General features: G+C 33.4%; 3 protein-coding genes and 1 long non-coding RNA gene across 4 annotated transcripts; 1 reads left to right on the top strand and 3 right to left on the bottom strand.

The window, feature by feature from the left end:
• Positions 1-2357: 2357 nt before the first annotated feature.
• On the bottom strand, positions 2358-3217 carry LOC131654165 (uncharacterized). Its single transcript, XM_058924589.1, has one exon. The coding sequence runs from the start codon at positions 3089-3091 to the stop codon at positions 2561-2563; it is 531 nt and encodes a 176-aa protein (XP_058780572.1). The 5' UTR covers positions 3092-3217; the 3' UTR covers positions 2358-2560.
• A 16324-nt stretch (positions 3218-19541) lies between these two features.
• Positions 19542-20401, bottom strand: LOC131654166 (uncharacterized). The gene has a single exon (XM_058924590.1). The coding sequence runs from the start codon at positions 20273-20275 to the stop codon at positions 19745-19747; it is 531 nt and encodes a 176-aa protein (XP_058780573.1). The 5' UTR covers positions 20276-20401; the 3' UTR covers positions 19542-19744.
• A 4566-nt stretch (positions 20402-24967) lies between these two features.
• Positions 24968-27349, top strand: LOC131654168 (uncharacterized). Its single transcript, XR_009299239.1, has 3 exons — positions 24968-25394; positions 25492-25581; positions 25727-27349. It is a non-coding gene; the product is annotated as an uncharacterized LOC131654168 (long non-coding RNA).
• Positions 27350-40152: 12803 nt separating this feature from the next.
• LOC131648433 (uncharacterized) lies at positions 40153-40899 on the bottom strand. The gene has a single exon (XM_058918192.1). It carries the CDS (start codon positions 40777-40779, stop codon positions 40267-40269), a length of 513 nt encoding a protein of 170 aa, XP_058774175.1. The 5' UTR covers positions 40780-40899; the 3' UTR covers positions 40153-40266.
• Between the last annotated feature and the right edge of the window lie 31190 nt (positions 40900-72089).

The following is a 72089-nucleotide window of genomic DNA, read 5'->3' on the forward strand; positions in this document are numbered from 1 at the left end:
CTGACAGTGAGAGAAAAAATCCACAAACTCACTCAAAGACAAAACCAGATTTATGCCTATCCAAGCAAAGACATTTCTCCAAATTCTCGTTGTGAACTCACAATACTGAAAAAAATGCGACTGAGATTCATCTTCCAAATAAAAAACGTAACAGGTATCTTTAATATCCGTCAAAATCCCCCGTCTAACCAATTGATCTTTGGTGAGAATCTTATTGAGAGTATACCTCCACCTAAAGAGCGAAGTATTCGACGGAACCTTAATGCTTATGTGGAATTACATTTATCTTTTAATTACGTTTCTCTGATTTTTTTAATGATTACATGTGTCAAAATATAAATGTATATATTTTTATTTAATTTAAATTTTAATTTAAATTATTTATGTAAGAAATATTGTGATATACACTCTCATATCTATCTGTCTATTTTTTAATAGGCAACCAAAAATAAAATATGATTTTTTTTATTTTAATTTAAAGTTAAATTAGTATGTAGTATGACATATTTATTCTACATATATGTCTCTCTATCTTCAAATTAAAAAAAAAAAAAGTAATTGTTCATGAGAAATTGACGTCGCAACAATTTTGATTAATGCAAATAAGATCCATAATTATGCATAAACAAATGAACAAATATGTACTTAGGACTAATATAGTATTCCCCAATGTCTAATATATAGGATATTATAGATTTAAAGTTAGAAAAAAAAATAGTTAGGAAAACGGATGAATGCAAAAGTCCGGAAGGATGGAAAATGTCAAATAAGTTTAAAAAAAAAGTTAAAAAAACAAATTAAGATGATTGAGAAAGAAATGCAATGAAACAAATTTAAGATGAATGAAAAATATTAAGATATTGAGAAAATGTATTATATAATTTTTTGTTCTATTTCTCTTTTACTTGATCATATATTTTAAAAACTGAATTTTCATTTTCTTTGATAACCGACGGAAGTTACTAATTACATACTATTTTAATTTATAATTTATTATTTTTTTTTTGACAGAATAATTTATTATATCTTAAAACAATAAAATAAAGGAAATTTTTAAATATAGATTATAGATAATGCTTCAATTATGTGTTCTGAGCTCTATGATGACTTGTTGTATATGCTTACTAAAACTAATTTAAGAAAATTATAAGGTTATCTAAACTCAATCATGAAACTACTTCAGAATTATTATTATTATTTTTAACTATAAGACATGTCTTATAGTTAAAAATAATAATAATAATTCTGAAGTAGTTTCATGATTGAGTTTAGATAACCTTATAATTTTATTTATAATAGTTTTTTTTTTTTGACAAAATTTATAATAGTTAATGATTTAACCCATTATAAATAAATTCCAAAGATTATAATTGATAGTAAAAGTAACTGTCCAAAATCATATATCCTCTTCTTTATACATTGTTATAGATAAATTGATAGTTATAGAAGATATACTTTTTTTATTGCTCTTGATTATTCTCCTAAAAATATTTAAACAAAATGAAAAACAAACACAAAAAAATATATTAGCAAAGAAAAACTAAAATGAAAAAAAAAAACCTAAACTATAATAGAAGTATAATAAATTTAAAAAAAAAAAAAACATGAAGAGTACAACCTCTACTCTAAAGTGGTTAGTATTGAGAGATGAAATCAATGCAGATGATGCATCTAAATCTAAATTTGAAGAGTACAATCTCTACACTAAAATAGTTTTCTTTTAAGTTGTTAATTCTAATTTTTCCTACTTTATGAAGTAAAATGATACATTTAAATTTAGTGATTTGTTAACATAAATTAATAAATAAAAAAAAGAATACAAACAATTAATTGATTGTAATAAAAAGTAAAGAGTAAATCAATAAAAACACTAACATAAAAATTTTGTTATTTTTATATAAATGAATATTTTTTGTGTAAAATTTGTTATATGAGGCACTAAAAGTCTTACATTGAAGTAAACTTTCATTTCATCTCTCTTCAAATCAATTACTTTTACCTATTTTAAGCATTTGCATTGAAAATATTTAGTGAACATCTTAAATTATTTGCTTCGTTTTCTTTAATTAATAATTTTTATGTTAGTGTTTTTATTGATTTACTCTATTGTTATCAAGCACACCTTTCTATTTTTATCAAAAGGTAAATTCTTATTTATCCAATTCAAAAAGTTGGATAACTTGTTACCTTGTATAAAGTATATTTAGTTAATTGCTAAAAAATAACAGAAAATGTTGAATATTTTTACAACACAAAATTCTGCAAGGTGCTTACGGCCGAGAGTATATCCTAAAATCAAAAGATTCATTGAAAATATTTGTTTAGAAAGATTCTATATAATACAATCCATTAATTTATTCTCCTTTTTTTAGATATTTTGTAATATATTATCTTAATATTGTTAAGCAACTGTTAAATTAAACATGTGCAAATACATAATTAACATGATTACATGAATCAAAAACCCTCGCCAATAGGTATATATCATGAAAATAACCAAAAAAAAATATGGCTACTTGATTATCTATTAAACAAGGTAAGTTGAATTAATATTAATCAATCACTCTTGATTCCTCAATTGACTGTAAAACCTTTTTATGAAATCTTCAGCTGCCTTATCAACTTGATTGTCCTTCTCATCATCATCATCTCTTAAAGGGAAGCCTGGAGACACTTCTACAATTGTTTGATCATTGTTAAGCATCTCCACCACCGCCTTTATTGCATTCATATCCGTCACCTCATCGTCATGTGTAAGTCTTGCTTGAGCACTGTGCTTGTGATTGTGGTGACGCTTTCCTATTGAGAAGAAGTGGTTGGGAGTGTTGCTACAGCTATATTCATACTCCCTGGAGGAAGTGAATTGCTGGTGTGAATTGTGGGAGTGCTGGTTTGAGGTGGAGCCACCATGGTTGGGATGGTGGGATATTAAATTGGCAATGGCTTTTCCGGCGAGCTTGCTTCTGCGTCTTAATATCATGTTTAAATTCATCATTATCTTACCCTTTGATATTTCTTTTCTCAGCATGAAGAAGGCAACACGTACGAGACTCCACACTCTCTTTGATATTACTGGTAGATTGTTTTCCATTTTTATACAAACTGATTTTCTTTATGGAATAATTTCAAAAAGAGTGATTTTGAGAAAGAGAGATTGAAAGTGAGAGAAAGAGAGATATGAAGAGATGGTTTTGATTTGAGGACAAGAGGGAGGAGGGTGATGAGGTTATTTATAGTACGTAGAGGGAAAGGAAAGAAAGTAAGAAATGAATATTGAATCCAGCATATGGAAATTGAATAACCCGTGGATGGATACATGTTTGGTATTACTTTATATTTTTATAATATTTTGTTATATTTCAATCAAACATTATTGGAGGAGGCCTATATATGCTTTTTGAAGAACGACAAAACGAGTGCTTTACTTTACTTGGTTGAAAATAAACATCAACCGAACCCACAATTGCGACATGTTAATGCAATCTAACATGTCAGTTTGAAGCTTTAGGGGAACTCTAATAATTGAACTTTGTTTAAGGTAAAATTAAAATAGAAACTAATATATTATTTCATATTTTTAAAAATTGTCCTCGTGGGTATTTGAAGAAGTCCACCATATATATTAGTTATGTGTGTTGTAGTGATGCAATATATGTGTAAAAGCATTAGACAGCTATTGATGAGTGTCTGTGTGTATGTAGTAGAGTAGCATTAGTGCAAGTGCAACTGGTGTACATTGGTATAAATACATATACCATTGTTGTTGTGAAGCTTAACTCATTAAGCAAAATAAAATAAAGTTGATATCTCCTTACAGTTTCATTCACCTAAATCGATCCCTTCCTCTATTTAACTAATTCTTGATTCAATTGTAATTAATTTTTAGATACACTCTTCTCAAGTTCCAAGAATTGCAATTTCATTTTTTTCATTGATTCAGTTTCTTGATCACAACTATGGAAGATCCTTCTCAAGATGTAACAATCGTAAGCTCAATCCATAACTCGCAACTGATTGTAGCCGATGCTTTTGATTTGAATTTATTACATAACTTTGGTCCAAAACTTTTAATCAAATTACAAGACAACATTTATCTCCTTTAGAATCAGCAGGTTGAAGGAGTCATCCCACTCAAAGAGTTCATAATTAGTGCAGAATCCTCATAAATAAAATAAAAACATATTCTGAACATGTCTCAGATGTTTTCCTATGTTACCCCTAACCGTTAACAGGTGTTTATGCCACTAGATAAGTTAAAATTAAATCAATCCAAACAAATCCTAAATTGTTTCTACTATAGGTTTTATCAAACATTTCCCCCCTTTCACTTATAATGATAGAAAGTAAGTTCAAATAATTCAATACAAACAACTCCTAATCTAACAAAATTCAACTCCTAATCTAACAAAATTCAGCTCCTGATCACATATCATTCTTCGCTATATAGAAATTAATTTGATAAATCCCCAATTAGTTAGTTTCCTGTTTTGCAACCGTTAACAATTCACCCGACCCCTAACCCTAACCCTAAAAGAATAGGATATTGGATTTAACTGCACAACCTAGAGGACCATAATCATATAGACCAGCAATACCGCGATAAATTTTAAACAATAAAATATAAAACAACCTTCATTCAAGCATATTAACAACAAATTGATGGATGGCTTCATGAGAATCAGAGCTAGAGAGTAATGACTGAAGCAATTTCTCGATCAATGATTTCTAAAGTTTGAGGCGTTTAGGGCTTGAATGACAACTTTGATGTCAGGTTTAGGTGTCGATGAAGTCTTTGAGTGAACGGCCGATGTTGCCTTGGATTTTGACGGCAGAAAATTTGTCGGCTAGGGTTTTGCGTAGGATTTCTTTGGTGGAAGCCATTGAGGAAAATGAAAGAGACGAAGATTTTGAGTTTCATTATGCGTTTTCAGCGCGATTCAATGAGCTAGTTTGTTTTGTGAACCCTGGAGAGAGAGAGAGAGAGAGAGAGAGAGAGAGAGAGAGAGAGAGAGAGAGAGAGAGAGAGAGAGAGAGAGAGAGAGAGAGAGAACATGTGTTTCTTAAAACTTAAAGAGAGGAAATTAATTAGTGTATCTTATGGTGCATTTGATTTGTAAAATATAAAGTATTGGACAGAACAGTACAAGACAATTAGTGTATTGTACTGTGTTTGATGGTTAAAACTCTGGACAATTTTTTTCTCGATTTTTCTTTATATGTCTATGCACCAAAAAAAAGAATATAATTTTTACTATAATGAGAAAAGAAGAAAAATAATAAATAAAGATTTTTTTTCTCAACTTTATTTGTCGATGAATCGAATAAAAATAATATAATTTTTACTATAATATCTTTATTGATATATAATATATTAATATTATATTTATGAATTAAAATATTAAAGGGTTAATACCACTTTTCACCTCTCCTGTTGATGCTCTATATTATTGTTTGATTGGCATTTATGTTTGGCTAAAACATATAATAGCAGCAAAAGGTATTTGTATGTATAAGTCTTGCAATCACAAAAAGAAGTCAGGTACAAAAGCAAGATGTTATATGGAATGTCATGACTTCAACCATGACATCGCGACTGCAAAACTGGAATGAAGATTCAGTCTGATACTCAACAGATACAGGATATTCGTGGAATATTTTGTAATCCAATATGGCGCAGATTTAAAGGTCAAAAGAATCAAATTAGAAGATTGAATATTCAGCAGTTTCTAATTTAGGAGATAAATTAGGAAACTTATGATTAAAAGACCTTGATTGTAGCATAAGATATCTGCTGATTTGTAACAACAAGGAGTGCTGCGATTTGTAAGCCCAAGTCCAATTGGGAATAGGTTATAAATAGAAGCCTTTGTAACCTAGTTTAAATCAAGCTAGCCGAGTATTGACAAGATGTAGTTTTTAGGGTTAGCCGTGTAAGTGAACCACTCGGTTTGTGGGATGATTAGTAATTTGTGCCTCGAAGCCTGTAGGTAAGAGGTTTGTTTTACTCACTCAGAAGATGTGAAGCAATGAGTGAAGTTTTGTTCTTGGAGAAAGCTTGTAAAAAACTTCAAGTTAACGTTGTATTTTTTTGTGCTTAGATTGTTGGAAATTAGGCCGTCGATACAATGGCTGAGTTATTGACTGCTAGACATCATTGCTATGATTGGGAGTGGAATGGAGATATTCCATATCTAGGGAGAACCTAGGTAGAAGGGTCATTGGGTAGTGATTAAGTGAGAAGTTGTAAACGAAGGAGTTTAGCTTTGAATTGATACTGCTAATAGAGGACTTCATCCCTGGCTTGGTAGCCCCCAGAGTAGGTTGTTAAAATGAACAAGGTGAATAATTCTGTGTTTATTTATTTTATGCACTGTTATTCGTATTCCTATCTTGTCTGTGTTTATGAATGTCAGATCAGATGTCATGACATCCATATATGACATCTGAGTTTTGTCTTACCAGAATTTCATTTGTAATATAGGCGAAATTCGCTTTACTCCCTGATAATTTTTTTTGAGTTTTTCCCCTGTAATTTTTTGTTTGTTTGGATTACCCCCTAAGCGTGCAATTTAAACACCAAATCTAGGGGAGGGGGAAATCAAACAAAAAAATATTACAGGGGTAAACTTTACACTTAGGGGGAAAAATACATGGTATTTTTATATTTCAAAGGCTGTTTGAAAAAAATAATCTGCAGGGAAAAAAACGAATTTCGCCTATATTACATGGGGTTTTGTATATTTAATCCAATATTAAATAATGAGAAAGAGAGTAAAAATTAGTATTTTGATTTTCTTTTATAATTTGTGTTTGGAATAAAAAGTTGTCTCATGATTTAATGGGGGACAACAATTCATGGTTTTGTCCAGTCCAGCTTTGTCATGTTTTTTGTTCAGTATCATCAATAGTTTCTACATTAAACAGAATACAAAAAAAAATTGTCATGTCCAATACCTTCTAAATCTTTAAATCAATAACATCATATTCAGCTAAGATAAAACAATAAGCAACCACATCATAAACATCATAGTTATATCATAAAACCGTCCTCCGAGTGCTACGTATCAGAGCGACAACCGACTCGATTAACGGCAACTAAATCTTCATACTCGAACACCTGCACATTACCAATATAAAGGTAACGGCGAACAAGAGAAAAGGGTGAGATATCAAATCATATAAGTGAGCGCATGATAAATTGTATATTAGGATCCAAGCATATATAGTCATCACATCGCAAGTATTAATATTGATATACACTTCATGCTTTCACTAATTCACAAGTCTCACATACTTTACATCTCACAACAAGTCACCACAAGTCATATTCACATCAATTATATATAAATCTCATTCATTTAATTTGTAAGCTAATTCACGATACATCACAACTATAAGTCACGCATACATATTCAGTTAATTGTATTCACAAGTATTGATATCATCATACTATTCACAAAGTCACCAATTGACATATTCACTGACATCCATCCTTTAACAAGTCACGAAATACAACCACGATATAGTCACCAAACGTCACAAATATGAATCACATAAGACACATGGGACATGACTCATGTATATGCATGTGGTACCAATTGGAGCTTCAGCCCCCGTCACCAATTGCCCAATTCAGAGGCACAAGGCATAAGCCTTCGTCACTAATTTTGCCAACCCAGGCCGTCACAGAGTATGCATATGAATGTGACTCGACAAATAAGACATACACAACATACTCATCACAATCACACGTCATCACTATGCATACGCCCACGTCACTGATAATTACCAATTATTAGAGGTAATTCAACGTCACAATAATCATTCATTCTTCACATAGAAACAAACTCATCACGACATCATCATGTTTCGGCATATCACAGAAAACATATAACTTCACATACTAACCAAATCATCACAACAATCATCATATTTCGGCATATCACGAAAAACATATAAATTCACATGTTAACCAAATCATCACAACAATCATCATATTTTGGCATATCACAGCAAACATATAAATTCACATGTTAACCAAATCATCACAACAATAATCACATTTCGGCTTATCACGGCAAACATATAACTTCGCATATATTCCAACGACTTCATATAAACAACGGAGCAATACCAATAACTCACATAAGATATAATCACAATTCGATACCAGTTAATCGGACACAATTCAAATACTTCACCGATTAACCAATTCATTCGGTTAAATTCACTTCTTACTATCATACCAAAATTTCTATGTTATTTACTAAATCCCAAAGCATGATTACGGTCAAATTCTTAAGATACCGTTATTTTCCGACAAACCGAATGATTTATCTAAATGCAAGCTTATTCCAATTAAATAGGCTTATAGAAAAATAATTCAACCATTAAATTAATCGACCGATTAATATCACAATTTCGACAAAATAACACCACCACGTTAATGTACTAATTAAACTTAGCTACCACATAAATTTTCATCAAATTCCGGACAACTAATTATACCGTTTAATTCAGCTATTTCGGTCAAACGGGACTGTTTTATTTTTATTATTGCTGCTACTGTATTACTTCATATGTACTAATATGCCATTGGTCATGTTATTTCATTCTTGAATACACAAGGTTTCTGCTTTCTGTTTCTATTTTTTTATTAAAGTTACTACTTAGTATTATAAGGTTGTATCACAAATACATATATACTATTTTACATATCCAAGATATTATGAATAATAGGAAAACACTACAAGAAAAGAACAAGGCAAAGAACACACAGCATGAAACAAGTTATCGGAGAGTATGACATGGGACGGTCATCTTCACCACATTGGGACCCGCGTCCTAAACATTTGAAGAGGAAAAGACTCAATTCTTAGGGCTACACAGAGGTGTGCCTATACCAGTTCCAATTTTTAGGTGTCTCCTACAATGAAGTTTTATAACAAAAGTAGTTTCTTTGAACAGAAAATAATTAGGGACACGGTAGCCTAATTCAAACAGATACTTCTACTTCACAAAATCAATTAATACAAACAGTAACAAGCAGCAATAATATAGATACAAAATTTCCAGTTCCGGAACAATTTTAACACAGCAAAACTATAACTTAAATTCCTAATCCCCAACGTACAAAGTTTCATAAACCCTATTATAGGAAGAGAATCTCACCCTTACCTTGGATTGAGTGCACCTCTAAGAATATTCAATGGAAAATTGAAGAAAAATGACACCTTAGAGCAACACTTTGGGTCTCCTTCCTCTCCTCTTCACAACCCAGCTTTTCCCCTCTTTTTCTTTTTCGTATAGCACTTGTGTTTCTACTACTTCTATTTCAAAAATAAGACTACCTTAGTCACTTAACACACAAATGGGCCTAATAAAATATATCCCTTATTACTTAAAATACCATAAAATAAGCCCAATATCTTTTCTACACTTAATGTAAAAATAACACTTTCACTTAAATGTCATTAAAATAAAATCTAATTATTTTAATATATGGACTTATTACTCAATGCCTCATATTTCTGGTCTAATCTTAATAGACAAATATTATAATAAACAGGAGTATAAGGGTGTGTTTGGTTCAAACGAGGGGGAGGGGAGGGATTTTAATGGAGGGGAGAGAAGGGGAGGGGATCTGAGGGAATTTTTTTAATCAGATGGGTGTTTGGTTCAAACGAGGGGAGGGGAGGGGAAGGGAGGGATTTTAATTAAAAATATGTTTGGTTCAGGAGGGGAGGGGAGGTGTTTTACTAATAATTTACATTTTTATCCTTATTATCTTATATAAGTGATACAATACGATATTCAAATGTGAAAAATTTATACATAAAATACCTAAAATAATTTATTATTAAATATAAATGGTTTAAATCTTTTAATAAAATTAATTAATTAATTAAAATGAAAATTTTAAAATTTGATATAAAAGAAAATACGATAGGATACATAACAAAATTAGAAAAAAAATATAAATTAACATAAAAGAGTTATAAAAAAATCAAAAAAGTGAAATGATTATGATTTATATTAAGAACAAAAAATTCAAAATAATTTGAAGATGGAGAATAATTATAATAAGTTGATAGAAACAATAGAGAAAAATCACACATAAGAGAGCAATAATACAAAAGAAAATGAATAATTTTGAAATATTAAAATAAAACTGAGGATATTATAGTAATTATAATAATTTTTAAAATATTAAAATTGAGATTCCCTCCCCTCCCCTCCGAATTCCTCCGATTTGGAGGGATGCAAAAAGTGTGTTTTGGAGGGGTTTTGCTCCCCTCCCCTTCCCTCCCCTCCCCTCATAAAATTTGAACCAAACACATTTAATTAAAAATATTCCCTCCCCTCCCCTCCTCTCCCCTCCATCTACCCCGAACCAAACACACCCTAAGGGATACTCTGCCCATTACAACCAAATTAAACCCTACTTCCAAAATAGAAATAGGTAATATGTTCCACTCATGAAATTTACAAGGCAAAATCGATTTACTAAACAAACCCTAACATAACCAAGACCTATAAATAATACTTGTCATACACTCATCAAAATTAAAGATCCCTCCTTTGAACAGAAGTTCATTACGTATCAACTAAATAGACCAGATTGGGGCTAGCCAGATAACAACTACCGTTAATCTTATGGTCTTGTTCTTCAATTTCTGACAGTGTAAAAAGAACTTCACAAAATCACCTAATTCCAAAACCGGGCTCAGACCACTCCATTCAAAAACCTTGTCCATATTCTGATAGAAAACCTACAATCCTCACACAAGTGCAGTCTTGTTTCGGATTCCCTAAAACAGAAAACAGAACAAAAGTCTCTACTATCCCGTAAAATATGTCGCCTAATCAATAGATCTTTGGTTGGTAACCTATTGATGATGAATCTCCACTCGAAATGCAGAATATTGGACGACGCCTTAACTTCCCACAAGCAATTTAACTCTCTCTGTGTTTCAATACTAATCGAACTATCGACTCTAATCTCAGTGAAAAAATTAAAGCACGACCTTACCGTAAAAACACAAGTGTCTCCCATCAACCAAACATACACATCCCTACGTTTCTGCTCTAAAGAAACATTATGTAGAGGCGCAATAAATTCCAGCTGAATAACATCATCCAGCAGATCACTACTAACAACCATCTGCTATAAATTCCAGGACCAACTTTGATTTTACCAAATGATTACCTCTGCCACACTAGCTTCCTTGTTAACAGCAGACTAAAAATTTCCGGAAACGCACTCTTCAAGCTTTGGTTACCCAGCCAAACATATGCCAAAACGCTGTTCCCCTTCCATTACCAACCATGCACTTGATTAAGTCGAAGAAACCATAATCCTCATTGGCTAGACCTGAATTAGACAGAACCAGGTTCTGCCACCAAAAAGAATCACCATTACAAATCACACTCTTATCACTGACGAAGACCTTGATCTCTGGGCACTTATATCTAGCTCTAAGCAAGCTTCCCCAAATAGCGTCATGGTCGTTCAAAATCCTCAATTTCCACTTATAAAGTAATGCTTTATTCACAACTACTACGTCTTTAATTCTTAGACCCCCTTGATTCCGCAGCTTGCAAACTGTTTTCCAACTCATCCAATGAACGGTTCTTTTATTCTCACTACCACGCCAAAGAAACTCGCTTTGGATACGCCGAATCTGCTTCAAGACTTTAGATGGCGCCTTGTAAAAAGATAGAGTGTAAATCGGAATAGCGTTCAGCACCGCATTTATCAAAATCACACGACCTGCCATCGAAAGATGTCTCCCTTTCCAAACCGCGAGCCTTCCCATTACATTCTTGATCAAGTCCTTCCACGTTGATAATTTTCTAGGACTATCCCCTACCATGACTCCAAGGAACTTGAATGACAAATTGTCCACATTACACGAAAGAAAAAGCGAGGCTGCGTTAAGGAACCAATCTGCCACGTTAATCCCGTACAGCTTACTTTTGCAAAAGTTTATCTTCAGTCCCGACATCAGTTCGAACCCCCTTAGGATAGCTTTCATGCTCCACAAGTTGTCACTACTAATTTCTGCCAAATCCCTTCATCCCCCTAATCCACCTTGCGCCAAATCCCATTTTTCTTAACAAAAATCTCATAAAGTTCCAATTAACAGTGTCATAACCTAGTAGGAAACATCCTTTTCCTATAAACCAATATACAACTTCTCTGTTTCAATTATATTCTGTATATAGGAGCTGAAAGAATTTTAAATGCTTATTCAAGAACTGATGGATGCTTGGAGTTGCTTTTCATGTCAGGTACATGAAAATGTAATGGTGTAAATTCTGTAGTGTTTTAGATGCTTCTGTTTGATTCACAATAGACACGACAATTCTTGCAAGAGGTCAGTTACAAATGAGAAATTAGGAATTGTATGAAGTTGTATTTATATTTGTGTAGTGTTCTGGATTGTTCCATTAGATTCACACTAGACATGGAAAATGTAAGGGACACTTTGATGATGCTATACTAAACAAGTTTAGATAATATTGTTTAGATAAGATATGGAGACTTCTTTGCTATATGTAGTCTCTTCAAAAGTTGACAAGCTAGTTAGATGTTGAATTCGAAGTTGGACAATTTTTATCTTTGTTGTTTTAGTGTAGTTGGTTAGATTTGTCAAAGAAATAGAGTATTTGTGTAAGAAAAATTTGTATTTTATCTTTGTTATGTATTTTATTTTTAACATATATTTTTTTCATTTTAAAAATTAATAAAACAAAAGTTTGACTATTTAAATTTCTTTTTGTATATTTTTAATACTTTTACATGGGTTTAAGGCCTCCAAAATAAACTCCTCAAATTTTTCACCAAGATACCAGTGGTTGTCCAGAACACCCGCAGATAAATTGTGGGAATCGTATAAGAGGGAGTTACAAAATAGTTTGTAGAGGTCAAAAACCCCCACAAATCGGTAAAATAACCCCCCACAAATTGCATATAATTGCTATTGATCAAGAGGTAATTTCCTTAAATTAAGCATTAATTGAATTGACATGGTGGGTAAATATGAGTTCTACTCTTTTTAATAATGACCGGCCATAAATATTTTTTTGAATGACTGAATATTTTTAAATATTATTAGATCAATTTAAAGAGAGATTATAACTAATCGTTAGTTAGTTTAATGATGATTAATGCTAGATTTGATAGAGAGAATCACGATTCATACTTCTGCAACTACAATTGAAAGGGGACTGAAACCATTTGATATCATAATTAATCTCTGAATTGAACTTTACCGGTGGTGAAAAAAAAGAGGAGAGTATACATTTTTCTTTCATTAATTTAACTTTTAGTTGTATGAATTTATTTATCTTTTAGGCTATGTTTGGGAGTTTGGAGGGAAGGGGAGGGGAAGGCTTTAAAAAATAAGAAGAATTGGGTGAAAAGAATAAAAGGATTTTGAGTAGGAGGGTTTTGGAGGGTTTGGTTTTATTCATAACACCAAAAACCCCATAAAATGGGGGAACTCAAAAATTGTATTGAAGGAGGGTTTTGGAGGGTTTTGAAGGGCTTATATAAATTTTCCAAATATCTTTTAGGTTGTTATACTATTTTGAAAATTAAAAATTTTGTAATGATTATGACTCTTTTATCATTCTAAACCAAATCATTTTTTCAAAAAATGTCAAATATTTCTCTATATTTTTTTAAAAATTCGTTTTCGGAAGCCTTCCCCTCCCCTCCCCTCCAAACTCCCAAACATAGCCTTAGAGTACTCCAAAACTAAAAAGCAAACAAGAGTACGAAGTTCTAAAACGTACACATCAATAAAAAAATTATAACGACCAACTAGGTATCTACTTCAACTTAATTATTTTTCCACTGAAAATGACATTTTCATTTTTTTACCACCATAATTCCACAATATTAATAATGATTAAGAGTGTCACTTCTTATTTCAACATGTCAATATTACAAAACGCACGTACAAACATTAGGGCCGGTTAAGGGGCAGTGCAAAGAGACCCTTTGCACAGGGCCTCACATTTAATAGGGCTTCATTTTTTAATTTTATTTTAGTCTATTAATAAATTATTAATATGCATGAAAATAAGTACACGATGATACCATGATGTTCAACATCTTGGTTTCAATTGTTTAATGTTGATATATATATATATATATATATATATATATATATATATATATATATATATATATATATATATATATATATATATATATATATATATATATATATATATATATATATATATATATATATATATATATATATATATATATATATATATATAAGAGTTTGTTCATTTATTTTATTTTTTTGAGTAAAATAATTTTCATCTTAACTAACTGAAAAACTTTTTCTTATTTAGTTTAGATAAAGTAAAAGAGATCAAAGGACTGTGCGTTTGTGGGAGAAAAAAAAAGTAAAAGTTGAGAACGCTACAAAATTTTGGAGGGTCCAGCTAGCTATAGACATATTGGTGGAATCATACTCAAAATTTTGGACAACCAAGTGTGTGCCATATATAACTAAATCTTTCAAAATCTCCTCACAAACACATAATTATACAATAATTTTTGAAAATTTCTTTACCCACCTCCCTATGGGGTCACCCCCAGTGAAATCCCCCAATTGCCCCTGCTTCGGAGATGCATCTCCAAAGTTTTTTTTTTTGAATTTTTTTTTACTACGGAAATGCATCTCCGAAAATACCAAAAAAGTGGTGTTTTCGGAGATGCATTTTCGAAGTAAAAAAAAATTCAAAACCGTGAATATTTCGGAAGTTCATTTCCGAAAACATTTCTGCATATACAATTTTCCCTCCTTCACTATTTCATCATTTTTTCTCCAAAACTTCTCCAAATCCTCTCCAAAACTCAATCAATATCCAACCATTTTTCGTCTCAAAATCAAGTTTCAAACCGTTGATCACGTTAAAGGGAGCATAGAAAGCTACAATTTGAGGTAAACATCTCTCATTTCATCCCCTATTTCACTACATTGATTCAACAAATTTATGCTGAAACCTGCGATGGTTCGGAAGTTCATTTCCGAAATATATTACCTAACAAATTTCGGAAATGAACTTCCGAAATATGCCCTGGCAGTTAAAAAAACAGTTTTGGCCAATTTTGCTAATTTTTGCATATGTTAGGTATGGTGCATCCGGACAACATTGTGCAAGACGATGACGTAGTAGTTCCGGAAGTTGTCAACGTTAATAACGATCCGGTTATCGACGTTAAATCTATGATCAATGCGGTTGATGTACGGCAAGAATTTACAAATGATCGGAGCTTCGGTAGTCGTGAACAATTGCTTGATTGGGTTCGAAACGAAGCTAGTAAACTTGGATTTGGAATTGTTATTTTAAGGTCCGACAATGGAAATAGTAGGCGGAAAGCTTTCGTTGTTTTGAATTGCGAACGGGGTGGGAGTTATGCACAATCAAACCGGGTGCTAAAACACGAAGACACGGAATCGAGAAAGTGCGGGTGTCCGTTTAAGTTGCGTGCTACTCGGAGGGTTGATGATTTGTGGCGTTTAAGCATCATTTGTGGAGTTCATAATCATGCCTTGGATGCCAAGTTACACGGGCATCCAATAGCGTGTCGTTTGTCCCGTGAAGAGAAGATTGTGATTTCAGATTTATCGATAGTTAAAGTGGCGCCTCGCAACATACTTGCCGATTTGAAACGGAAAAAAATGGATAACGTTTCAAATATCAAGCAAGTTTACAATGAACAACACAATCTCAAAGTTTTGAAAATGGGGCCTCGGTCGGAAATGCAACAACTTTTGAAACTATTAGGCGATAACAAATATGTGTCAAGCTTCCGAACGTCCGAGGACAAAGTTACGATGCGTGATATTTTTTGGACTCATCCCGAAAGTATCAAATTATTCAACACATTTCCAACTGTTCTAGTCATGGATTCGACGTACAAGACAAACAAATATAGGCTTCCTCTTCTAGAGATAGTCGGTGTGACCTCAACAGACAAGACTTATTCGGTCGGGTTTGCTTTTTTGGAGTGTGAAAAAGAAGAAAACTTTACATGGGCTTTGGGAATATGCAAGTCTTTGTTAGTTGATCAAAAGGTTATGCCAAACGTCATTGTCACCGACCGGGACAATGCTTTGATGAATGCGGTTGATACCGTCTTCCCGACATCTACCGTGTTACTTTGTCTGTATCACATAACTTGCAACGTGAGAAGTAAGTTGAAACCCGCAGTTGGGACAAAAGATAGGCCGGATGAAAACGGTAAAGTTATCAAAGCCGGTGTTGTGGTTGATAGGATAATGGCGGCATGGAGGGAAATTTTAGATGCATACTCCGAAGAGGTGTATACCGAGAAATTGGTACACTTTAGGTCTTTGTGTGGTTCCATTAAGACTTTTTGTCATTACGTCGAATCCACCATTCTTGACAAAGTCAAGGAAAAAGTCGTGTGCGCTTGGACAAATCGAGTTAGACATCTTGGTTGCACCACGACTAACCGAGTTGAATCCGCACATGCGGTCTTGAAGAGGTGGTTGGGTGATAGCAAGGGAGATTTGTGTCGGGGATGGGACACCGTGAACCAAATGCTTGAAAATCAACACAATGAAATTCAAACATCGTTCGGTCGGAGCAAGACAGTTATGGAACACCGGTATAAGGGCCAAATTCTATTCTCCCCATTGATTTACAACATATCCCGATCGGGTTTGAATTTTTTGTTTCATGAAGCGAAGCGGTCGGAGACCACGGGGCCGGATAGTTCTTTATGTGGGTGCACCATTAGAAAGACATACGGCCTTCCATGTGCTTGTATACTTTCAAAAAAGAAGAAGTTGAATTCACCAATACGCATGGATGAGGTAGCCGACCATTGGAAGAAGCTTCGTTTTGATGATTTTGACCCGCCGAAAGAAAATGACTCCAAAATCACCATCTCCGACGAGTTGGGAGTGATAATAGAGAAGTTTGCTAAAGCGGATGACACAATGAAAATGCACATAAAAGAACAATTGCGAAAAATTGCATTTCCGGAGACCACCGATTTGAAACCGCCATCTCAACCGGTTAAAACGAAAGGTGCACCGAAAAAGTCCAAAAATACACCAGAAGACACATCAACAAAACGATCTCCTTCCTACTTTGAACATGTTGATGCATCATTCCCGAATTCACCGACACCGAAGTCCAAGTGTAGTGGTAACAAAGGAGATCGTATTTTGAAGCCACCTCGCACATCGCCGATCAAAAAATCACCCATTGTCTACATTGATGAGATGCCACTTTTTATGCACAAATATATCGATAACATCGTTGATGTTGGAGGCGACGGCAATTGTGGATATTGGGCCGTTGCGGGTTTGCCCGGTAAAGGGGAAAATAATCACACTTTAGTTCGACGGGAACGTATTGCGGAGTTGACTTCGTATCGGGACATCTACGGCCGACTATATGAAAATCAAGAAAAGTTTGCGAAAATTCATGATTCACTTGTTCCATCACTTACCGGTATCGCTCCGGTTTCGAAGTGGATGTCATTCCCCGATATGGGTCATCTAATAGCAAGTTCATATGATCGGGTGTGTGTCGATTTGACGAGGTTTGGACTATGTGAGACTTTCTTTCCACTTCATAGTCGACCGCCATTGGACACGTCGAGCCGCATCATATGCATCGGGTATCTACGATCGCGGCACTTCGTCCAAGTGTTTTTGAAATCGAGGTGTCCTATACCGGCTGCTTCTTGTCAATGGACGGCACATCATTCAAATGAGGCGGAGACTTGGCCGGATCCTTTCGTTTCAAGAATGGCGGAGTTTGAAGAAATGATGAGCCAAGAGCGCGAGCAAAATAGAGAGCGGTCGAAGAACATACCTATTTTGGACTTAGGATCTACCGATTGGTTCGGTGAATTTTAGTTTGTCCCGGATCGTTTTTTGTTTGTAATGACCATTTTTGTATGTATTGTTGTTTATCATGTAAAATCGGACTGAATCAATACATATATAATATAAGTATGTTTTATGTCATCATTGTCTAATTTATGTCTATTTTGAATTCCTTTTGTATTTTTTACACAAAACACTAAGCAATCAACAAAATGCAAAATTTACATCTGTTTCTGCATTATTCGGAAATGAACTTCCGAAATATACTTGTCTGCCTCCAATTTTCGGAAGTTCATTTCCGAAATCACCACTGAGCAGGATAAGGTTTGTTGGGCCATCATTGCTCCAATAAGTCTATGAATACAAGACACTCTTATTCATCCTCTTCACACCAGAAAACACAAATGACACAAACCTACCCCCACCTAGCATTCGTCTACTTCACCACCGGCTACCCGGTGCCGTTCCAATTTCGCTTCTCGCGCGACACGTCGTTTGCGGAGTTGATAACGTCGCTCAACAAGCTATTGCAATATCCCGAAAATTGAAAGGTTGTCAAGCTCGAGTACCGCTCGCCATCGCTTAACGACGAGGGAGACATTGAGTTCACACCTTTTGAGATCAAGAACGACGAAGATTTAGCGGTTTTGTGGACAACGTTCGACCGATTTTCTTCGAAGGGTCCGATCGAGTTGGACGCGAAACTTCAACGATCAGGGGACGACGTTATCAAAATGTTGACTCATCCTCACCTACCCGTGTTTAACAATATGTAACTTTAATCTTATGTAATGTGATCGATGTAATCTTCATCCGATTAAATAAAGCGAATCGTTCTTGTTTGTTATTTTTCTTCTGTCCAGACCTTATTTCGGAAGTACATTTCCGAATTCCTCCAAGGGGGGTGAATTCGGAGATGAACTTCCGAATACACCAATTTTCTGAAAAACAACTTTATTTCGGAGATGCATCTCTGAAATCAATGTTTTTCATTAAAAAAAAACACCTTTTCGGAGATACATTTCCGAAAACACCTTTTTTTCAATAAAAGTACGTTTTCGAAAATGAACTTCCGAAACAAGGGGTATTTTGGTAAATTCACCAGAGGTGACCAAGAAGGTTAGGAGGTGTGTAAAGAAATTTCCTAATTTTTTACCTAATATTTTCTTGGAGAAAACTTAGATACAATTTATTTCGTGTGGCTCTTACTCTTTTCTAATAAAAATATGACAAGTCTGTTTAAATATTATTTATAGAGTAAAAATATAAAAAAAAATTGCATACATGTAAAATGAAATTATACACTTCTATTTTTATAGCGTTCCCAACTTGGATAACTTGAAAAAATTGCATACGTGTAAAAGGAAATAATACGTATAAAAATTGACAAATAGTATAAAGCACACCTTTCTATTTTTATCAAAAGGTAAATTCTTATTTATCCAATTCAAAAAGTTGGATAACTTGTTACCTTGTATAAAGTATATTTAGTTAATTACTAAAAAATAACAGAAAATGTTGAATATTTTTACAACACAAAATTCTGCAAGGTGCTTACGGCCGAGAGTATATCCTAAAATCAAAAGATTCATTGAAAATATTTGTTTAGAAAGATTCTATATAATACAATCCATTAATTTATTCTCCTTTTTTTAGATATTTTGTAATATATTATCTTAATATTGTTAAGCAACTGTTAAATTAAACATGTGCAAATACATAATTAACATGATTACATGAATCAAAAACCCTCGCCAATAGGTATATATCATGAAAATAACCAAAAAAAAATATGGCTACTTGATTATCTATTAAACAAGGTAAGTTGAATTAATATTAATCAATCACTCTTGATTCCTCAATTGACTGTAAAACCTTTTTATGAAATCTTCAGCTGCCTTATCAACTTGATTGTCCTTCTCATCATCATCATCTCTTAAAGGGAAGCCTGGAGACACTTCTACAATTGTTTGATCATTGTTAAGCATCTCCACCACCGCCTTTATTGCATTCATATCCGTCACCTCATCGTCATGTGTAAGTCTTGCTTGAGCACTGTGCTTGTGATTGTGGTGACGCTTTCCTATTGAGAAGAAGTGGTTGGGAGTGTTGCTACAGCTATATTCATACTCCCTGGAGGAAGTGAATTGCTGGTGTGAATTGTGGGAGTGCTGGTTTGAGGTGGAGCCACCATGGTTGGGATGGTGGGATATTAAATTGGCAATGGCTTTTCCGGCGAGCTTGCTTCTGCGTCTTAATATCATGTTTAAATTCATCATTATCTTACCCTTTGATATTTCTTTTCTCAGCATGAAGAAGGCAACACGTACGAGACTCCACACTCTCTTTGATATTACTGGTAGATTGTTTTCCATTTTTATACAAACTGATTTTCTTTATGGAATAATTTCAAAAAGAGTGATTTTGAGAAAGAGAGATTGAAAGTGAGAGAAAGAGAGATATGAAGAGATGGTTTTGATTTGAGGACAAGAGGGAGGAGGGTGATGAGGTTATTTATAGTACGTAGAGGGAAAGGAAAGAAAGTAAGAAATGAATATTGAATCCAGCATATGGAAATTGAATAACCCGTGGATGGATACATGTTTGGTATTACTTTATATTTTTATAATATTTTGTTATATTTCAATCAAACATTATTGGAGGAGGCCTATATATGCTTTTTGAAGAACGACAAAACGAGTGCTTTACTTTACTTGGTTGAAAATAAACATCAACCGAACCCACAATTGCGACATGTTAATGCAATCTAACATGTCAGTTTGAAGCTTTAGGGGAACTCTAATAATTGAACTTTGTTTAAGGTAAAATTAAAATAGAAACTAATATATTATTTCATATTTTTAAAAATTGTCCTCGTGGGTATTTGAAGAAGTCCACCATATATATTAGTTATGTGTGTTGTAGTGATGCAATATATGTGTAAAAGCATTAGACAGCTATTGATGAGTGTCTGTGTGTATGTAGTAGAGTAGCATTAGTGCAAGTGCAACTGGTGTACATTGGTATAAATACATATACCATTGTTGTTGTGAAGCTTAACTCATTAAGCAAAATAAAATAAAGTTGATATTTTATTATAAAGTTGATATTTTATTATGGTGTCATTACGATCCTTTCCGCTCTCTCACTAACTTTTGATTTAATTAATTAATTTTTAGTTACACTCTTCATAAGTTTCGATAACCGCAACTTCATCTTCTTCATTGATTCAGTTTTTTGATCGCAACCATGGCAGAGCCTTCTCAAGGCGTAACATTCATCACATAACTTTGGTCCAAAACTTTCAATCAAACTACAATACAACATTTATCTCCTTTAGAATCAGCAAGTTGAAGGAGTTATTCTCACTCAAAGAGTTCATAAATTAGTGAGGATTCCTCATAAATAAAATAAAAATAGATTATGAACATGTCTAAGTTGTTTTCCGAAGTTGCCCCAAACCGTTTACAAGTGTTTATGCCACTAGATAAGTTAAAAATGAATCAATCCAAACAGATCCTAAATTGTTTCTACTATAGGTTTGATCAAACATTTTCCCTCTTTCACTGATCAAACATTTTGCCTTGGATTTCGACGGCGGAAAATTTCTCGGCTAGGGTTTTGCGAAGGGTTTCTTCGGTGGAAGCCATTGAGGAAAATGAAAGAGACAAAGATTTTGAGTTTCGTTCACATTCTTCTACATTGCAGTTGCCTTTAAGCTCAACATATATGTTCACTACGAATTTCATTTCTAAAGCATATTGATATACATTGTGAGCATCCACATCAATGACCATCTACTATACCTATCAGCATCATTGTTATACCACCATAACCAGTATTCTGACTGCTCAAGATCAGTTATCTCTTTCATAATCCCCATTGCTTCAAATAAGCTCCATCTATCCGAATCGATTTCTATTGCATGCTCATTCCCCCCACTATAATATACAATACAGTCCTTAAAAATCTACCCCCGTAATGGACAATCAAACTGAACTCCGTGACTTACAAGTTTCAACAACAGACAATGAACAGAATTAACTCACCTATAAAACATGTGTTTCTCAAAACTTAGAGAGAGAAAACAAGTGTAATCTTAAGGGTGCGTTTGATTTGTAAAATATAAAGTACTGGACAAAACAATACAAGACAGTACAAAACACTACAAGACAACTTTTTGTATTGTACTGTGTTTGATGGTTAATACACTGGACAATTTTTTTCTCGATTTTTCTTGATATGTCTATGCACTAAACAAAATAATATAATTTTTACTATAATGAGAAAAGAAGAAAAATAATAAATAAAGATTTTTTTCTCTATTTTATTTGATATTTCGATGAATCGAATAAAAATAATATAATTTTTATTATAATATTTTCATTGATTTATAAAATATTAATATTATATTTATGAAGTAAAATATTAAATAATGAGAAAGAGAGTAAAAATTATTATTTTGATATTTTTTTATAATTTGTGTTTGGGATAAAAAGTTGTCTCATGGTTTAGTGGAGGACAATAATTAATGGTTTTGTCCAGTCCTTTGTCATATTTTTTGTCCAATACCATGATTAGTTTCTACATCAAACAGAGTATAAAAAAATTTGTCATGTCCAATACCTTATTTTTTAACAAATCAAACACATCCCTATAACATTAACTATAAAGAAATAAATATATAACTTAATATAATAATGATCAATCTGCTAAAAACTTGAAAATTATTATTTGCAGTTGAAATTCATCATGACAATTTTCTTGTAGTGAGATGAGCATAATTCTCCAAGCTAGAGGCGCGTTAGATTTCACTATGTGGTTGTCCACCCCTTCCAACTCTAAGTGAAATACAATGCTATCAAATATCTTCTTGTTAGGAATCAAAGTTGCATGTCAAGAAATTGGAACTCCAATTTAGATTATTGAAAATGAAACTTTAAAAGCCCATAAAGATGGAACTTCAATTTAGAATATCGAAAATAAACTTTAAATGTTCATAAACGGTTTAAGGAGTGAATTAGTTGTCATGGCAATTTCATAGTCTAGACAAGGTAAATTGTGACCTTTCTGCACTCAATTTTTTTAAAAAAAAATACACGAGTTTGTCCAGATAATATTATTCAGATAAAATAAGTTGGAGCAGTTTTAACTACCACGCCTTTAAGAAATTAAAATCAATAATATTTAAATAAATATATAAGATACGATCAAGTTTGCGCTAAAAAAATAATTTTAAAAATTTATTGAGTATGAGAAAATTTTAAAATATTATTAAAAAGAGAAAAATTTTACCTCATACTTGACAATTATTCTCCTACTTAATTACATAATTTGACTAAAATATCCTTAAATAAATAATTTATGTATAAAAAAATAAAAAATTACATTTCAAACAACTTTTGGTAAGTTATCAGAAAATTTTAAAATAAAATGAGTTTATGCAACACATTAAAAGTGGTCTAAAGTGATCAATCGTTGCCTAAGGATAAAACATCACTTTTAAATCGTTGTCTAAAGTGAAAAAATGAATTACTACACCACTTATAGCCATGCGTTTAAACGTTGTCTAAGTCTAAAATTTTGAAAAAAATTAAACCTCTAGAATACTTTAAAGTTGTCCACAAAGCAATTTGAAAACTACCTAAACAATTTAATTAAACTATCTTGTGAGCAATTTGAAAAGTTACTGAAACACTTTAATTAAGTAGTGAATAATTTTAAAACTACTAGAACACTTTAACTATGTTATCTGGTGAACAATTTGTAACTTATTACCAATTTATCCGATGAGCATATATTTCTACCGAATATTTTATTTTAAGTTATCTAGTAAACTAATATAGGAGTACAAAAAAAAATTTAAAATATTTAATAATATATAAAATGGTATAATTAAAATATTTTGATAGATATTGGGATTTTTTTGGCAATAACTAGTATTGAAAAAAACACACAAATAACTACGTTTTGAAATAAATTACGCAAATAACAATGTTTCAGAAAACGTTAACATACAGTCGCTAAGTGAGACGACGCCTCCATATAGTTTTTTAAAGGATGTGCCAAATGAGATGACGCCTAGGTGCAAGTGAAAATTGCAAATCACATGCACCTAGGCACCATCTCATTTGGCGCCTTTAAAAAATTACATGGAGGCGCCATCTCATTTGGCGCCTCACTTGACTACTGTATGTTAACGTTTTCTGAAACATGGTTATTTATGTAATTTTCTCCGAAACGTAGTTATTTGTGTATTTTTTTTCAATACTTTGGTATTGCAAAAAAATAAAAATCAAATATTGGAGTATAGGAATAATGGTAGAGGTATAGTGTATAGTTTGAAAATTTTATCCCATGCCCCAACAATTATTCTCCAACCCCTACAATTCATTCACTTTTACTAAAATACACTTAAGTAATTTTTGTTGGAAGAAAATTATGTTTAGAAAAAAATATAATTTAATAAATTTCGGAACACTTCAATTAAAGCATCCTAGTAACTCAAAAAAGAATTGGCAACATAATAAAAAACGTGGCCTAAAATGTTTGCTTACACTCCAACCCACTTTTCACGAAATACACCACTTTTAGCCATAGTTTAAAACCATTTCTAAAGTTTAAAGTTTCGGAACACTTTAATGAAATTGTTCGGTAAATAGTTTGAAAACAATCGGAACACATTAATTAAGTGTTCCTATAAACAATTTGAAAATTACATAAACACATTAATTAAGTTATTCGATAGAAAAAATTAAAATTTAATTACAAGAAAGTATTCTGATACATTAAAAAATTAAAATTTAATTATTGAAACTATTTTGTTAAGTGTTCCGAAAAACTAATGTATGAATACAAAAAATTTCAGTTTTGGAAAATTTAATAATAATAAATGAGAAAGATAGAATTGAAATATTTTAATAAATGTTAGTGTGTAGGAATAATGGTAGGGGTATAAGGTAAAGTTTTCTTTTTAAAAAAAACAAAGCCCAAATATTAAAAGATTTAGACAAATAGAAGGCCCATTTGGGAAAGCTTCTACCTCCTTCTTACTTCGATTACTGTCAACCAATTCCCAAATTCTCTAAATAAACCCCCTAAACCCTACTACTTCCGACCACCGCGATGGCATCGTCGCTAATCATCTACCACCGCACCTTCAGAGCACTCTCCACCCTCCACCATTCCTTTTCATCAACTCTGACTCTCCCAATCAGCTCCCACATTTCATCGTCATCACTACCTTCACGTCGGGGAATTGTCGCCGAACATCGTCGGCGTTCAATCCCGTTCATTCAGGTCTACGTCAATTTCTCTTCTATCTTCTCGTTATAACGAAACCCCCGACGAGATTGGTCCTGATATGATCCTCTTCGAGGGTTGCGACTACAACCACTGACTTTTCGTTATGGATTTTCCCAAAGATAACAAGCCTTCACCCGAAGAAATGGTTCGCACCTACGAAGAGACGTGTGCCAAGGGTCTCAATATCAGGTTTTTGATTATTCATGAATAGTTACAAAATTTAGTTAAGATTCTCGAAAATTGGTTTGATTTTGAATGTGAATGTGTATGTGATTATGTGTGGAAGAGGTAAAGAAGAAAATATATGCTTGCAGCACAACCACTTACACTGGCTTTCAGGCTGTGGTCACTGAAGAAGAGTCCAAGAAATTTTAAAGTATTTCATCTTCTCGTTCCTAATATATTCAGCTTTCACTCAATAACCTTGTTTAGTTTAATTGATACATTTTATGCTATCAGAAAATGTAATTTCCTTGTTTCAATTGATGCAAAATGTAATTTGTTCTTGTTATTTTATGCAGGGAAGATATTGATCTAGTCTGACTCATGTTGGGCGTCCTGTATCGAAGTTAACAAACTTTATGACAAGCTGATTGCATGTCCTTGCTGATGGGGTCAAAAATTGAATCTATTGAGTTGTCATTGTATATATCTGTCCATGTTCTGTTTTCATTAAAAAAAATATGGATGTTGCATGTCCTGATTAGGTTAAACATGTTTGCACTGGTTTATGCTGGATGGTTCTTTCTTCCCTTGATGATGACCAGATTGAACGTGGTTTTGTTCCCACTTGTGTTGCCCTTAAGTCTGATGTTATTGATACTCACAAGGTCGTTCTCTGGCTGAGACACCTGCCTACGCTTTGAAGAGGTAAACAAGCACACATTCAACATTCACTCTGCTGACTTGAATTGTAAAATGCAGGGTGACAAAACTGATATCGAATGATGTTTCCTTGCAACGATGCACATTATCATTCTGCAATACTTATTGATGAATACAAGGTTTTTATGAATGTCTTGAGTAGCTGCATCGGCTTTTATTTGTTCTCAATCACTCATGCTCTGTGTAGTTGTTCTTGGAACCACTCGTTGCATTAAATATGAAATAATACCAATCTCAAACTATGTCAAGATAATGAAATATATTCTTTTTACTTCTAAAATTTGCTCAGCATTCCAACTATATACATTGCAGCTATGTTTTCTGTGTCAGTTTTGGAGTTCTATACAAAAATCAGATTACCTTGCACTCCATCAATTTATAATTTTCATGAATCTATGTTGATGGATTCATGAATCTTAATCAATAAGATAATGTGTTGTAGTGTTCGTGTTAAAAGTGTGTGCTGCTACTTCCCAGCTCAAGTCATTCCTTGATAAAAAAAATTCTGTATGTCAATGTCTAGTACTATCATGCCTCATGAGTCATGATGCACCATTTCATGATTATCTTTTGGTTGACATCTGGGTTGGTTTCATCTCATGAATTATTTGTTGTATACTTCATTGAAGTATTGGACAAAGAGGACACACGACAAAAATTTTAAAATTATATTACAACTTTTTATTTTCTATATTGTTTGATAAGTCGTGAACAACGCAAGTATAACGATATAAAATTTACTACAATTACAATGCTCTATAAATTTATGTAATGTAAATTTTATACTAATAATATTATATACATTATTGGAGAGATAGTAAGAGGGGCTCTGATACTAAAGGGGTAGTAACTAGTAAGTAGATAAAAATTAATTCATAAAATAAAATAAGAAATAGAGAAGCAAACATACTGCGTAGGTTGAATAAGTAATATTTAATTCATTTTTAGGTTATGTTTGCGAGTTTGGAGGGGAGGGAAGGGGAAGGCTTTCAAAAATGAAATTTTAAAAAAATATAGGAAAATATTTGACATTTTTTAGAAAAATGATTTTGTTTAGAATGATAAAAGAGTCATTATCATTCCTAAATTTTTAATTTTCAGAATACTATAACAACCTAAAAGATATTTGGAAAATTTATGTAAGCCCTTCAAAACCCTCCTTCGATACAATTTTTGAGTTCCCCTATTTTATGGGGTTTTTGGTGTTATGAATAAACTCAAATCCTCCAAAACCCTCCTACCCAAAATCTTTTTATCCTTTTCACCCAATTCTTCCTATTTTCCAAAACTCTCCCCTCTCTTTCCTTCCAAACTCTCAAACATAGCCTTAAGGTCTTTATAGTGCTTACTAGTTATTTCATTGTGGATCCGAAGATTGATGATGGGTGGATATGAAGTTTTTCGATACCGCAAAGCAGATTTTAGAGACAATAAATTGAGATGCTCCGGTAAGACTCCAACGCCAAACTCGATGAAATTTGAGAGGTGTAACTTGCAAGTCTAAGACTCTGCTTGGTATAATTAACTGGATTTATAGCTGATAGCTGATGATAATTGATAGGTAATAAATTAACTTGAATGTTTAATAAATTAGCTATTACACATCTCATAGATACAAAATAACATAATAGAACATTTTTAATAAAAAATTGATGGTTCATTATCTTATTATATTATATTATTAAATTAATTTTTATTCGATAAAAATAAACATTAATAAAAATATGCAAAATAATTTATATATATATATATATATATATATATATATATATATATATATATATATATATATATATATATATATATATATATATATATATGAAAAATTAAAGATAACATAAAAATATATTAAATTTATAATGAGATTTAACGAGATACATGAAATAATAACATTTTAATTTTGAATTTAGTTACATTAATTCAAAATAATAATAAAAATAAGTTTATTGTCTAATATTTTACAATAAAACTACAATGATATTTTGAATTTTTTTGTCTTAGTTGATCTCATTGATTTTCCTCAGACGTTTCACTAATTTGAGAATTATTAACGCTATTTTGAAATTCATTATAATTTAAATGTTATTTAAAAATATTAAACATTGTATCAGCTTTCATCTTGCAAGTTGACGCGATATATATATATATATATATATATATATATATATATATATATAAGGTAGTACATTGAAGGGAAAAAATATGTTTTGGTTAAAATAATAAGGGTATGAATGGTAAAAGCTACAAGCTCAAAAGCTACATCAAATAACTTTTGAAAAAAAAACTAAAAGCTAGTAAAAAAACTACAAACTAAAAGCTAAAAGACAATTAGCAAACAGACATTTTTCATTAATGTGAGCTAAAAAGCTAAAACCTCTTTTTTAGGTCTTCCCAAACAGACTCTAAATAAAACTGTACCTATTATGGCATGCAGACAAATTTACTTATGACGAGCAGATAAAATTGCTCCCAATTAGCATGACATAAAATGCAGAAGATTAGATCCAAAGGATGATGATGAGCAAGTAGTATGGATCTGGTGTGTTGTCCTTTGGAGAATGTTTACCTGTTCATCATTCTCTTACAAGGGTATTTTGAATTTAGGCCTTTGGTGTTCGGCCAATCTTGTTGGAACAGTTGCTACCATGCATGAAGCTAAGATTGTGATGGAAGCTTTGAGACCGGCCTCTAGCCAGATCTTCTTCACTTTCTCGGTGCATCCAAGCATGAAGCTAAGATTGTGACGTAACCTTAGGAACACACTCATTAAATTCGGAGACATGTTGAATGGGAGTAAGAGACCTTTCACAATTTAACTTCTCCACGTGGCCTTAAACTTTAGGGGGTAGAGGTGGCGTGTTTAGAGCATTGGAGTGTTGTACCAAAATCGAAGCCAGGTCTGGATCGTTAGTTGTGTTTGTATGTTTTTCTCAATATCAGACTATAAATTGTCAGGTCACATGAAGCCTATGTATGAACGTCTAAGAACGAAACTAATTTTCCTTTCACATTTCTCGTTTCTAAGAACTTATTCTTTCCTTTTCTAACTGTCGTGGTTAACCCATCATGCCTTTGTCATCTTTCTTCTCAATTTTTCAATGACATTCTTAGAGTTTAGGAGATTTGATCTTTTATTGTAGCAGACATCATGTTCCCGAGAGGGTAATAAAGTTATTTTCTTCTTTACTACTTCATTTGTCCTCCGCTAGCATTCTTGGTGTGGATGTCATGAAAATCCAAGAGTTGGTGGTGTTGTTCCAGGGGAAGATACTTCTGGCAGTATTAATCTTTAAAAAAAACGCTGGGGGTTTTACTTTCCCAGATTTTTCTTTAACCAACCCAAAGCACATGTGTGACTAAAAGTGAGAGCGAAAGGATCAAACTTATATTAAGGCACACCGACGTAATTTTCTTTGTGTGCCTATACTTACAACTGTACTTTTTATCTATTAGAAATAAAATTGGAATCGATTGAGGTGAATATCGCTCGTTATGGGTGGATCAAGAGTCGTTAGACACAGTTTCTGTCTTCTCTGACAAGGAATGTTTGGACAACACTTTCACTGATGGTAGGTGGCTCGTCTGTCTAGGGGGTACTACCTCTGGAGAGCGATAAGGGGTTGTGTAGTAAATATGAGGGGTGTTTTTTTCCCATCTATGAATGTCTATTCTCTCGAACAGGGTTTCTACTTCCCATTAACAAATTTAAGGTGGAGGTCCTCAACCATATGAGGATTTCTCCTTCGCAACTACATTTGGTGAGTTGCGATTACATCAAAGTCTTTTAATTTTGGTGCAAGTATAAGAAAGAGGTTCTGAATCTGAAACTTTTTTCATCTCTTTAATATCTAGTGTACCTCGACTAATTCAGAATGGGGACAAAGCTTTCTCTCATTATTTGATCACACCTCTCACTAATACTACTCATGAGTGTATTTGTATCTTAAAGGCATTATTTGGTCACGCCTCTCACTAATACTACTCATTAGTGTATTGGGTCAAAGGCTTGTCCTTTAGTGTAAAATATATTGTTTGCATGTATAGTGTTGGTGTAATGAGAAACTTGTGGCATACTAAACTGTCTCTCTGCTTCATATTACCTTTTTTCCATATGTACATGTCCAAATTAAAGTTAACTTTTATTAAATATAGCATTTTTCATTGAATTCTCCCCACAATTAGCCATTGAAATATTAATACGCTACAAAATTAAAGGAATTATAGTTACCTATTATATTGGATACAAATGAACCTATGAAGGTCATGTTGTTATAACAATCATTTGGCTTTGGATTGAAATTCCCACGTGACAGGATTCCCTTGAATTCCTTAAATTGTAGAGGTGGCAAAATTATCACCATAATGGGCTTGTCAAACCTCCAACTTTTTGACTAGTTTAACCTTATTATGAACCATGGATTTAAAAATATCAACAATTTTTTTAGAGACTCGATACATGATGTCATGTATCCCATGTCGATCGAGTGTCTAATAAAATATATAGTCATAAGCAATGGTTTTTTAGTTGGATCGAACGATGAATTTCTATAAGCATTGGGATGAGCCATATATGTTGGAATTCCTAACATTCTCATAGGATTACTTGATCTTTGTTGGCATGATATCTTGGATGATAATGGTAATAATTGATTCATGTTGTTGAGATCTTTATCATAACACATGTGTATACACTAATTATAGTCGTGCCAAATTTGATGTCGACCTAGGGATACCTTTTCCCCCACCCTCAATTTTTCATGGGGTTTCAACCTTGAGCATGGGAGGTGGAATGTTTTTTTAATGGTAACATTTCTTTTCTCTTGTGGCAAATCAGAGAGTGAGGTCCATCTTCCATCAATTGTGGATTTGTTTACGATGTTTCCGTCTTCCTAGGGTGACAGTGTTTCAAAGTGTAGGTAAAGAAACATAATATTCACTAAATTAAGATCAACTAAATTCAAAACTTAGGGTTCCCCCATGTCACTCTTGCCACTTAGTTTTAATTTGCAAAAACATGAAAATAGACCAAAATGTTTTCACAGGATGAGAGTAAAACAAGGTTGCTAACATGATTACTTCATCCCAGTGACGAGTCATGGATCTCGTGGGATTTTTAATATTCACTTCCCCATCCTCCCATTCCTGTATTGACCTTCTTTCACACCTCATACAACTTGAGAATGTCTAACAAAGGTTATTTCCCTTTGTCATTCCTTTTATGGTGTAATGGTGATTCCTTGGCTCCGTTCTTCCTTTCATTCACTATCGATCCTTTATTGAGAGGGTGAGATGTTCCCTGGTGGAATTTCATGGATGCTTAAAAGCATGACCATAGTCAAAATGCCTTCATAAGTATGATATTTCAATTTCAGTTGAATTATCGTTTACACGACTCCTAGAGCGGCTAGTGTTGGTCTTCCGATGATGCAATTGTATACCAACTTACAATCGATTACTAGGAATTGGGTTCTCACTTTTTTTTTGGGTTTCTTTCTTTCCCACTAATACCATAAGCTCTATGTATCCCAAGGTCAAGTTGTTGACCCATTAAACCCTTGGAGATTGCTTCATTTATATGGAATGAGCCTCTCTCTCCCTCCACATATATATATATATATATATATATATATTTGTAGTTTTCCTAGCAAATCAGCATACATTATTTCGCAGGAACTCCTTTGGTCTACTAAAACTCTCTGCATGTCGTAATTATCCTTGACGACTCTAATCAACGAAAAGAGGAGAGAATTTGGGATTCCACTAACGAGCTCTTGGTCGGAGAAGGAGATGGGGAGCCTTCCCTTTTTCGTTGTCTCTTTGGGCTGTTTATGGTCTCACAATATCATATCTCTCAATTTTGTTCTTATGGAGTTACAAGAAGCTCCATATAAGTGAGGGAATCCTCTAGAGACTACCCCTTTGTGTTTAGTGATTCCATCCCGATAATGTTTTGGTCTAGTTGTTTAATCGAGTCATTCTCCTCAGGTTTCCATTTTTACCATGTGACGCCTTCCCACGATTCCACGGGTCTTCTTCAGCATACATTTGAATGGATAAGTTCTCTCATTCCCTATATCACCCTCTAGAAACTATGTATGCAACAAGTAAAGTGTTGCATCCCTCTTCGTCTTAGTGCTTTTCTTATTTTTCCACCCGTGCTATCATTTCTCCTCTGAGGGGTGTCGTCTTCTTCCCATTTTTCTTTAGATTTATTATTGTTTGATAAGCGAATGTTTACAATTTACTTTTCCTAATTAAGTCTTCTATGACACCCTTCACCTGTACTCACTGGTGGGTTTATGGCCACACATCGATGAAAGCAAAAATGTCGTGTTTTGTCCACTCATAGACATTCACAAATATGTTTGGTGGCTCCACATATTCTTATTTAAATTTGGCATTGATGTACTCCTGCAAAATACATACTCCTGAGGTGTTCAGAAGGGTATAATCATGATACCTTGTTGGTGGTGCTCTTTTCCCTTCCAGATTGGAACATGTTTCTTTAAAGTACTCTAAATTTTTGTCGGCTCCTTGCTAAAAAATTTCGCTGCCGTTTTGCCCGACTCTCATTTCTCAAGTATCCCTCTACAAATAGCTTTGCTAGATGCCAATTTTTCCTAGTATTGTATGAACTTTTTGTCTCAGATTAGTATGTTATTGAATGTTGTTAGTTCTTTAATGTCCATACTCTCAGCAAACTTTGATCCTAGTTGCAACTCAAGGTTGAGAAAATACTTCTTCATCTTACCGTCAACATTTAAACATTATGACTTCTTTATTGAGAGAATTATGACTTCTTTATTGAATCTCTGTATGTAGGATCTCAATGTTTCTTCCTTCTCTTATTTGATGGATCTCAAGCTTTTCACATATTTAGGCCTCCTCCTTGAAGATGTGAAATAAGTCAAGAAACATCTATGGAGATTGCCCAAGGAGTGGATGAGTTCATTCATAATCCTTTTGAACAAAGCCATGTCACCACCCTTTAAAGTGAGGAAGATTAACTTATACTTCTCTGGGCCTATCGTACCTCGTAAGATGAGGAGTACGTCCACCAAATCTAAGTGTTCTTCGGGATCAATCGTTCTTTCATAGTTTCCCATTCCTAATGGTTTTGGAGCTCTCACATGATAGGATATTCGTTGATTCTTCCGGTAAAGGCGTTTCTAAACATTTATTCTTTTCTTCCTCCTCAGACTTCCTAAGGAGGAGGAATACATGGCTAACTCCTTATGTTGACCACAATCTTCCCCTGTATGACATTCATATGAGCCTCTCTCAGGACCTGGAGACCGGGACCTACATCTCGGAATGCCTCTTTGTCTTCCTCTGTGACGAGGGGGATTCGTCATTGTGATTAGTGACCATGTCTCTTGGACTATATGTGAAATAATAATTCAGAATTTCTCCCCCTTAAATTTGATCGTTATGGTGTTCTAAGACCGCTGATTTCCTATTGATGGCCATTAATTAATTATTTAAAAATATGTTTGTTTCGATGTTAACTAGCCAGTTCCGCTAGGGTTGGTTATGGTTGCGTGGAAGAAGACCTGCCAGCCTTTTAAGAATGGTGGTCTCGGCTTAAGGTCGCTGGTGCGTCTGAATGAAGCGGCTAACCTTAAGCTGGGTTGGGATTTGCTCAATAGCTTAGAGAGCTGGGCGATTCTGCTTCGGAACAAAATTTTCAAAGGCTCTGGCCCTATTCGTTATCATATTTTCTCCTCTCTTTGGACTGGTATAAAATCTGAGCTTGATACTCTGTTCGCGAATACCGTGTGGTCGATTGGCTCTGGTCGTAGGATAAATTTTTGGACTCACGCGTGGTGTGGTTGCCCTTTGATTCAGCATACCTCGCAGGCCTTCCTTTGTTCCAAAAATATCAGTCTGCTCTCGGTTTTGGCAGATTTTGTTCATAATGGTAGTTGGGTTTTTCCGCCGGAGTGGTACGTTTGGTTCCCGTCTTTATTGATTTGGATCCCTAACAGTCCCTGCACTTTGGATGATTGTTCGGATTTTCTTGTTTGGAATCATAACGTCTCGGGTTCCCTAACTCTTAAAGATGCGTATAAGTTCAAAGATAAGCTTTTATCGATCCGTCCTTGGTCTAGTATTTGGTGCAATGACATTCCTCCGAATAAATCTATGCTTGTGTGGAGAGTTTTGCATGACAAGATCCCCACGGATGTTTCGCTCAAAAGCCGCGGCTTCTCCTTGGCCTCGGTTTGCCGTCTCTGTCATGCTCAGGAAGAAAGCACTCATCACCTATTTTTCCACTGTAGCTTTGCTACTGCCCTTTGGGATTGGCTTTTATGGAAAGCCAGCATTCGTTCTTCCCCGTCTTCGTTAGATCATTGGCTGAGCTACTGTTACGGTGACAAAAAAATCAAGCCTCTCTTGTATTAAAAGCGGCGGTTATTCTCATTATCAATCAGATTTGGTCCGCTAGGAATTGCTGGCGTCATGATTCTATTCGTCCTAGTAAGTCTAAATCCATCAACTGGATTATGTCCAACGTGAAGCTGTTTGGGAATTCTTCCACCAGTTCCTCTGCCATATCCATTGCGGATTTCACCATCATCAAGGCTTTTAACGTTTATATCCGTCCTCCTCGCGCCCCGAACATTAGAGAGGTTTTATGGAGTCCTCCTATTTTGGGATGGATCAAATGCAATTGTGACGGTTCATTCAACCCGATTTCTAAGGCTGCTGGTTGTGGTGGGATTTTCCGGAATCATTCGGGTAATTTCATCCTTGCTTTTGCTGAAAATCTTACTGCTATGTCGTCGGTGTTCGCTGAATTTTTAGCGGTTATTAAAGCTATCGATATGGCGATTTCTCATGGTTGGAGAAAGTTATGGATTGAGACCAATTGCATTATGGTCGTGAACGCCTTCTCCAATCCGATTTTGGTTCCTCTTCAGCTTATACATAGGTGGAATAGAAGTTTCAACCAGACTATTACAACTAACATTATTATATCTCACATTCATAGGGAGAGTAACACTTGTGCTGATTTTTTGGCTAATTTAGCGCTCAACACAGGTTCTTCTGTTATTTTTAACTCCATCCCTATAGGGATTCGGAGTGATTTTGTAAAGAATAGGTTAGGTATACCTTTCTTTAGGGTTGATGGTTTTTGATGGGATTAACTTAGCTCTTCTCTTTTTTGTGTCTGGTTGTAATCTGTTCTTCTTTTTATTATATGAGCAGTATTCCAAAAAATAAAAAAAAATACTAGTACGTTGCTTTTAAAGGAATGACAAAGCATTAACAGATAATGTGTCAATTATAGAGATAAAGCATTTGGATAAAACATAGTCTTATCTGAATATATTTTCTCATAATTGTTTTTCTTACTAAAATAATGATTACATTTTCCTTTAGAATCTAGGTTAATTCTTCGTTAATAATCTTTCTGAATAGTTAGTGGAAAACACATGATTATTGTTCATATAAGTTAGCTACTACACACAACTCTTATTCTTTTTCTTTTTTTTTGGCTTCATTTGTATCACTCTTTTCGATAATCCCAAGGTTCTATCCAAACTAGGATAACTATGAATATTCTTTTTGATAATTACCTTTGAAATTTCCACTTGTTGATCTCACTTTTGCGAAATGGAAACTAATTAAACAATTACCATAAGACTTCAAAATTTTAAAAACCTTATTTAAAAATAAATCATAAGACGCATATTTATAAAAATATGTTTAAATACATACAGAATTACTACAAAAAATGCGCGCCTTTAGGGGCAGTTATTTTGGGGAGGTTGTGAATAACCCATATTAAAAGTGATATTCCGTGTTTTTTGGATCAACGAATAATGTATTTTAGTCGGTTTTATAACCCCCGAAATTTTAGAGACTTCACTTATATCAATTACTTTTCTTCTTGAATATGGTTATTTTAGACGCCTAGTTAGTTTTTTTTTTTAATTTTAAATTGAATCAAATAAGAAAATAAATATTTTTTTTTTCATGTTCACTATCAATAAAAAGTTTTACACTCTAAATCAATCATGACTTTGTTAAGTGTCAAGTGATACTGTAAATTTTAAATTACTGATATGATATGGCAGAATAATATATTTCTATTAGATGAGAGTGTAAAAAAAATTTATACCGTAAGTGTACTACCTTTTAACTCCTTTTATAATAAAATTAATTTAAAAATTACATGAAAGTTATATATTAATTATACAAGTAAGAATCATAATAACTAGAATATATTTTTATTTGGTCAAAAAAACTTTTTAAAACCATGAAAATTATAAATATTATAAAATACTTATACTGAACTAATAACTTAAAAAAAATATCTATTTTTCATATAATTATTTCTTAAATGAATTGTATAAATTAAATATAATAAATACTTTTTCTATTCATATTTAAATTATAATTTTATTTCGATTCTGCAATATATATTTTTGACATTAATAAAATTATATATTTATATATTATATTTAAATATCTAATTAGAAATAAAAAAAAAAGAGAAAAGCCTCCATTTCTGATTGAAAGTACTTTGTTCGGCAATCTCAAAGCTACTTAGGGTCCGCGTTATTCGATCTCTCTTTGTCAGCCGCCTCTCTCCTGTCAGCCGCCTCTCTCCTATCAACCGCTTCTCACTGTCGTCCACATTGAGAGCGCTTCTGGAAAGCGCAACCTATGAAAGCGCTTCAGGAAAAGCGCTGCTATATGGGGGGCTACGAGAGCGCTTTCTGGATAAAAGCGCTCTTATAGGGGGGCTACCAGAGCGCTTTTCTGGAAAAAGCGCTGCTATAGGGGGGATACGAGAGCGCTTTTCTGGAGAAAGCGCTGCTATAGAGGGGCTACGAGAGCGCTTTTGGAGTTTCAAAAGCGCTGTCGTTACCTACGGCAGCGCTGGCTTTGGCAGCGTTCTTAAAGTCCAAAATAAGCGCTTTTAAGGCCCTTTTCCGTAGTAGTGAAGCAAGAGAAGTATTGTCCACTTTGAAGCCTGTAGCTAAGAGGTGTATTGTTCTTTGAGGAATCTTTAAAGTAACTCTAAGTTATTAGTCATAGTCAAGAGTTTTTGCTAGGTTTTTTCACGAAAGTGTGTCTTCTGAAATTGTTTGATATTGTCGTTTATCACTAGTTGTGATTGAAGGGACTTGAGGAGGGCCACATACCAAGGTGAGTACTAGGTAGAAGTATTGCATTGGTAGGGATTAAGTGTGTAGGTTGTAATCGGGTGTGGTTGCTGTGTAATCTACAATTTGATACTACAGATAGTGAAATCTTCTCCCTGACTTGGTAGTCTCCTGAGTAGGTGTTGTTGTTGTACACCGAACTGGATTAAAACCTCTTGTGTGATGTTTACTTTTCAGTATTGTGTATATCTTACAGATGTGTTATGTTCAGATCAGATGTCTCAACACTTCGTACGACATCTAGAATCTGACATCTAGTCCTACCCTATCCTTGAGCTTCCAATAAAAACGCTTACTGACGTCTAGTGCTAACCTCGTCCATTCTCCGCTCCCCTTCTAATTCTTTATTTTAAAAACAAAACACCTTTAGTGGCTACAAAAGCCACTTCAATAGAGCTTTGGCTTGTTGTTTTTGGCCACTTCTAATTGTTTACTCAAAGAAATAATGGGTGTCCTAAAGAATGTAGTTGCAAAAACAAACTAGTGCTTATTTCGAAGGGGTCTTGTCTTTTTAATTATAAATAAACACTTGGTATTATTTATTTGCCTGATACGAACACTTTTTCTTTTTACGTATCTTAATAACTTATTTTGGCTTAATTTACAATCCTCAAAAAAGAATAGTGGGTTAATATTTTTATCGAGCCTAAATATCAGTTTAACAACAAGTGGTTTCTAAAATAATTAGAATATCTATAATAATTATAATTTTTATGAATATTTTTAAATTTCTCAAAACTCATCAACTAAATTGAATACTACAGTACATACATAAATCTGTACATATAGGTACATGCTCCTACATGCAGATAGATATTTTACAAAAGTTTGACTATTTAAATTTTTTTTTGTATATTTTTAATACTTTTACATGGGTTTAAGGCCTCCAAAACAACCTCCTCAAATTCTTCACTAAGATACCAGTGGTTGCCCAGAACCCCCACAGATAAACTGTGGGAATCGTATAAGCGGGAGTTGTAAAATAGTTTGTAGAGGTCAAAAACCCCCGCAAATCGGTAAAATAACCCCCGCTAATCGGTAAAATAACCCCCTGCAAATTGCATATAATTGCTATTGATCAAGAGGTAGTTTCCTTAGATTAAGCATTGAATTGACATGGTGGATAAATATGAGTTCTACTTATATTTTTTTAATAATGTCCGGCCATAAATATTTTTTTGAATGACTGAATATTTTTAAATATTATTAGATCAATTTAAAGAGAGATTATAACCAATCGTTAGTTGGTTTAATGATGATTAACGTTGAATTTGACAGGAAGAACCACGATTCATACTTCCGCAACTACGATAAAAAAAAAAACTGAAATCACTTGATGTCAGAACTAATCTCTGAATTGAACTATACCGGTGGTGGAAAAAAAAAGAAGATTATACTATGCTGAAATCACTTGATGTCAGAACTAATCTCTGAATTGAACTATACCGGTGGTGGAAAAAAAAAAAAAAGGAGATTATACGTTTTTCTTTCATTAATTTAACTTTTAATTGTATGAATTTATTTATCTTTTAGAGTATTCCAAAACTAAAAAGCAAACAAGAGTGAGAAGTTCTAAAACGTACACATCAATCCTTCAATTGATACTTTTAAGTTCCAACCAAACACTTCACCTAAGTTTTTGGCTTTATGGGCTGCCACTTTTTCATTATTGTCAATAAAAAAAATTATAACGACCAACTAGTTATCTACCTCAACTTAATTATTTTTCCACTGAAAATGACATTTTCATTTTTTTTTACCACCATAATTCCACAATATTAGTAATGATTAAGAGTGTCACTTCTGATTTCAACTTGTCAATATTACAAAACGCACACACAAACATTAGGGCCGATTAAGTGGCAGTGCAAAGACCCTTTACACAGGGCTTCACATTTAATAGAGCCTCATTTTTTAATTTTATTTTAGTCTATTTAATAAGTCATTAATATGCATGAAAATAAGTACACGGTGATACCATCATGTTCAACATCTTGGTTTCAATTGTTTAATGTTTATATATATATATATATATATATATATATATATATATATATATATATATATATATATATATATATATATATATATATATATATATATATATTTTGTAGTAAGAGTTTGTTGCTAATATTTTTATTTTTATTTTTTTTGAGTAAAATAATTTTCATCTTAACTAACTGAAACTTTTTCTTATTTAGTTTAGATAAAGTAAAAGAGAAAAGGACTGTGTGTGCGTTTGTGAGAGAAAAAAAAAAAGTAAAAGTTGAGAACGCTACAAAATTTTGGAGGGTCCAGCTAGCCATAGACATATTGGTGGAATCATACTAGGACAACCAAGTCTCCTCACAAACACATAATAATATAATAATTTTTTACCTAATATTTTCTTGGAGAAAACTTATATACAATTTTTTTTTTTTGGTTCATATTATTTTCTAATGAAAATATTAGAAAATATGACAAGTCTGTTTAAATATTATTTATAGAGTAAAAATATGAAAAATTGTATACGTGTAAGAGGAAATTATACACTTGTCTTATTTTTATTGAAAAATAGTATAAAGCACAACTTTCTATCCTTATCAAAAGATGAATTCTTATTTATCCACCTCAAAAATTGGAAAACTTATTTCTTGTGCAAAGTATATTTAGTTAATCACTAAGAAATAACATAAAATGTTAAATATTTTTACAACACAAAATTCTGCAAGGTGCTTACGGTCGAGAGTATATCCTAAAATCAAAAGATTCATTGAAAATATTTTTTAGAAAGATTCTATATAATACAATCCATTAATTTTTTTTTTTTAAGAGATTCTGTAATATATTATCTTAATATTGTTAAGCAGCTGTTAAATTAAGCATGTGCAAATACATAATTAACATGAATCAAAAACCCTCGCCAATAGGTATATATCATGAAAATAACCAAAAAAAAAATATGGCTACTTGATTATCTATTAAACAAGGTAAGTTGAATTAATATTAATGAATCAATCTTGCTTCCTCAATTGACTGTAAAACCTTTTTATGAAATCTTCAGCTGCCTTATCAACTTGATTGTCCTTCTCATCATCATCATCTCCTAAAGGGAAACCTGGAGACACTTCTACAATCGCTTGATCATTGTTAAGCATCTCTAACATTGCATTCATAGTCGTCACCTCATGGTCATGTGTAAGTTTTGCTTGAGCATTGTGCTTGTGGTTGTGGTGACGCTTTCCTATTGAGAAGAAGTGGTTTGGAGTGTTGCTACAGTTGAATTCGTACTCCCTTGAGGAAGTGAATTGGGGGTGTGAGTGGCGGTTTGAGGTGGAGCCACCATGGTTGGGATGGTGGGATATTATATTGGCAATGGCTTTTCCGGCGAGCTTGCTATGACGTTTGAATATCATGTTTAGGTTCATCATTAGTTTACCTTTTGATATTCCTTTTCTCAACATGAAGAAGGCAACACGTACCAAACTCAACACTCTCTTTGATATCACTGGTAGATTGTTTTCCATTTTTATAGAAACTGATTTTCTTTATGGAATAATTTCAGAGAGTGATTTTGAAAAAGAGAGATTGAAAAGTGAGAGTGAGAGAAAGATATGAAGAGATGAATTTGATTTGAGGACCAAAGGAAGGAGGGTGATGAGGTTATTTATAGTTGGAGCAAAAGAAATGAATATTGAATCCAGCATATGGAAATTGAATAACCCGTGGGTGGATACATGTTTGTTTGGTATTACTTTATATCTTTATAATATTTTGTTATATTTCAATCAAACATTATTGGAGGAGGCCTATATATGCTTTTTGATGAACGACAAAACGAGTGCTTTACTTTACTTGGTTGAAAATAAACATCAACCAAAACCATAATTGCGACATGTTAATGCAATCTAACATGTGAGTTTGAAGCTTTGGCGGAACTTTAATAAATGAACTTTGTTTAAGGTAAAAATAAAATGAAAATTAATTGCTTCATATTTTGAAAAACTGTCCTCGTGCGTATTAGAAGAAATCCACCATCTATATTAGCTATGTGTGTAGTAGATATGCAATATATGTGTAAAAGCATTAGACAGCTATAGATGAAAGTGTGTGTAGTAGAGTAGCATTAGTGCAAGTGCAATTGGTATACATCGGTATAAATACATATACCATGTTGCTGTGAAGCTTAACTCATTAAGCAAAATAAAATAAAGTTGATATTTTATTATGATGTCATTAGGATCTCTTCTGCTCTCTCGCTAACTTTTGATTTAATTGTAATTAATTTTTAGTTACGCTCTTCATAAGTTTCAATAACTGCAACTTCATCTTCTTCATTGATTCAGTTTTTTGATCGCAACCATGGCAGAGCCTTCTCAAGGCGTAACATTCATCACATAACTTTGGTCCAAAACTTTCAATCAAACTACAATACAACATTTATCTCCTTTAGAATCAGCAAATTGAAGGAGTTATTCTCACTTAAAGAGTTCATAAATTAGTGTGAAATACTCATAAATAAAATAAAAATAGATTATGAACTTGTCTAAGTTGTTTTCCTAAGTTGCCCCAAACCGTTAACAAGTGTTTATGCCATTAGATAAGTTAAAAATAAATCAATTCAAACAGATTCTAAATTGTTTCTACTATAGGTTTTATCAAACATTTTCCCCTTTCACTTATTATGATAGAAAATAAGCTCAAATAATTCAATACAAACAACTCCTAATCTAACAAAATTCAACTCCTAATCTAACAAAATTCAGCTCCTAATCACATTTCATTCCTCTCCTCGTTGTATAGAAATTAATTTGATAAATTCCTAATTAGTTAGTTTATTGTTTTGCAACCGTTAACAATTCACCTGACCCCTAACCCTAAAAGGATAGGATATTGGATTTAACTACACAGCCTAGAGGACCATGATCATATAGACCAGCAATACCGCGATAAATCTTAAACAATAAAATATAAAACAACCTTCATTCAAGCATATTAGCAACAAATTGATGGATGGCTTCATGAGAATCAGAGCTAGAGAGTAATGACTAGAGCAATTTCTCGATCAATGATTTCTTAAGTTTGAGGCGTTTAGTGCTTGAATGACAACTTTGATGTCAGGTTTAGGTGTCGATGAAGTCTTTGAGTGAAGGACGATGTTGCCTTGGATTTCGACGGCAGAAAATTTTTCGGCTAGGGTTTTTCGGCGGAAAATTTTTCGGCTAGGGTTTGGCTTGTTTTGTGAACACCGGAGAGAGAGACAAAGAACATGTGTTTCTCAAAACTTAGAGAGAGAAAATTAGTGTATCTTAGGGTGTATTTGATTTGTAAAATATAAAGTACTGGACAGAACAGTACAAGATAGTACAGAACAATACAAGACAATTTGTGTATTGTATTGTGTTTGATGGTTAAAACTCTGGACAATTTTTTTCTCGATTTTTTTTATATGTCTATGCACCAAACAAAATAATATAATTTTAACTATAATGAGAATATAAGAAAAATAATAAGTAAAGATTTTTTTCTCAACTTTATTTGATATGTCGATGAATCGAATAAAAATAATATAATTTTTATTATAATATTTTATTGATATATAAAATATTAATATTATATTTATGAATTAAAATATTAAAGGGTTAATACCACTTTTCACCTCTGTAATATAGGCGAAATTCGCTTTACTCTCTGATTTTTTTTATTAGTTTCTCCCCTGTAATTTTTTTATGTTTGGATTACCCCTTAAGCGTGCAATTTAAACACCAAATCTGGGGGAGGGGGAATCAAACAAAAAAATATTACAACCAAATCTGAGGGGAAATCAAACAAAAAAAATATTACAACGGTAATTTTACACTTAGGAGTCAAAAGACATAGTATTTTTATATTTCAAAGGATGTTTGAAAAAAAATTACAGGGAGAAAAACGAATTTCGCCTATATTACAGGGGTTTTGTATATTTAATCCAATATTAAATAATGAGAAAGAGAGTAAAATTAGTATTTTGATATTTTTTTTATAATTTGTGTTTGGGACAAAAAGTTGTCTCATGATTTAGTGGGGGACAAAAATTCATGGTTTTTTCCAGTCCAACTTTATCATGTTTTTTGTTCAGTACCATGAATAGTTTCTACATCAAACAGAATACAAAAAAATTTGTCATGTCTAATACCTTATTTTTTAGCAAATCAAACGCACCCTTATCATATTAACTATAAATAAATGAATATATAATATAATATAATAATCATCAATTTGTTAAAAACTTGAAAAATTATTATTTGCAGTTGAAATTCATCATGAAAACTTGAGATTAACTGCTGATATAATTGGTAGCTTAATTATGGTTGCTAATAATAGGACAAATTTTCTTGATAACTAGAGAAATTCATCATGACAATTTTCTTTGTAGTGAGATGAGCATAATTCTCCAAGCTAGAGGCGCCGTTAGATTTTACAATATGGTTGTCCACCCCTTCCAACTCTACGTGAAATACAATGTTATCAAATATCTTCTTGTTAGGAATCAAAGTTGCATGTCAAGAAATTTGAACTCCGTTTCAGATTATTGAAAATGAAACTTTAAAAGCCCATAAAGGTGGAACTCCAATTTAAAATATCGAAAATGAAACTTTAAATGTTCATAAACGATTTAAGGAGTGAATTAGTTGCTATGACAATTTCATAATCTGGACAAGGTAAATTGTGACCTTTTTGCACTCATTTTTTTTTTTTTAAATGCACGAGTTTGTCCCGATAATATTATTTCGACAAAATAAGTTGGAGTAGTTTTAACTACCACACTTTTAAAAAATTAAAATCAATATTATTTAAACAAATATATAAGATACGATCAAATTTGCGCTAAAGAAATAATTTTAAAATTTATTGAGTATGAGAAAATTTTAAAATATTATTAAAAAGAGAAAAATTTTACCTCATACTTGAACAATTATTCTCCTACTCTATAATTTATATAATTTGACTAAAATATCTTTAAATAAATAATTTATGTTTAAAAAAATAAAAAAAATTACATTTCAAACAACTTTTGGTAAGTTATCAGAAAAATTTAAAACAAAATGAGTTTATGCAACACAGTAAAAGTGGTCTAAAGTGATCAACAGTTGCCTAAAGATAAAAACATCACTTTTAAATCATTGTCTAAAGCAAAAAATAACCGATCCACAATCTAAACTACTGCACCACTTATAGCCACGCGTTTGAACGTTGCCTAAGTCTAAAATTTTGAAAAAATTTAAACCTCTAGAACACTTTAATTAAGTTGACCGGAGAGCAATTTGAAAACTACCTAAACACTTTAATTAAACTATCTTGTGAACAATTTGAAAGTTATTGAAACACTTTAATTAAGTTATCCAGTAAATAATTTTAAAATTACTAGAACACTCTAACTAAGTTTTCTAGTGAATAATTTAAAGTAACTTATTAACAATTTAGCCGATGAGCATATATTTCTATTGAATATTTTATTTTTGGCAGTGGTGGAGGGGGCGGGAGGGTGCCCCTGCACCCCTCAATTCCTCAAAAGTAACCTTTTTGAATATATTATAATTGTTTTAAAAAAAAATCTCTTGCTTAGTTTTATTTCTTTACTATTATGTTCTAATACATGAATATTGATTCGGGTTGCTTTATTTTCAATGGTCTAATAATAAATTTTGTGAGTTATAATAAATTGATTTAAAAAGTTCTTTAATTATATTAAATTAATAATTTTATTCATAAATTATCTTTTAAATATATCTTTAACTATAATTTACTTAAATAATTTGACTCAAAATATTCTTAAATTAATTATATTTAATTTAAAAAAGTGCTAGATGCAAAATGGTTTTTCTCTAGTTTAACAATTGATATTTTTATGTTTGTATTTTAAATTGATTATGCATATTATATATGAGTATGCAAATCCTAATGTCATTTAAAGTTTTTTAAGTTTTTTCCATGTTGGTATTAGACAAATTTGATTTAATGTTTTGATGTGTATTGGTGTTACATTAATTTGACTTTAGTGTTTTCGTAATTTAATTATACTTTTTTTTACAAAGAAGTGGTGCTTATTTAAAAAATTAAGAGATGGAAAATTGATTGTTAATTTATGCATGTTTCATCTATTTTGCCAATAATTAGTTGTAATTGATTTGTATATATTTTTAAGAAGAGAGGCAATAGTTGAGCATTCGAAATTGATATTCTTTTAAGGAAAACATCCAAAAAAATTGTATACATTTGTATGGATTTAAAAAAAAAAATTTACGGCACCCCTTAAATATTAAGGCAAGATCCGCCACTGATTTTAGGTTATCTGGTAAATTAATATAGGAGTACAACAAAGATTTCCACCTCCTGGTCCTGGCAATTTTACCGGAGAGGTGTGAAAGAATTGAATTGATCAATATTTATGTTTATTTAAGAATAAGAATTTTTATTTGTAGAGCAGTCATGCCGCCTTGTTTTAGGAGTTTTGTGAAACTGTAAATGGCAAACCTATATCTCTGTAATATGTGCTATCAGAAAGAAGAAAAAAAAAGTAATTTCCTTGTTTCAATTAATGCGAAATGTGATTTGTTCTTGTTATTTTATGCAGGGAAGATATTTATAGTAGTCTGAATCATGATGGGTGGCCTGCATCGAAGTTACCAAAATTTATTATAAGCTGATTGCACGTCCTTGCCGATGGGGTCAAAAATTGAATCTATTGAGTTGTCATTGTATATATCTTTCCATGTTCTGTTTTCATTACAAAGATGGATGTTGTAAGGCGCTTACTAGCTAGCTGCCTCATGATTAGTTTAAACATGTTTGAACTGGTTTATGCTGGATGGTTCTTTCTTTCCTTGATGATGAACAGATTGAACGTGGTTTTGTTATATCACTTGTGTTGCCCCTAAGTCCGATGATATCATTGATAATCACAAGGATGAGGAACTCACTGCTTAGTTTAATTTCAATTTCTACTTTAAAATTCCTCTCATGCTATTATTATATATGTATGTTCCCTTTTGGATTTTGTGTGTCTACATTTTCTACAGTGAGTTGTAGTAACTCTATTAATTCCTCTCATGCTATTATTATTCAGTTGCATCTGTTACTGTCACAGACAATGCTGCTTCTTGGTTGAGCATACTATTGGCCTTTCTGGAGAGTTAAACAATAATGCATTCACTCCGCAGATTTCAATTGTAAAATGCAGGGTATTATCTTCTGTTGAACAAATTGAGAATATCTAGTACAATCATGCTTCATGATACACTTCATGATTATCTTTTGGTAATCTGGGTTGGTTTCATCTCATGAATTATTTGTTTTATGCTTCATTGATCATTTTTTTAGATTCTACAATTCTCAGATTCTACCTTTTATCGCATGAAAATCACATCTCTTCTCATAAAAGTTAAAAAAGTTCTTGAAAATTTAAGTTTCTATATAAAACGGCATGTATATGGCTTTGTATTTCACAACTTTTTAAAATTTTATTATCTACAATATAAGAAAATGAATTGGTCTCGAAAATACCAAATTATCTACAATATTAGCCCTCTGCTTATATATGCTTCTGCGCGCATGTTCTCCATCTTCCACATTTTCTTGTTCCATCTTTCCATTCTACTCCTCTTCAGCTTTTATAAATGTTGCATGCTTTGTGAATGAGTTTTTTATTCATTTCTTGAAAAGACAACTATAATTTAAATTATTAAAAATCTTCCATCTTAGAAAGACAAATATTTAATTTCTATTTGCTTCTAATATTTGTTTTCTTCTATTTTTTATTACATTTTTTAAGTTTCTATTATTCACATATTTTATAATAAAATTATATTTTGTATTAAAAAATCTTATTGATCTAAATGTTTTTACGGATACCAGACATTTTTCTATACATTTAATTATTATTTTTTCACGGGTATTTTTATTTCTCCCTCGCCTATTTCTTGCCTACCAAACACTCGTAAATAGATAAAAATCAATTCAAAGATAAAATAAAAGATAGATAAGCAAAGAGACTGTGTGTGTGATGTGAATGCACATAAAAACAGATAAATTAATTAAACATAAATAGGAGTCTCAGTCTACCATAAAATAAATATTAACTAAATTAAAATATAAATAAATTAAAGTATAAATAAAAATGAAAGAAGATCAAGAACATGACAAAATTAAGCTGGACTAATTAGAGAAAGAAGAGAGATTGAATAAATTCATTATATTCAAACTAAAAAATGATTGAAGAAAGCTTACAAATAAATAGGTTTGAGAGTTTTTTTTTTATTTGAATTTTTCCCAATTACTTAGACAACTTCACTTTCAGAATTTGGACATTTAAATAGGTAATATTTGATTCATCTTTAAGGTTTTTACGGTGTTTAATAGATATTTCAGTACCAAGATTGATGATGTGAAGTTTTTTTTTTATATGGCAAAGCATATTTTTAGGACAAGATTGATGATGTGAAGTTTTTTTAATATGGAGAAGCATATTTATAAGACAGTTGATCGGGGTTACGTCTGTAAGGGTGGTACTTTAATGCCTAACTCAATGAGGTCAAAGATAATGAGGTCAAAGAGGTGTAACTTATACTTTCATAATTATTTTTAACAAAGTCATGTCACCACCCTTTAAATAAAGAACAAATAACTTACACTTCTTTGGGTCTATCGCGCCTCAGAAGATGAAGAGTACACCGACCAACACTACGTATTCTTCGGGATCAATCCTTCTTTCATAGTTGCCCATTCCCAATGTTTTTTTGAGTTTTCACCTAATAGGATATTCATTGATTCTTCAGGTGAAGGTTTCTAAACAATGATTATTCTCCTTCCTCCTCAAACTTTCCCAAAGAGGAGTACTGAATGGCCCTCTCCTTACATCAACACAAGCTTTTGGTCGCAAATCTTCTCCCGTATGAGATTCATATGAGTCTCTCTCAGACTACTGGGGACCAGAATCTACGTCTTTGAATGCCTCTTTGTGTTCCTCTATGTATGAGGAGTCGTCACTCTGATTAGTGAACTCATCTCTTGGATTATAGGTGCAATGATGATTCAAGTTTTCTCCCCCTCGAATTTTCTTGTTATGGTGTCATCATATTCCTGATTTCTTGATGATGGCCACCAATTAATTCCTCAACAATATGTTAATTTTGATGTTAATTAGCTAGTCCCGCTAGGGTTGGTTTTGAGTGTAATTGTCTTTCCTAGTTGGATCTACCTGGATGACTTCAAGTGGCTGGATCTACTTGGATGGTTTTAGGTTTATGGATCTCTTTCTCTTGTGGAGGAGGTGTTGCACCCCAATTTTTGACCTCTGAGATCCCATCATTTTTTTAAGTATCGTGATCATTATCATTATCATTTATCATCATGCATATTTTTATTTACTAACAAAAAAATATAAAAAAAAAGTTTGTTGCTTGTGTGTTAAAAAGACAGGAGAATGATCAAGAGAAAGCTGAAGAATTAAGGGTTTTGAGGCCCACAAGAGGTTCAAAATTCTCTCAAGATTCAAAGGTTCCTTCAATCAATATTCAAGTCCAAGGATGGCTCAGTTTAAGGCAGACAACTCTCAAGATCGCTAGAAGCGCCAAATTAGGGTTTTGACCTAATTTCACCAGAGGATTGACTTTTAATCAGGAGATGATTCCAAGACTCAAAATATTATTCAAAGGCCTTCAAATCAACATTAAAGTCCATTCATGTCATTCAACTGAGGAGAAGACCTTGATTCATTAAAAGATCGCAAAATTGCGGTTCATCTGAAAAAAGTCAACTGCAGTAAAAAATCAAGATTTTTGGTCAACATCAATTATTTGAAGTAATATTCATCATTTGATCAAGGATTGATCATAATTCATCAAGAAAAGTTCAGAAATCAACAAAACTCAAAATTGCAAAATTAAGGTTTTTGACATAAAAGTCAACTGAACTTTGACCGACCATAACTCTCTCATAACTTATCAGAAAAATTCCAACAAACGCTCATTCTCAAGGAAATTAAATTCTCTACAACTTTGATGTTGGGCCCGAGGTCAAGAAATGCTTCCGCCTAAGAGATATAAGCCAAAACATTACAGGTCATTTTCAAAGTCAACAAAAAGCAGTTTTTTGTCAAAGCCCATATCATCAAGATAACTTCTCCAAATGCAAAAACGCTTCCAAAGTGGCTTGTAGAGGATATCTTGGGCTTTCCAAAAAGTAAAAGAACACTTTCATAGGATCAAAATTGAGGGAGATATGCCTTGATGAAGTTGACCTTTTTTGGAAGAATGCATGAAACAAGTAATGACCAAAATTTGATTTTTTTTTTCAAAAAAGGCCAATTCTTTTGTGATTCAATCTTGGTTCTCATATGTTCAAAGGCACTCACAACCTATCCATGGTTCATGACATTTTTTATTTCATTTTTTATTGAATTTTATTTATTTAAAATTCAATTAAAGTGAGATAATTCAAAGATATTATCAAAGCTTATGGTTGCCAATCAAGACCAATTCAAAGATGCTTCAAGATAATATTTGAGATTAGAAAGAATAACACTTGATTGTTTTAACCATGGTTAAGCAAATGCACTCATGAAAAAATATTCCATTTTATTTTCTTTTCCAAAATCAATCATGAAAATTCCAACTTGCAAGGGTTCAAGATCAAATCATTTGCCTATAAATAGAGATTCATTTTCTTCATTCAGGAGGGGGAGGAACAAGAGGAGAGCACAACAACAAACACCAAAGCCATAGCATAAGTTTTATATTTTCCAAAAGTTTCAATAAACTTGTAAAAAATCAAGGCTCATTCAAATAGCCACTTGCAATCAATTCAACCACTCTATTCCACTCTTGGGACATCATAGAGTAAGCATCATGTAACTTATAACATGTAGTAGTGTTAGGAGTTCATGAATCAAAAACTCCATATTTATGCATATTTCAAATTTTATCATATTTTTATTATTGTTATATTTTGTTGAAATTTATTGACACTAACATGTTCCTGGGAATATTTATAGTAATTTTGAACGTTAGCATGAAGCTTTAATGGCCAAAACCAAGAGAACCATGTTAAAACACCATGTATGAACATAACCATGGCCAAACTCGAAACTCATAGCTACGTTGCTCAAATGGAAAAACTAACACCGCTATCATGTTTAGAAGGGTCAAATTAGGTGATCTGGGTGGCCCTTGTATTTTTTCATCTTCATTTTGTAGGTCGTTCAAGAGCTTGAAAACTTGAAGGAAAAATCCGCAGGAAAATCCGCAGGTAAATCTGCAGCAAAATCCGCAGGTAAGAGGTTGAAGAAGATGAATAGTAAAGTTGAAATATTGACCGCTTGCGTGGCAGTCTCCTTTCTTCCCATTAGCTGGTCAACTGCGTGGGGCCCACCAGAGACTTTGAAAAAGAGGATTGATTCATTACTTTCCTCCCATAATAATTATGGTACGCTTTTCAATCATAACCATCAGATCATCACAGATTTTCATCCAACGCACCAGCATGTGCAGTTCCACCATGGTCCACCATAATATCACCACACCGGATGCAGTTTATTTAATTTTCTTTATATTTTCTTATTTAATATATTTTCTTTATAAAATTAATTAAAAATACTTTAAAAAATCCAAAAAATATTTTAATTTTAGTTTTAAGTTTATAAAATATTATTTTATTTTTTAACATAAAAATATTTTATTTTTATTTAGAATTAATTTATTTTGCTTAATTAATTAGTAATTATATAAATATTGCTTTTTAATTATTTTTTAACTAATAAAAAAAAACTCCAAAAAAATATTTTCCTTTTAAATTTAGGTTTATATTTTTTTAATCTAATATTTGACATAAAAATATTCTATTTTTATTTATAATTAATTTATTTTGCTTAATTAATTAGTAATTATGTATATATTTGCTTTTTAACTATTTCTAACCTATCAAAAAATTCTAAAAAAAATAATTTCTTTTGTTTAATTAGTTTTATATATTATATACTAATTTTATACATAATTAGATTTATTTTTCTCATTAAGTTTAATTATTTGTATAATTATTTGTTTAATTAGCTTGTTAATTAACTTAAAATCAATTCAAAAAAATCACAAAAAAAATGAATTAAGTTTAATTTGTATTATATTTATTTTTGTATATTATTTGATATTATTTCTTATCTTTTTCTTTGTCCCGAATTGGAATAAAAGATCAAATATGGCAGAGATTGTATGCAGTTGATTTAAGACTTTTGGAAATTTATCGTGTAGTCGCTATGATTCTATCAAACTTCTGATAAATTTTCATTAACTTTAAATCCGAGATCATCATTTACTCATCATCGATCTTCACTAACATCATGGATATACTTGACTAGCTTCAAGATGATTCGCGTGCAAACATACTAACAATTAACTTTATATTCCGCATTTTATTATATTGTTCTTTATATTTCTTGCTTTATACTTTATTTTATCATTCATCATATTTATGTTTATGTTATTTTCTCTTTGTCCATTTGGACATATTATTTATATTTCTGCTATTTTTTCTTTGTCCATTTGGACATATTATTTATATTTCTGCTATTTTTTCTTTGTCCATTTGGACATATTATTTATATTTCTGCTATTTTTTCTTTGTCCATTTGGACATATTATTTATGTTTCCGCTATTTTTTTTTGTCCATTTGGACATATTATTTATGTTTCCGCTATTTTTCTTTGTCCATTTGGACATATTATTTATGTTTCCGCTATTTTCTCTTTGTCCATTTGGACATATTATTTATGCTTCCGCTATTTTTTCTTTGTCCATTTGGACGCATTGTTTATGTTTCCGTCATCTTCCTTTTGTCCACTTGGACCATATTTTTACCTCTGAGCTAAAACATTAATAATCAAGATAAAACTTAAAAAAAAAAAGCACTTTCACACTTGCACCTCTATGGTTTTCCCTCTTATTACTTTTTTTTTAATCATACCATCATTTAAGAAAAGTATTAAATGCATAGGAAAGATCTTATAAATTGATAGTAGATAACTCCTAATTGCTTGCTCAAACACTTTCATTTTCAAACAACGTATTTTCAAAACTTCTCATCTATTTTCAAAACTTTCATCTGGTATTTGAAGGGCATTATTCCCGGTGAAACTCTTCAGAGACCTATGTGACCTATTGTCCATCTTCACTTCTTCTATTTTCAAATCAATAAAGCATTTAAACAAAAGTGAGCTAAGCAATTAAGAGCCCATGGATAACCATGGATACAAAGGGTGCTTAAAACTTTCCCTTTGTATAACCAACCCCCCGAACCCAAAATCTGTCAAAAGGTCTTTCCTGTTCTTTTATGCCTTTCCTAAATGTTGGATAAAATAAAAGTCGGTGGCGACTCTTGCAAATAAAAAATATCAAAAAAACAAAAAAATAGCAAGGAGTCAGTTCGCCTAAAAAAACCGAGTTTACAGAACTGGCGACTCTGCTGGGGAATGAAAAAAAAAATTTTAAAGAGGGGTTACCTTAGAGTTTTAGATCACTTTAATATTTGCTTATACTTGTTTATTTGGTTATTTTTGCTATTCTGGATATATGTGTGGTTCTGTCACTTGAGATACGTTATGGACAAATCCTAACCCGGATTAAGTACACATAAGAATTAGGTGGAGGGTATAGTCATGTATGGCATACAAGGAGTTCAGTCCTTAACATGCCGTCATGGGAATCCTTCCGCTCAGTGGAGGTTCCTTGTTGGTAGTATATGTTTAGCAAGTTCAGTTGCGAAGACATTGTTGCTTTCATTGAACTGTAGAAGCTGAGTTGGCCGTAGAACCCATTAACCCATCCTGGCTTTATTAGGTTGTGGCGCAGAAACTATTCAGGTGAAGACTTGGATTAGTTGTCATGCGGAGAGCCACACTCAGACGAGTTTTTCTTGAGAATATTGCTAGCTCACAAGTTCAGTTGTGCAAGCCGGTAATATTCGAAAGAAAAATGTAGACTCTGACGTATCAGTAGAACATGTTGTGCAAGTGATTAACCCCTAGTACTATCCCATGTTTGGTTCTTTGACCTCATGCTCGTGACGTTGAACTTTTGGAACCTACCTTATGTGCACCATGTTTGTGTTACCATGTCTGTATATGTGGCATTCATACACCCATGCATACATACATTCATGCATTCATACATTCATAAAAATCTTTTCCTTTGATTTCCAATGAACTTAGAGGTCTTTCTTTGTAAACATCGTAAGTTTCATCAAACTCAATGGATCTTGGGTGTTGATGGGGTGAAAACTCTAATCCACCAAAATGGATGATTGATTTTGATGATAACTTGATCAATGCTTTAATCCAATGCTTGAATGTTTGCAAATTAATATCTTAAATTCTTTGAAACTCAAAAGTTATAAACAACAATTGCATCATTTGCATACATACATCCAGGTTACCCATGAAACTTATCCTTGTCTGTCTCCATCTTCGAAGTTATCTGTCTACCATCAAGCTGATTCTTCCTCCTCGGAATCCTCTTCCAGAAGGTTTTCGGTCTGATCTTCATTGTCCTTTCCATCAAGGGGAAGCGGGCCATAATTTAGAAAGATGTTTCCCTTTGAAGGCCAGAGTTCAAGAGTTGGTTAGATCAAAGTTGTTATCTTTTAAGAATGTTGGTCCCAATGTTGTCACTAATCCTTTGCCGAATCAGAATGGCTGAAAACGGGTCAAAGACAATTACCTCCCTAAAGCCAGTGTATCAAGGCAGGACAGCTCATCCTCGTCATTGATTAGTCACTAGGCCATGTTTCCTTACTGTTTGCATTTCCTCAGTTGTATTGTTTGCTTTTAAACTTTGTTTATTCCTGAATGTTAGTTTTAATGAAATGAGTATCGTATGTTTGAATTCATTTTCATCTACTATGTCTATGTTTATGCTTCTTTTACAAAAAAAAAAAATTCTATTTTGCTTTCTCTATCAAACTTGTGTTTTATGCAAAGATTGGAGGGAGGATGATGACAACGAAATACCCAGGTTGTTGAAATGTATGCTTTCAAATAAAACTTTGCTGACGATGTACAGGCATTGTTTCAATTCCCAAACACTGGAGAAATAAGGAAGTTAATCCCTCGTCAACCCCTTTGAGCCTAGAAGTTGGTGTTTCTTTCTATACGTAATAACCCACATTTTAACCCGGGGCAGGGTAGTTCCCAGTTAATTTGGTTGTGCATTCTATTTTAAGAGAATCATTCAATACACCTTTCAACAAGTGTTTTAATCACAAGCTTTCCTCCGCATACATCAAAGAAATGTTGGAGACGCCAAGCAAAATTCGATGATGGTTCATTAAAATCATTAAGCAAGGTAGTCATTATCTTTCAGAAGAAAAAAAAGTATCAAAAAAGAAAATCAAAGAAAAGCCTGCTAAGTCAAAATCAAAAAATGACTTAGGCAAAAAATTAAGGCATCCCGCTGACTGTAAGTTCAAAATAAACAGTTCAGGCAAAAGTTAGGGATATCAAAAGAAGGAAAAAAGAAGAGATAAGTCAATAAATTCTTGAACCACAAAATGTTGTGACTATCAAAAGGAAAAAGTGACTGTCATCTCTAAGTTTTCTTGGCTTGTGAACTTTCATCATTACAACAGGTAAAATTCCAGAAGTCTCTTGGAACCTGAATGCATATTTTGAATTAACTGGGTTTAGGACTGAAGATCATCACGAAGATGGGGTGGGTTACAAAAATTTTGAGCCTTATACCTTTTATTTTTTAAACTGTGAACCTGACCACGTTACAACCTTCAAAAGCCCTAATTGAAGCAAGGTTTATTTTGAAAGCATACTACAACAAGGTTGCGTAAGCTGACTCCCAAGAAGATTTACCAATCATTTATGTTGATACCATATCTTTGCTTTATCTTTCACGTTGATTGTTTTAACCTTTATGTTTTGACCAGTGATTCCATTTTCTTTACAAAGTGACTTTGATTTCAAAAATATGTTTTGAGCATTGCATTAAAATTACCATTCTTGAATGAACATTTTATTTGCAAGTAAGCTCTCATCTTCTAGGAAGTTCAAACAGTCGAGAAACTTGGTCAGTGATCCTATCAGGGGCACGTTACTTTAAGATCCTGTTGTTCATATGTTTAATCAAGATTTGTTGATCAGAATATCCTCTTCAAGATGTATATTATGGCAAGTCTTCCCAACATTCATTTCAAGAATTGAATATGTGATCAGTTCATCCCCAACATAGTTCAACTGAAGCCATGATCAGTTAACTTGCAACAATTATTCAATCAGGGGCAATCTTCTTCAGCAATCCTCAAGCATAGTTTATCAGTCCTTCTCAAAAGATCATTTGTTTAATACAGTTATCAGTGTGACAAGAAGTTTATTCAAGCATCTTCCGAAGCAGAGTTGGTAGAATTTCCGTGTTGAGGAATCAAAGCTCCAATCTTGCCTCACAAAAGAGTCAATCCCAGTTGTCATAAATAACTACATTGCATTGAGCATTCATCATGCACATAAAAAATTCAATATCATGCATAGAAACAAATTCATGCTCATTTATATTTTTCCAAGTCTTGTTGTTATCAACATCTTACCTTGAGATCAAAGTCCAACTTACTTGGCATTAACCTTTAATATTATTCAATCACGCTTTACTCTTGATTGATCTTTATTTATATTTAATCATGTTTTACTCTTGATGTTGTTTGATCGTGCTTTACTCTCGGTTGGTGTCTCAATCATGTTTTACTCTTGATGGCCTTTGATGTTATCCAATCATGGTTTACTCTTGATTTCTTGATTGCTTTTGATACTATTCAATCATGTTTTAGTCTTGATTGCCTATGATGTTATCCAATCATGGTTTACTCTTGATTGCTTTTGATACTATTCAATCATGTTTTAGTCTTGATTGCCTGTGATGATGTTCAATCATGTTTTACTCTAGAATGCCTCTGTCAATTTATACTCCTTTCCAAATTCATTCATGTTTTACTCTTGAATTATTTCTGATGTGGGTTCCAGAGATTTTTCTTTCTGAACGTCTTTGTTGATTTCCTGTCCAAAGTTCCTTTCACGTTTTACTCCTGAAAGCTTTTGTCGACTGTTTCTTTCTTTTGTGAAGTCTGATTCTATTCCTGGATGACTTATACCTTTTCCCCAACGGAGTCTGTTTACTTCTCACCTGTGGTGTCCTGTTTCCATCTCGTGGAAACCATATGCATTCATAATCATAAGCATTACATTGCATCTCAGGTTCAAAAATTGTGTTTTTATATATATTTAAGTCTCTTCAATCACGTCGAAACGAAGATTTCCAATCTTCACATCTCCGGATAGAAGAAACTTAAATAGGGGCATCTGTTGCACCCCAATTTTTGACCTCTGAGATCCCATCATTTTTTTAAGTATCGTGATCATTATCATTATCATTTATCATCATGCATATTTTTATTTACTAACAAAAAAATATAAAAAAAAAAGTTTGTTGCTTGTGTGTTAAAAAAACAGGAGAATGATCAAGAGAAAGCTGAAGAATTAAGGGTTTTGAGGCCCACAAGAGGTTCAAAATTCTCTCAAGATTCAAAGGTTCCTTCAATCAATATCCAAGTCCAAGGATGGCTCAGTTTAAGGCAGACAACTCTCAAGATCGCCAGAAGCGCCAAATTAGGGTTTTGACCTAATTTCACCAGAGGATTGACTTTTAATCAGGAGATGATTCCAAGACTCAAAATATTATTCAAAGGCCTTCAAATCAACATTAACGTCCATTCATGTCATTCAACTGAGGAGAAGACCTTGATTCATTAAAAGATCGCAAAATTGCGATTCATCTGAAAAAAGTCAACTGCAGTAAAAAATCAAGATTTTTGGTCAACATCAATTATTTGAAGTAATATTCATCATTTGATCAAGGATTGATCATAATTCATCAAGAAAAGTTCAGAAATCAACAAAACTCAAAATTGCAAAATTAAGGTTTTTGACATAAAAGTCAACTGAACTTTGACCGACCATAACTCTCTCATAACTTATCAGAAAAATTCCAACCAACGCTCATTCTCAAGGAAATTAAATTCTCTACAACTTTGATGTTGGGCTCGAGGTCAAGAAATGCTTCCGCCTAAGAGATATAAGCCAAAACATTACGTGTCATTTTCAAAGTCAACAAAAAGCAGTTTTTTGTCAAAGCCCATATCATCAAGATAACTTCTCCAAATGCAAAAACGCTTCCAAAGTGGCTTGTAGAGGATATCTTGGGCTTTCCAAAAAGTACAAGAACACTTTCATAGGATCAAAATTGAGGGAGATATGCCTTGATGAAGTTGACCTTTTTTGGAAGAATGCATGAAACAAGTAATGACCAAAATTTGATTTTTTTTTTTCAAAAAAGGCCAATTCTTTTGTGATTCAATCTTGGTTCTCATATGTTCAAAGGCACTCACAACCTATCCATGGTTCATGACATTTTTTATTTCATTTTTTATTGAATTTTATTTATTTAAAATTCAATTAAAGTGAGATAATTCAAAGATATTATCAAAGCTTATGGTTGCCAATCAAGACCAATTCAAAGATGCTTCAAGATAATATTTGAGATTGGAAAGAATAACACTTGATGGTTTTAACCATGGTTAAGCAAATGCACTCATGAAAAAATATTCCATTTTATTTTCTTTTCCAAAATCAATCATGAAAATTCCAACTTGCAAGGGTTCAAGATCAAATCATTTGCCTATAAATAGAGATTCATTTTCTTCATTCAGGAGGGGGAGGAACAAGAGGAGAGCACAACAACAAACACCAAAGTCATAGCATACGTTTTATATTTTCCAAAAGTTTCAATAAACTTGTAAAAAATCAAGGCTCATTCAAATAGCCACTTGCAATCAATTCAATCACTCTATTCCACTCTTGGGACATCATAGAGTAAGCATCATGTAACTTATAACATGTAGTGGTGTTAGGAGTTCATGAATCAAAAACTCCATATTTATGCATATTTCAAATTTTATCATATTTTTATTATTGTTATATTTTGTTGAAATTTATTGACACTAACATGTTCCTGGGAATATTTATAGTAATTTTGAACATTAGCATCAAGCTTTAATGGCCAAAACTAAGAGAACCATGTTAAAACACCATGTATGAACATAACCATGGCCAAACTCGAAACTCATAGCTACGTTGCTCAAATGGAAAAACTAACACCACTATCATGTTTAGAAGGGTCAAATTAGGTGATCTGGGTGGCCCTTGTATTTTTTCATCTTCATTTTGTAGGTCGTTCAAGAGCTTGAAAACTTGAAGGAAAAATCCGCAGGAAACTCCGCAGGTAAATCTGCAGCAAAATCCGCAGGTAAGAGGTTGAAGAAGATGAATAGTAAAGTTGAAATATTGACCGCTTGCGTGGCAGTCTCCTTTCTTCCCATTCGCTGGTCAACTGCATGGGGCCCACCAGAGACTTTGAAAAAGAGGATTGATTCATTACTTTTCTCCCATAATAATTATGGTACGCTTTTCAATCATAACCATCAGATCATCACAGATTTTCATCCAACGCACCAGCATGTGCAGTCCCACCATGGTCCACCATAATATCACCACACCGGATGCAGTTTATTTAATTTTCTTTATATTTTCTTATTTAATATATTTTCTTTATAAAATTAATTAAAAATACTTTAAAAAATCCAAAAAATATTTTAATTTTAGTTTTAAGTTTATAAAATATTATTTTATTTTTTAACATAAAAATATTTTATTTTTATTTATAATTAATTTATTTTGCTTAATTAATTAGTAATTATATAAATATTGCTTTTTAATTATTTTTTAACTAATAAAAAAAACTCCAAAAAAATATTTTCCTTTTAAATTTAGATTTATATTTTTATAATCTAATATTTGACATAAAAATATTCTATTTTTATTTATAATTAATTTATTTTGCTTAATTAATTAGTAATTATGTATATATTTGCTTTTTAACTATTTCTAACCTATCAAAAAATTCCAAAAAAAATAATTTCTTTTGTTAAATTAGTTTTATATATTATATACTAATTTTATACATAATTAGATTTATTTTTCTCATTAAGTATAATTATTTGTTTAATTAGCTTGTTAATTAACTTAAAATCAATTCCAAAAAAAATGAATTAAGTTTAATTTGTTTTATATTTAGTTTTGTATATTATTTGATATTATTTCTTATCTTTTTCTTTGTCCCGAATTGGAATAAAAGATCAAATATGGCAGAGATTGTATGCAGTTGATTTAAGACTTTTGGAAATTTATCGTGTAGTCGCTATGATTCTATCAAACTTCTGATAAATTTTCATTAACTTTAAATCCGAGATCATCATTCACTCACCATCGATCTTCACTAACATCGTGGATATACTTGACTAGCTTCAAGATGATTCGCGTGCTAACATACTAACAATTAACTTTAAATTCCGCATTTTATTATATTGTTCTTTATATTTCTTGCTTTATACTTTATTTTTTCATTCATCATATTTATGTTTATGTTATTTTCTCTTTGTCCATTTGGACATATTATTTATATTTCTGCTATTTTTTCTTTGTCCATTTGGACATATTATTTATATTTCTGCTATTTTTTCTTTGTCCATTTGGACATATTATTTATGTTTCCGCTATTTTTTTTTTGTCCATTTGGACATATTATTTATGTTTCCGCTATTTTTCTTTGTCCATTTGGACATATTATTTATGTTTCCGCTATTTTCTCTTTGTCCATTTGGACATATTATTTATGCTTCCGCTATTTTTTCTTTGTCCATTTGGACGCATTGTTTATGTTTCCGTCATCTTCCTTTTGTCCACTTGGACCATATTTTTACCTCTGAGCTAAAACATTAATAATCAAGATAAAACTTAAAAAAAAAGCACTTTGCACACTTGCACCTCTATGGTTTTCCCTCTTATTACTTTTTTTTTAATCATACCATCATTTAAGAAAAGTATTAAATGCATAGGAAAGATCTTATAAATTGAGAGTAGATAACTCCTAATTGCTTGCTCAAACACTTTCATTTTCAAACAACGTATTTTCAAAACTTCTCATCTATTTTCAAAACTTTCATCTGGTATTTGAAGGGCATTATTCCCGGTGAAACTCTTCAGAGACCTATGTGACCTATTGTCCATCTTCACTTCTTCTATTTTCAAATCAATAAAGCATTTAAACAAAAGTGAGCTAAGCAATTAAGAGCCCATGGATAACCATGGATACAAAGGGTGCTTAAAACCTTCCCTTTGTATAACCAACCCCCCGAACCCAAAATCTGTCAAAAGGTCTTTCCTGTTCTTTTATGCCTTTCCTAAATGTTGGATAAAATAAAAGTCGGTGGCGACTCTTGCAAATAAAAAATATCAAAAAAACAAAAAAATAGCAAGGAGTCAGTTCGCCTCAAAAAACCGAGTTTACAGGAGGCACATGGGTCTCGAATCTTGGAGTTCGTTGGACCTGATTCTCGGAGTTGAATGATGAAGCAGCGAGACTTTCCTTTCGACGCGGGTTTTCCCTCACAATTGTGTTTGCTATGAATTATGGACGGTTGAGGTTATAAGTTAACCTTATTCCTTAATTCGTCGTTCATTGAGTATTTTTGATTAGGTGTTTGAAACATTATTTCTCGTTTCCCACATACGACACCAGTGTTTCTTCTTACGAGGAAGAGAGAAGGTGGGGAGGGGGAACTTGCTGTTGAGTGTCTTTTGTTGTTTCTATTCATATGTTTTTAAGACACTTTTTACCCCTTTTTCTATGTTTTTAGAAGAATAACTTATGTAAATAAGTGATTTTTGTCATATGTAAATATTTGGTATTTTGATCTATTTTCTAGTGTTTCAGTTATTGGTGATAGCAAAAGTTCAGAAAAATCGGGGAAAAAGTCGAAGAATCGAGGATTTTGGCAACTCTGAAGGTGTCAGTGTTTGCTTGTATTCGCCCAGCGCAAGACTTGGAGGCGAAGCTCCGCCCGACGAGTGGTAGGCGAGCCAGGGGCGAGGCTGCTCATTGTTTGGCCATCTTTCTGCTCTGGAGCGCCCGGCGGAGCATCTGGCTCGCCAGGCGGATGAAGATATTATTTTGGTTCTTTTTGTTGTACTTTTAATGTCACGTGGCCTGTTTAGTGGGTTTCGCCCGGCGAAGCTGTTTTTCCGTCGGGCGAATGTGTGCAGATGTGTCATGCTATATAGTGCTTGTTAGATATTTTGAGACACATTCCATCTTTTATTTCTCTCTCTTGAACCAAAATCTATCAATTTGAGTGAGAAAACCCTAAAACTTCCATTGTTAACTAAATTCAAGTTTTTATCCATCAATCTTAGAGACTTCCATTTGATGTTCATAAAGCTTGATTGTTTGCTTATTGCTCAAGTCACCATGGAAATGGGTGGCTAAACCTTCTTGGTGTCAAGATTAGAGGTAGATGATTTGCTTTTAGTTTGTACTTCTTTTGATCTTTTGTATGTGAACAAGTGATGATATATATATGGTGAAAAACCTTGTGTTTATTTATTTATGAGATTTGTATTCTATTTGAGAAAATGTTTTCAAGTCTTGACCTAGGTTTTTTTATCTATCAACAAGTAAAGTTTAGAAATAGCTTCGTGAGTTGATATTCACCTATATTAAGCTTTGAATGTTGTCATTTTGATAGTTAGGTTGAGAGATCATTTAAGGATCAAAATGGCAAATCTCACAATATGGTTTAGATATGAAACATATTGAGAGGATTGTGATTATATGTATCATTCATGAGTTCACATATTTGATCAAGAAAATACCTTAGAAGTAAATTATCAAAAATCTAATCTTGACATTCTTTTACCATCATTTAAAACCACATACCAAGTTTAACACTTTTTTTTTTGCATGAGATCGAAGAGCTACGTACCAAAATCAAAACCAAACCCTATGTTAACTTTAACTTACGACAAAATAAACTATAGAACGGCGGTGATATCGCTTCAATCCCTGTGGAAATGATAAACAAAAAGTACCACAATACTCTTTCAACAAAAATGGCGCCGTTGCCGGGGATTGTTGTTTAGATATTGCAAGCATTGCAATAGTTTGTTTTGTATTGAGTCTTATAATTAATCTCTTGTTTCTAAATTTATATTCCTTGTGTTTGTTAATTTGCTTGGTTAGTTTTTCAGATTACAGTTTATGCGAGGACGTGTACCTGCAGATCAACTCCTTTTTGATCCTGAGATTGAAAGGACTGCGCGTAGAGAGAATAGCAAAACTCGTAGAAGGAGACAACTAGCTAGGGAAAGAAGACAACAACAAGAAGCATCTTCTTCTTCAACTCCGGTTGAAAACTTAGTTGAAGGAAAAATGGCTGCGGATCCTAATGTTCCACCTCGAGGGCCTTGTGTTAATAGCCCTCGTCTGAATGCACAATTTGCTCGTGATCAAGCCAATGGAAGGAACTCCGAGATGAAAACGGGGTTACTTCAATTACTTTATCAGAATCCTTTCACAGGAGCTGATCACGAGGATCCTTTTACTCATCTAACAAAGTTCTATGAGATCGCCGGAACCATTGGTGCTCCGGAGGCCGAAGAAGAACAGGTTTTCAGGAGACTATTTCCTCATTCCTTGATAGGAAAAGCTAAGGAATGGTATCTTGATCAACCTAACAATGTTATGACAAATTGGAACGAGTTAGAAGAGAAGTTTTTGGATCGGTTCTTTCCTCACAATAGGTTCATGGAAGCGAAAACTTCTATTGCGGTGTTCTCTCAAGGTCCGAATGAATCTCTCAATGAGGCATGGGAGAGGTTCAAGTCTATGGTTAGAAAATGCAAAGGGCATGGATTTGATGAATTGTCTCAAATCCATATCTTTAGAAATGGACTCCAACCTCAACCAAAAACACTTTTAGATGCTACCGCGGGTGGTTCGTTGATGTCAAAAACTGCTGCAGAAGCAATTGCTATCATTGATAGGATGGCTTTGAATGATCATCAAGGGCAACACAACCGTAGTGCATCGCAAAGAAAGCCGGGAGTTCTTTAATTGAATACTAGTGATGCAATACTTGCTCAAAACAATTTATTGACACAACAAGTAGAATTGCTCACTCAACAAATGTCAAAACTCCCTCAACAAATCAAAGAGATAAATGGGATCCCTTCTAAAAACCAATAGGTGATGTGTTGTGAATTGTGTAGGGGTGACCATCAAACTGGTTTTTGTCCTCCACCGGGTGAAGAGGTGAATTATGTGTCTAATCCTAATCAAGGTTATGGTGGGAGACAGCAATAACAACCTTACAACAATAACCAAGGTTACCAACAAAGAGGTAATCAAGGTTATCAACAAGGATGGAGGCCGGATGCGGGTCCATCGAATCGTCAAAATCCTTATCAAGGTGGTTACTATCAACAACCTCAACAAACAAAGCTTTCAATAGAGGACACAAAGAGTACGGATACGGCCATAAAGAACCTTGAAACTCAAGTCGGGCAATTGTCAAAGCAACTTGTTGATCAAAACAAAGGTCCTTTTCCGGCTACTACACAATAAAATCCTCGTGAGCATTGTAAGTCCATTCTAACTCGTAGCGGTAGAAATATTGATATGGGTGTAGGAGAAATAGTTCAGGAAGAAATTGTTGAAAGTGAAAAAGATAGAGTGATTGAAGTAGAAAAAAATGTTGAGGGTGATTTAGTTGAAAATGAGAAAGAGAAAGAATTAGTGGAAAAAGAAAATCCGGAGATAGAAGTGGAAAAAGGAAAGAAAAGATTGAGTGTGAGTGAAAAGGGGAAGATGAAGGAGGATTCAATTCATGTAAAAAAAATTACCTTATCCTCCCGGTCCGTCAAAGAAAGAAGATGCAAAGCACTATGCTCGGTTCTTGGACATTTTCAGTAAATTGCAAATAAATGTTCCTTTTTCCGAGGCATTAGAGAAAATGCCGATGTACTCTAAATTCATCAAAGACATCATCACCAAAAAGAGAAGATTCTTGGATCCGGAGGTAGTAACGGTGAGCTCTTATTGTAATGCGTTAATTCAACGCACTACACCGATTAAATCAAATGATCCTGGACGGGTAACCTTGTCGGTGTCTATTGGAAATGTTCATATAGGCAAAGGTTTGGTGGATACCGGTTCTAACATTAATTTGATCCCATTGTCTATGGTGAGAAGGTTAGGAATTAATGACTTGAAGCCAACTCGAATGACGTTATCATTAGCAGATAAGTCCACAGCTCATCCTCATGGAGTTGCGGAAGACTTGCTTGTCAAGGTTGACAAATTTTGGTTTCCTGTTGATTTTGTTATCATAGACATGGAAGAGGGTCCCAATATACCATTGATCCTAGGAAGGCCTTTCATGAAGACGGCCCGAATGATGATAGATATTGACGATGGCTTAATGAAATTGCGATACCAAGACGAGGAATTATGTCTTAATCTCTTTGAAGCCATCAAGCATCCGACTGATGATGATGATTGTTTTAGGATCGATGCCACAGAAAAAGCTATTATGAAAGTTGAGAATGAAATGCACTTGTCAAATCCTCTTGAGAAAACTTTGATGGAAGCTCTTGAAGTGCTTACAAAAGATCAAGAGAAAGAAATTGAAGATTGCTTGAGAAATCTTGAGGCATGTGAAGAGATAAATCCTTGTGAAGCTCAAATTGAAGAATGGAAAGATGAGCTTGAGGTTGAAGAACGAAAGGTGGAATTGAAAGTGTTACCGTCTAACTTGAAGTATATGTTTCTTGAGAAAAATGAAAACAAGCCGGTTACCATTAGTAACACCCTTTCTAAGGGTGAAGAAGAAAACTACTTGTGGTCTTAGAAAGAAATCAAGAAGCAATGGGATGGACACTTTCCGATCTCAAAGGAATTAGTCCCTCCTTTTGTATGCATAAGATTTTGATGGAGGATGACTTTAAACCGGTGGCTCAACCACGACGTAGATTGAATCCGGTGATGAAAAAGGTAGTGATAAAGGAAGTAGTGAAAATGTTAGAAGCCGGGATGATTTATCCGATCTCGGATAGTGCATGGGTGAGTCCCGTCCATGTGGTTCCTAAGAAGGGTGGAATGACGGTGATTCGCAATGAAAAAAATGAGCTAATTCCTACTCGAACCGTAACGGGATGGAGGATGTGTATCGATTATCGTAGGCTAAATAAAGCTACGAGAAAAGATCATTTTCCCTTACCGTTTATGGATCAAATGCTCGAGAGATTATCCGGTCAACAATTTTATTGTTTCTTAGACGGGTATTCGGGATACAATCAAATTATAGTCAATCCCGAGGATCATGAGAAGACCGCTTTCACATGCCCTTTCGGTATTTTTGCTTATCGGCGAATGCCTTTCGGGCTGTGTAATGCACCGACAACATTTCAACGGTGTATGCAAGCTATCTTTTCCGACTTGATTGAGAAGTGCATCGAAGTGTTTATGGATGACTTCTCGGTTTTTGGGGCTTCATTTGATCTATGTTTGAAAAATCTTGATACTGTGCTAAGTCGTTGTGTGGAGTCAAATTTGGTCCTAAATTGGGAGAAGTGTAACTTCATGGTTACCGAAGGAATTGTGCTCGGCCACAAGGTTTCTTCAAGAGGCCTTGAGGTGGATAAAGCAAAAATTGAAGTTATAGAGAAGTTGCCTCCTCCATTGAATGTGAAGGGTATCCGAAGTTTTCTAGGACATGCCGGGTTTTATCGAAGATTTATCAAAGATTTCTCCAAAGTTGCAAAGCCATTGAGTAATCTACTCAACAAAGGTACGGAATTTCTTTTCGATGAATCTTGTTTAAATGCTTTCCTAGAGCTTAAAGAAAAGTTGGTCATCGCACCCATAATCGTCGCTCCTAATTGGTCCCTTGATTTTGAACTCATGTGTGATGCGAGTGATTATACGGTGGGTGCCGTGTTAGGACAAAGAAAGAACAAAATTTTTGATGCTATTCACTATGCGAGCAAAGTTTTAAATGAAGCGCAAGTCAATTACGCAACTACCGAAAAAGAGTTGCTCGCTATTGTGTTTGCATTAGAGAAATTTCGTTCTTACTTGATTGGTTCCAAAATTGTGTGTTATACTGACCATGCAGCTATCAAATACTTGCTCACTAAGCCGGACTCAAAACAAAGGCTGATTAGGTGGATTCTCTTGCTTCAAGAGTTTGATCTTGAAGTAAGAGACAAAAAATGGTCTGAAAATGTGGTAGCTGATCATTTATCTCGGTTGGTGAATACCGAGGTAACACAATTTGAAAGTGAGGTCAAAGAGGAATTTCCTGATGAGAAACTGTTTATGGTCCAAGAAGTTAGACCCTGGTTTGCTGACATGGCTAACCATAAAGCTACCGGGTGGATACCGGAAGATCTTACTTGGAACCAAAAACGGAAGTTCTTATCCGATGCTAGTTTTTACGTTTGGGATGAGCTTTATCTTTTCAAATTAAGTAGTGACAATCTCTTAAGGAGATGTGTTACTAGTGAGGAATCTCAAAGTATTTTGTGGCATTGTCATAATTCACCATATGGTGGCCACTACAATGGATTACGTACGGCAACTAAAGCCCTTCAGGCGGGTTTTTGGTGGCCTACATTGTTTAAAGACGCCTATCGTTATGTGTCGAGTTGTGACAGTTGTCAGTGGAGTGGTGGAATTGGTCGACGAGATGAAATGCCCCTACAAATCTTCCTAGAGGTGGAAGTGTTTGATTGTTGGGGAATTGATTTCGTCGGTCCATTTCCATCCTCATTTGCCAATGAATACATTTTGGTCGCTGTGGACTATGTGTCTAAGTGGGTGAAAGCGATTGCTTCACCAAAAGCTGACGGTAAGACCGTAATCAAATTTTTGAAAAAGAATATTTTTTCGCGTTTCGGTACGCCAAGGGTGTTGGTGAGTGATGGCGGATCACATTTTTGCAATGCTCCGCTTGAAAAAGTGTTGAAGCAATATGGAGTTTAGCACAAGGTTGCTACTCCATACCATCCGCAAACCAATGGCCAAGCTGAGGTTTCAAACCGTGAGATTAAAAGGATCCTTGAGAAAACCGTGTCAAGTTCGCGAAAGGATTGGTCTCAAAAGCTTGACGACGCGTTGTGGGCGTATCGTACCGCCTATAAGGCTCCAATTGGTTTAACTCCATTTCAAATGGTTTATGGTAAAACTTGCCATTTACCAGTTGAGATGGAGCACAAAGCTTTTTGGGCGTTGAAGCTTTTAAATTTTGATCCGAACTTGGCCAGTGAAAAAAGGAAAGTTCAAATTCATGAGTTGGATGAATTGAGACTTAATACCTACAATTCTAACAAAATTTACAAGGAAAAGGTCAAATTTTATCATGATAGCAAAATCCGGCAAAAAGATTTCCAAGTTGGTCAAATGGTGCTTCTATTCAATTCCCGTTTGAGACTTTTTCCGGGAAAGTTGAAGTCAAAATGGTCTGGACCGTTTTTGGTCAAGGAAGTGAAGCATTTTGGAGCAATTGTGGTAGAAGACCCGAAATCAAAAGAAATGTGGACTGTTAACGGGCAAAGATTGAAAGTGTACCGTGGGTGCAAGTTTAATAGAGAAACAAGCGTGCTTGCTCTTAGTGATCCTTGATCACTTATAGCCGTCGAGCTGACCGAAGTTAAACAAAGCGCTAGTCGGGAGGCACCCCGACATTGTAAGTATTTACTTCTGTTTTAGTTGTTTTATCTGTTTTAAATCTAGTTTGAATTTAGTGTAAGAGAAGAGGAAGACCTGTAATCTTAGTGCAAAATTTTTGCTGATTCTGGTGTGGAGCGCCCGGCGGAGCATTTGTCTCGTCGGGCGAAGGCGCCTTTTCTGTGACAGATTGTCACGTGCTTGGGCTGCAGCCAAGGGGGGCTAAAAGAGTGAGGCCCACTCTTGCCAACAGTTTCAAAAGGGTTTTTTGTTTCCCCCCCTTCTTGTTGTTGCCCTAGCCGTTTCCTCCTCCAATCCAAGCTCTCATTTCCTCTATTCTTGCTCTTCTCTTCCATCAATTTTAAGCTAAGGTAATTTTTCTTTGTTCTCTTTTCTCTTGTGTTGTTCTTGACTAACAGATTAGAGCCTGCATGTAGTTAGGGTTTTGAAAACCTTTAGTTGAAATAGAGTTGATTAGATGCACATAAGAATTCTAGAGAAAGTAGTAAAATTGGTGTTGAGAGTGGGATGCTTGTTCTGCAGAATTTCTTCTCCTGTTTCGCTCGATTCGCCCGACGGAGCATTCTGGCTCGCCGGGCGAGTCACACCAGACCTGCATTTTTTTTTGGTTCCTACAAGTTGTGGTGTGTTATGTTGCTAACGATTTTGGTGGCTTGTTATGTGTGGTTCCTTCTTTTGTGTACAGATGTTTAGTAGGCAAAGGAAGCGATCCAAGTCTCAAAAAGATGCAACTGCGGCTGGTAGTTCAAATCCTCCGCCAAGAGCTTTTGATGCATCGCGGTTCAGTAGTGCCAGCCACCAGGACCGTATGCCCATGTTGGAAAAGCAAAAGATTTTGGCGGAGAGGAAGTTTGTGATTGACACTGAAGGAAGCTACATGGAAATAGCAAATATTTTCAATGCAAAGAAGTGGGGAAGGTTGCTCACTCCGGTTGATTGCATAAACTATGAGATTGTCCGTGAGTTTTATGCTAATGCACTTCAACCGGAGGGTGAGTTGTGTTCTTATAAGTCTTTTGTTCGTGGTAAGGAGATCGATTTTTCGCGTAATGCGATTAGTGAGCTCCTTGGCCATCCTTGGAATCCGTTTGATCCAAATCTCCAGACTGATGAGTTTTCTGTGGCACGAAGAACTCATCAAGACCAGGAAGTAATTTCTCGTGTGATCCTTAAATCGGGAAAGCAGGTGGAGTTGAACAATAGTCAGAAGCCGATTCGTTACAACAGGATTGATATGACTCCTTTGGCTCAGGCGGTGCTTCTTCTGATTGTGTTTAACATAAGGCCTAGGTTTCATAAGTCTTCTGCACCTCTTGATGTGGCTTTGCTTGTTTATCACATCTTTAAAAACAAGATGGACGACGTTGCTAAAATCATTGCTAATGAGATGAAGATCTTCATCGAGAACACTCGTCGTCCTGGGGTACATTCTAGCACACCTATCATTTTTCCTTGTTTGATTACTTCTTTGTGTCAAAAGCAGGGTGTCCGTTTTCCAAGTGTGGTGAACGAAAGGAAGAGAGATGTGGTTGATGATATTTACATCAACCGCTACTGTAATGCTAAGTTGGCTGCGAAGAAAAAGAAGAAGGATGCTGGTGAGTCCTCTGCTGCAGGTGAGCATGGTGAGACTCTTGATTATGAGGATTGGGATCCAAGGTTAAAAGCATCTTTTAACTATACTTGGGATGCGCTTGAGGCTGGAAAGAGGTCCAGTGAGTTCCTTATGGACTCTATGAGGTAGTTGTATTTGCATCATTCTGCACCTTCTGGTGAGGTCCCTCCTTTTCCTTCTCACGAGGATTTTTCTGCTTATGCAAATTGGCCTGAGTGCAGGCCTTTCTTTTCTGAGGGGGTGGATGATGCTGATGGAGATGGTGATGAGATTGGTGATGACATTCTTGATTAGGAGTTTACTAGTTATTTTGTCTTAGTTTTTTTTTTGTTTTAAGTATTTGATAACTTTTGGATGTTGGTGCTTGGCCATGTTTTGTTGGATAATTTTAGTTAATTTTAGTTGGATTTTCTTAAATATTTTAGTTTGTTTAAATTTTTGGCTTTGTACATATAAGTTTAATCTGATGTTTCTGAGTTTGATTGTTTAAGATTTTGGTTCCGCAAGGAGCAAGAAAAAAAAATTGTGTAGAGTTTGTTTCAACTCTAAAGTTTGGATGGTGATGATAAAATTCTCAAAAGTGTGCAAAGAAGGTATTACTTTAATCGCTTTGTAGAATGATAGCACGTTAATAAAATTAACGCTTTATGCAAATTCGTGTTATGCATCATTTTGTAAATATATGTTCATGTGTGAATCATTAGGACTTAACCATAAATGTGAGTAGCTTCCATTGTTCACCGAAATATTGTGACGTCTAGTAATTGTGTTTAGCTCGTTCGATTCATGCCAAATCTTGTGTTCAATTGAAATTATGGAGCTTAGAAGGGATCAAGGCATTGTTTGTATTATTGAGAAAAACCACCATTCCAAAAAGGCTTCAATTAACCTAATTAGTGTGTGCGCATTTGTAAACCTTTTTGAGCCGAAAGTTTGTGTGAATGAGTCCATTGCATGCCAACAAATTATTAAGATTACCACTTAGTAGTTGTGTTGTTGATCAAGCAAATCTAGTCAATGATGATTCATTATCATATTTTTCTTGTGTAAACACTTTCCCTTGAACCTTTATCTTACTTTGAAAAGCAATTATCGTCTCTTGAGATAGAAAAGTGTGAAGTTGGGGAGAGTGGTTCCTATTTGTGAAGTTGTACAAGAAAGAAAGTGTGGTGGGCAATGCATATTTCAAAGAAATAATTATAAGAATATATGTATATATATGAAGAAAAAAAATATAGAAAAAGAAAAAGAAAAGAAAAGAAAAAGAATAAAGAAAAGATGCATTGTGAGAAAAGGAAGTGAATTGTGAGAAGTTGTGGATTGAGTAAGAATGAATTTATTAGATTGAGAATTGTTTTTCTTGTTTCTTACCAATTTTCGTTTCAATGGCCTTATACAATATCCTTTCCTTTTTAACCTAAGCCAAGCTACAACCGAGAAAAGTCCTTTGTGATCTTTGTTCCATGGTTTTCTTTGTGAAATGTCGGGATGAACGTATGAATTGTTCTGGATGTTAATATAGTTATTAGCGAGAGTGTTTTGTCCATTGTATATATTGTGTATAATCCCTATTTTGTGAGAAATTTAGGTGATTCATACATGAGCATGTTATGGCAAAGATTTGCATTTTGAAGTTTGTGTTTAGGGTTTAATTCGTTATAGTGCTATGTATCTATCTAAGTTATGAAGTTGCCTTGTGCGTGCACTTGTCGAGTTTGAACCATTCAAGTTTTGTTCGGTTGATTTTGTGCTTTGAATCATTTTGGATTAATTTGGAAAATTTTCCTTTGATTGAGGACATTCAAAGATGCAAGTTGGGGAGATTTTGTTGAGTGTCTTTTGTTGTTTCTATTCATATGTTTTTAAGACACTTTTTACCCCTTTTTCTATGTTTTTAGAAGAATAGCTTATGTAAATAAGGGATTTTTGTCATATGTAAATATTTGGTATTTTGATCTATTTTCTAGTGTTTCAGTTATTGGTGATAGCAAAAGTTCAGAAAAATCGGGGAAAAAGTCGAAGAATCGAGGATTTTGGCAACTCTGAAGGTGTCAGTGTTTGCTTGTATTCGCCCGGCGCAAGACTTGGAGGCGAAGCTCCGCCCGGCGAGTGGTAGGCGAGCCAGGGGCGAGGCTGCTCATTTTTTGGCCATCTTTCTGCTCTGGAGCGCCCGGCGGAGCATCTGGCTCGCCGGGCGGATGAAGATATTATTTTGGTTCTTTTTGTTGTACTTTTAATGTCACGTGGCCTGTTTAGTGGGTTTCGCCCGGCGAAGTTGTTCTTCCGCCGGGCGAATGTGTGCAGATGTGCCATCCTATATAGTGCTTGTTAGATATTTTGAGACACATTCCATCTTTTATTTCTCTCTCTTGAACCAAAATCTATCATTTTGAGTGAGAAAACCCTAAAACTTCCATTGTTAACTAAATTCAAGTTTTTATCCATCAATCTTGGAGACTTCCATTTGATGTTCATAAAGCTTGATTGTTTGCTTGTTGCTCA

The sequence above is a fragment of the Vicia villosa genome, linkage group LG2, assembly GCF_029867415.1.
Source record: "Vicia villosa cultivar HV-30 ecotype Madison, WI linkage group LG2, Vvil1.0, whole genome shotgun sequence".
Lineage (NCBI taxonomy): Eukaryota > Viridiplantae > Streptophyta > Magnoliopsida > Fabales > Fabaceae > Vicia > Vicia villosa.

Excerpts from the sequence above, each read along its gene's own strand:
- LOC131654165 (XM_058924589.1), bottom strand. The coding sequence starts at position 3,091 with ATGGAAAACAATCTACCAGTAATATCAAAGAGAGTGTGGAGTCTCGTA.
- LOC131654166 (XM_058924590.1), bottom strand. The coding sequence starts at position 20,275 with ATGGAAAACAATCTACCAGTAATATCAAAGAGAGTGTGGAGTCTCGTA.
- LOC131648433 (XM_058918192.1), bottom strand. The coding sequence starts at position 40,779 with ATGGAAAACAATCTACCAGTGATATCAAAGAGAGTGTTGAGTTTGGTA.